The sequence below is a fragment of the Hordeum vulgare genome, chromosome 6H (genome assembly GCF_904849725.1).
Source record: "Hordeum vulgare subsp. vulgare chromosome 6H, MorexV3_pseudomolecules_assembly, whole genome shotgun sequence".
NCBI classification, from domain to species: domain Eukaryota; kingdom Viridiplantae; phylum Streptophyta; class Magnoliopsida; order Poales; family Poaceae; genus Hordeum; species Hordeum vulgare.
The window spans coordinates 102,700,462-102,772,550 of NC_058523.1; the positions used below are offsets into that span (position 1 = coordinate 102,700,462).

Here is a 72,089-nt window from a genome sequence, read left to right on the forward strand (position 1 = left end):
TCCCAAGCTGACACCATTGGGATCGCCAGTTCCGGACTATAATAGGTGCATACTACTCATAGATATGATCTAGAACACAAATATATTCATGAAATCATAAGGTATTCAGATCTTAAATCATGGCACTTGGGCCCAAAGTGACAAGCATTAAGAGTAACAAGTAGTAGCAAAGATGATAAACACCATAGTAGATGATAGGCAACATGCCCCCAACAATCCGACGAACTATTACATGATCTAACTCATCCAATATCTCCAACCCCCTTCACCTACAGCAGGGAATTACTCACACATGATGGGATAAGCCATGGAAGGATGATGGAGTGGTGATGGTGATGACAATGGCGATGATTTCCCCTCTCCGGAGGCCAAAACAGCCTCCAGATTAGCCCTCCCGAAGAAGAACCGAGGGTGGCGGCGGCTCCGCGTCGAGAACTTGCAAAACGACTTCTGTTCTGGAATTTCCTCGTCATGGGTAAAAATAGGAGCCAGAGTAGGGCACCAGAGGGGGTGGGCCCCACCTAGGCGGACTCTCGGTGCGGCCAGGGGGCATGTCGCGCCAGCAAGTCGCCTGGGGGCCCTGTGGCTCCCCTCTGTCCCATCTTCCGGCCCATGGTCTCTCCCGGTGCGTGGATTTTCTCTATTTTTTCTGGGAATTTTCCGGAACGTCTAAATATCCATTTTCCTGCATGCAAGAAAACCATACAGGCAGCTCTGTTGAAAACAACGTCAATCCGGGTTAGTTTCATTCAAATCATGCAAGAATGAGGCCAAAACAATAGCAAAAGTGTTTGGAAAAGTCGATACGTTTGACACGTATCAGTGGGCATTTTCATGGGAGGCCTCCATGCAAAATTTGAAGGAATTCAGACACCGAACGCACGTTGTGTCATGTTTGGCTAGTGTTTTGGATTATTTAACAAAAAACCCTAGAAAATGCATAAATGTCATGACCCAAGGAAATTTATCATGTATGTTTGGCATGGTGATACTGGTGTGAAAAAAAGTTGGGTCCATTCTATTGATGTGAAAAAAGTGCACCCAGACTGGCCCTACCCGTGAACCCGAACCACCACCTTTGAACATCGTATGCTTCTTGCCATGCATGAAATGACACCAAATTTTGTTAGCATGTGCGCATGCTCGTGGCAGGTCTCCATGCAAAATTTAAGGAATTCAGACACCTAAAGCACGTTGTGTCACGTTCGGCTAGTGTTTTGGATTTTTTTTCACCGCAAAAATCCTAGGAAATGCATAAAATGTTAGAAATCAATGAAATTTATCATGGATGCTTGGCATTGTGATGCTAATGTGTGGGAAAGAAAGTCAATTCCATTTCATTGATGTGAAAAAATGCATCCAGACTTGCCCTACCGGCCTACCTGAGCCACCACCTTTGAACATGGTGTGCTTCTTGTCATGCATGAAATGAGGCCAAATTTTGCCAACATGTGAGCTGTCACTGTGAGCATGCTAATGGAAGACATCCATGCAAAAATTAAAGGAATTCAGACACCAAACGCACGTCGTGTCACGCTCGGCTAGTGTTTTAGGGATTTTTCACCGGGAAAACTCTAGAAAATGCATAAAATGTCAAAACTCAACGGAATTTATCATGGATGTTTGGCATGGTGATGGTAGTGTGTGGGAAAAATTTGGGCCATTTTATTATTGTGGAGAAAAGTGTCTCGAGACTTACCCTACCGGTCTACCTGAACCACCATCTTTGAACATGGTGTGCTCCTTGCCATGTATGAAATGACACCAAAATTTGTTAATATGTGGGCATACTCATGGCAGGCTTCCATGCAAAATTAGAAGGAATTCGAATACCGAATGCATGTTGCGTCGCGTTCGGATGGTGTTTTAGGTTTTTCATTGGCAAAACCCTAGAAAATGCATAAAATGTCAGAACTCAATGAAATTTACCATGGATGCTTGATATGGTGATTCTAGTGTGCCCAAAAAATTTGGGTGCATTATATTATATGAGCACTTTTTAAAAGAAAAAAAATGAAAAACAACAAGAATGAAAAATAAATAAAAAACAAACAATAAACCAATCACTATTTGATACATTTTTATTTTTATTTTTATATTTAATAGATGTTTAGAAATTTTAAAAGCTTTCACTATTTTATGTGAGCATGTTTCTATTTAAACAAACAATAATTGACAAGTTTTCTATTTCATAGATGTCCAGAATTTTAATTATATTGATGTCAGCATTTCTCTATTTAGACGAACAATTTTTGAGATATCTATACAATTTTTTAAAATTTACAGATATTTGTACTTTGTGGGAAAAACGAACAATTTCTAAAATTTTGAACAAAATTGTATAAGTATTAGTTGAATGCCCGTGCGATGCCACGGGACAATAAATATAAATATAGAAACATTGGTATCAAATATTATCGAAATTACAATGTGTATGTTATATGCGGCTTATGACTGTGTTGAGATAGACATCGTCTTGGAGGTGAGCTCCCATTTATTTTTCTCTTTAGCCATATCTTACTGGCCCTATCTCTTGTTCCCTCATGCCCGGTCATGTCTAGAGCGTTCACTGCAAAGTCATATTTCTCGGCCCTCGAGAACCCTCGCACCACCCCGAATTATTGCGGCGCCGCTCCTGCGTGCTTTCTTGACCACGTCTAGGTTTTCCTAAGCAATCATATGTGTGTCTTTTAGCTGCGACATCGTGTCATGCTTGTCGTCGGTATTTAAGAGCGACCCGATTATGAAATAGATCACTTGTCAACATGAATTTTTCCACCGCAACTTAACAATCACCAACTTCTTTATATCTTCACTCTTGAAACCCAATTACTGAGTTAATTTTTCCTCTTTGTAGTGTGTCCTCTTTTTCATCCTTGTCTTTTCAGGAATAGGGAAAGTATCTGTTGCTCCCATAGCCTACATGATCCCATGCGGCGGGAGCAGATGGAGAGTTGGATGTGAGATCCAATAGTTATATTCGAAGAATGTCGACCTCAATGCAATAAAATGACTATTTGAGGGAGTTTTCTCCAATGTTTTGCGAGCTTTCTTCGCATCGTTGGATGTGACATCCAACGCTCGAGGTGCTCCCTTAGAATGGGAGTGCATGACATTTTCCCTGGAGGAATACCATTGGCTCCACCAACATAACACCGTCACATGTTCTCTCTTTTGCTTCGTTTCCACGTGATGTTGGTGCTTTTTATTGACTAGGTGTAGGTGTTTTTTAATGACCATGTCTAGGTGTCAACGTGTCATTGTGTTCCCAATTGGTTGAGTCGGGATTTATGGACTTGGGGAAACAAAAGAGGATGCATTAAGCGGCTCTACGTAATCACGAGGGACATGCTTCATCTCTTAAAAGACGTTGTTTTACCTCCCACCTCTAATTATTTCCCCTAGTTTTTTTATGTAATCATTATTATTTTTCCCTAACCTTTTCTATCTTTTTTAACTCCTAATGTATTTCCTTTCCTATTCGCCCTAATTCACGCATGAGTGATCTCTCCCTAAATCCGATGGCAAAAACATTGGAGTATGAATGATCTCTCCCTAAGTCCAATGGCCAAAACATTGGAGTATGAATGATCTCTTCCTAAGTCCAATGGCCAAAACAATAGTAGATGCATGAGAAGCACCGTTCGTAGGTTAGTCGTTAGTTAAGAGACCAAGTATTTATGTATTATTATAGTAGTTTATAATTTTAGTTAATCATGACAGAAAAATAAACTTCACTACGCAATGTATTGTGTACTTGGAGATTTGGGCGGCAACCATAATTTGGGCAAAGTGCGTTATATGTCACTTCGGCAACCAAAACCTTCAATTTTTATTTTTGGAACACCACACCCTTTAAAAACAAAATTGACCCATTATGTTCTAAAGAAAAAGGTACTACATCATCTTTTGTGTAGTGTTCTCAAATCCCAAACAAAAATAAGATAGGAACACTTATGCATATGCATTTGTCTTTAGATAATAAACAAACATAATATTTCATTTGAATCATGAATAAACCAAATCTGTTCAAGTCTAAATGTAGGACCAGACTGGTTAAGTTCAGTCACCATATCCTTTTTTCCATGCTAGAACCTCAAACATTGGACTCTTTATACATCGTTTTATTCACCGCATATCATATAGATATCCAGTACTTCCCAAAATGACGTCACCTCCAAGACAGTCGCACCAGCGTTTTTATAGACTCGTAATAACAGGTAGCACTGCTGCTCCTAGAAATATGTGCATCACAATCACCCATACAATTGTAAGTAAAAGCATTAGGAAAAATACATCTCTGATTGGTTAACGTATACTCTGATGCAGCTACACCATACAGAATGAACCAGTAGAGAAGATATAAACCAAGGAACAGGTTAATAGTATCAACATAGGAAATAAATATTATAGAATTGGACAACAGTATTATGCATCAGAAGCAATTGAAGCTAAGATTTTTAATTCCACATACATGCAGTATATCAGTTTAGAATAACTACAAGATCTAATTTTAGAGCAGACCTGAAGACCCTCATGGCTGATGTAGTTGATTATACTCATGCAGTCATGCTTTGACCATCCGTAGCATAATGGGACAAGGACAAATAAGCTAAATCTGGCACAATATTCCTAGGTGTAAATTTTCTTAAAATAGGTTGTCGTAGTACGCAAGATCCAAAATAAACATAGATAATGAGGTATTAGGCTTGATTTTGAATTATACTGTAAGCAATTATCTATGAAAAGGTGCTATAAAAAATTATGTCATATAAAACAGTAAAAGATACACACGCGCCTCTATCTGTCGTTTTCTTTTTCAATTGGAAATCACATACAACTGGTGAAATATACCTGTAAAATAAATAAGGGTGTAAGAAGATACACCGATTCCGAGCCGGGCCTTAGTGTATTAAGTACATGTAATTTGTATGGCCAAAGAAGCACATGTAATTCGTTATACTGTAAAAGGTGAAATTATTTGTGTTATTAATATGGGATTCACATGAAAAAATATAGCATATATTTAAAAACTTTGCACTCGGATGCTTTCCAGTGATGTTGATAGTATGTACTAACATGCATCAAGAACAAAAGTACAAAGACATGAGAAGGAAGATGTTTACCGTCATATTTCATTAAGCACAAGCATAAGAATACAAGACTGATTGTAAGAATGAATCATAACATATAAGTCCACCAATCAGCCTTGAGTCCAAGCAACTTCAAAAGCAGTAACTGCTTAATGGCTCAACATTGATAAGCAATCACCTGAGCAGAAGTCTCTTGCGTTACATGCCACATGAAGTTGGCCTCGAAAATGGAAGTTCTCACCACGTCTATTCGGCATGTTAAAAGAACACAATTACAATTCATTGTAAACATAAACATACTTTCCAAAAATAACATAAATTTCTTTTAAAATAGTGGCATCAAGAGTTTGGGAAAGAACTAAATCTACAAGATAAGCAAAATAAGATTTCACATATCCTCACACTTTTGTCTAATAAAGTAAAGTAATTACATCGCTTTCGTACTGATAAACAAGTGCCTCCCTTGTTTATGCTTCAGTTGAGAGACGCACTAACTTAACGTTTCTGGCAGCAGACCAATGCTTGCATAGATATGCAATGCAAATTATTAGAAAGGAACAAAAGATAAAACCGAGATGCCAATGTGGGACAACAGATGGAAGGGATGAAGTTTCTAGGTGTGAAAGCACAACAATAAATCAGTCGTCACAGTTGTGCTAATGCACGACAGTAAAGGAAGGATGAATTTAAGGTATTTAATATGTTCCCACGAAACTAAGCAAAGGCAACAATGAACAACGAACTTACAAAAAGAATCTATAAAAACATAAAAGTAGAGCCAAATTAAAGAGTGTCCACATAATATCATCCTATTTTACTAAAACTATTTTGGGTCATGGCCATAATAAGCGTTGTTTGTTCTTTCCTACTTCTACACCATGTTAAGGCAAATAATAAGTGGTGTCTTGACTATCCCATCAAACAAGATAAAATAACGAGAGAACTAACTTCTAGAACTATTTTATTCAAAACATTCCGGAGTCATTACCTGAACAACTGTAAATTGCCGCTAACGATGGATTTCCTTTGGAGCCTTAACTTGTCATGATTTGTGGTATTGAACGCTGAAAAATGCTCATCTTGAGTATAGAGATTTAAAAAGTGATGGACCAGCATCAAAGAATTTAATTAAGTCAACTCAAAAGACAGTGACATACCTATCTACTTTGGAAAAAGTGACAGTTCTATTTTATAATATTAAATAGTGCAATACAGATATTTATGGCAAAGTACCCCATTCACAGCAAATCAAGATTATATATAACTCTGCATAAATTGTTCTTAATTCATGAATAAATACACATACTTAAAAGAATTAGTTTGCAGCTTTGCATACATACTGCAGAGAGAATTAAACTATAATATGAATATAAAAGTTCATTTACGCTTAGACTTCATAGGTTGCCATATTTCTTGTGAACAAATACGACATCTGTTAATGCAAATAAACAAAGTTATAACAGTCAATCTGAAACTGAAGCAATAAAAAGGGATTACATACCTTGATAGAGTGCTTTTCATCTAATATCGCTATTTCCCATCCACGAACTGAGAGATCGTATGTACATTTTCTCCCTACAAACTGAAACATAATAATGCGTAAAACATACAAGAAAACATAGGAGAGAAATTACTTTACTTAACACCAAAAATAGGTACCGCGAAAAATGATAGAAAGACAAGGCAACTACAAAGTTCTTCATCTCCATCTATCCCGTGCTCTGTGACATGGCTCTACAACACATCTGCTTCACCATCGCCCATCAGCTCAGCCTCCAGGTCCTCTACCATTAGGAAAGGGTTGGACTAAACCTGAACCACAATAATGATATTTTTTGGTCATGGGTAGGTCGAACTTTCCACGTTCTGCATGAGTCTTCCTCCTACCTTTGGAACATATTAAAAGAACTGAGCCTACATTAGTTAGTGAAAGAAGGAACCGAACAACATCCTAACTAAACTAAAATAACAGGCGCGCACCGTTTTCATGAAACATATATTCTGTGCCTATTGCAAGCCCACCTGCGAGCCTTCACTTCCTTCATTGCAGCATCACCATTTTACCTTTTCTATCAACCTCTTTTTCCTCAAATATTTGCAAACTCTATATCGAGAGCAACAAAGATCTTCCTTTGAAAGTAATCAAGAATCTAACTCATGTTCCCAAATATTCTTGTCAATAAGAAATTTCAAAAACCAAGAAAGATGGAAATATTTCAAATAATATGGAATATATGACCGAGGAAGGTAGCTAATTTTATGTGTTCTTCGATAGCATTCTTTACCTCCAGTTATTTGTCAATATTGTTCTAAGAGCAATCCACCTTAGGGCCTTGCTTCTTCTTCATCTAGACAAATTCAGTTGTAAGCTTGGTATTCGTCAACTTATTCTTTTACACGGCCACCTCTCCTTGTTCTTAAATTATAGAGTCACCTTCTCCTTGCTCCTTGATAGAATCATCTTCTAGTATCCCTAGCATTAGCATGCAACATTGGTAAATTGACGCTAACAAAAAGAACAAGGTACAAAACAAGAGTGCTCGTATAGCAAAAAACAAGAAGGCCTATGGTTTGTAGAACATGTCGTGTATATTTTATGGTTTAGACAATATTTATGGTTTAGAAGACGAGACTCCACCACCATTACCATTTATCAAACGCACAAACATCACCACTAAAGACATTTAGGGGAAGAGCTATTAGCATGCACAATACGATGTATACCAAACCGCGCACAACCTAGTAATTCGCCACAGCTGGTGCGACGAGGCGATGCCGAGCTGCGCCTGCGGCATATGGACGTGGGGTGGGTGGGACATCGAACCCTAGCATGCGGTTGGAGGAGGATATGACCAGATGGGTAGGTTGTCCAAACATAGTCGTGTGAGAGAAGGAATCCCGCAGGGGCCGACGGGGCTGGACGCAAGGGCCGAGAGCGGGGCTGGATGCAGGGCCCGGCTGTGGGGCTGGGCGTAGGGGCTGGCGGCGCGGCTGACCGACGACGGGGATGGGCGACGAAGAAGGTAGGGACATCCTGCAGAGGAGAATGTGGGGCGGACGGTGTCATCCACGACCAGGAACGCGGCCACAACAATCACGAGGATCGGAGCGGCGGCGACGACGAATTTTCTGGGAGCGAGGAGTAAAACGAGATCGGGAGCAAGGGGAGGGGCAGTTGGCGGAGTGAGGTGTGGAGTGTATGTTGTGGGGTGTTTTTTTCATTGTTGTTTTCTTTTCCTAGTAGAGAACGTGGGGAGCGCACAACAGGTACGATCGTGCGAGGGAGTCGGAGCGGTATCGATCCTGAGATGGTGGGAGTTGGTCGAACCATCACAACGACGATAGATTTCACTTTAATAGTAGAGATGAACAGTTTTAAAAAATTAAAAAGAAACAAAAAATGACAAATGAAAATAAAAGAATAGAAAAAAATAGTGATAAAAGGACCGATTCGACAATGGGCTGTCCCAACCGCGAAGTGGAGTAGAAGAAAAAAAATAAATAAATGGGCAGAAGCATTAGGTTGTCCTAATTGATTAGTGTGGTTCTTCTTAGACCAAGAGTTCTTGAGTTTGATTTACGTCATTTGCACTATTTTATAAATTTTAATAAAAAGTGAATATGATGCCTCATATATGTCACATATATAGATGTATATACGATTTAATGAAATTATCATACTATCCTTATATGGTTTGTGGAAAAGGTGTACTCAAACAGACCTCATAAAGGCATGTATAATGATGGCATATGAATATAGATGTCCCATGATAAAAAGTAGATTCAGGCATTTATATTAATTTTTTCTCTCCAATGCAAATTACCATTAGGGTGTCTCGTCAAAAAATAAAAAATAAAAACTCTAATACACATGCATCTATACCTTTCACTCTGTCAGCTCTTTATCCCAGACCATACATTTTCTCTTCAAGTACCCGACTCCTGCATAGGATCCCGCTTCCTTATTCAAACCTACCTTTTCTGGCATTCGATCTTACATGATATACAGGGCATCACCTTGAAGCTATGCATTGTACATGCCCTAAGAACACACGCTGAGATACACAGGGTGAATATCTAGTGTTACGAGGGAACACCTCACATTAGGTGCTCCCATTTTCAAAATATGTATTTAAATCACCTTGAAGCTATGTATTGTACATGCCCTAAGAACACACGCTGAGATACACAGGGTGAATATCTAGTGTTACGAGGGAACACCTCACATTAGGTGCTCCCATTTTCAAAATATGTATTTAAATCACCTTGAAGCTATGTATTGTACATGTCCTAAGAACACACGCTGAGATACACAGGGTGAATATCTAGTGTTACGAGGGAACACCTCACATTAGGTGCTCCCATTTTCAAAATATCTATTTAAATATCTCATAAAATTCCCAAAAAATTATGGATGTTCACATCACATGAACGTACAATCTTTAAAAATTTAAATCAAAATTCAAAATACATAATGGAAATAAAAAAGACAAATCCAGCATGGATTTTTGGAAGAAAATCCCCTAACATTTCCGAAATAACGCTTTGACATGTTGCCCATTCGACATAGATCGACGGTCGAGGTCGCGCAGGCGCATCTAATGCGAGGTGCTCCCGTACACACGGCAACTGACTTTTACTAGGAGATTATCCGTACACACAGCAACTGACTTTCGCCGTGGGCATCCGCTGCGGAGGCGGAGGTGTGGCCGCAGCGGCAGCCGAACGCGGTGGTCTTCGAGCTCGGGTCAGCGGCGGAGTCCGGCACCGCCGTGACGGCGGAATATATCAGTGAGAAACGAGCTCTGGGCCTACGAATTGGTCCGGGGGGGCTTGCCTGAAAAAGGAGCTACTGATAACTAACCAGGGGCTTCAGTAGTTCAGTTAATAATACTCGAGTGTCCTTCCCACTTTCGCTCCGCTCGGACGAGCGCCGCCCGCCATGGACAGTTCCTCCCCGCTCTTCCCCCGCTTCCAATCTCGTCGCGTTAATCACCTTCCAATTCCATCAACACGGGAAATCGGAGGCTTTCACACCCCTGCTCCAGATTATTTCGACTTGGATCCCCATTTTTCCAGACACGGAGTTCGAGTTCTTAGTTTCCACGCGAAATACCCAGCGCCATCTCCTCGCCGGCTCTGCAGCCTCGTCAGAGTAGCCGATGGAGATAGATCTGACCCGGGACGGCCGCGACGGCGACGCGGAGAGGAGTGCCGCCCCGCAGAGTGACCGCGCCGTCCGTGTGGAGGTCGTCGCCCAGGAGGGCAACGGCGCCGGTGGCATGGTGGCCACTGCGGAGGGCAGCGACTGCGCTGCCCTGGAGACGGTCGGCGTTGGCGCCGAGGATGTCTGGATCTGCCACCAGGTGAGAGCTCCCCTCCTCCCTTTGCCATTTTTTCCTGAGAGAATTCAGGAGACGCCAGGCCGACTCACGAGGCGATACCCAATCGCAAACCCTAGCTACACTCTTGGACCTTCGACTCACTCCTCGCCGCCGTCCCCGTATTGCTGCTCTGGATGCCTCGTGGTGGTCAATGGCGGCGGTGGGTTGGCTAGGCGCTTCTCGGCAGGGCTGCAGCGGCGACGGGTGGCTCCACCGGTGGTGGGAGCAGCCAGCGTGCGTTGCGCCGGGCGCCCACCGAAAATGGCGGGCCTTGGCGTTCCAGACTTCCAGCTGTGCGCTGGCAATGCAACTCTGATATGGCCGTGCGCAGTTCTGCAGTTCTGCTGGTGGCCCCTGCCATGGCAGCACCTGTGCCGCTTGGCAGCTTAGGGGTGACTTCTCAGGCGGCTTGTCTCCCCGCCGTGGGCATGGTGAGAGTGTGGCCTTGACGTGCTGCCGACGGGTGTCCTGGTGAGGCTAGAGGTCTGAATGGAAGCGGTTGGCATGGGAGCTCGAGGCGAGGATGAACGGTGCTTGGTTGTGGTGATGAGGTCCCTTGGTCCGGGCGATAGCCCTGCCTTTCAGGGTTGGCGACGCTGATGTCTGAGGGCCTTGTCTTTTTTCCTTTGAGGCGTCGGCGTGGAGTTTCAGCGCCTCTCCCACACCGGGGTTTCGTGTTCCTGGTAAAAACCTCAGATTTGGCTTGCTGGATCGGGCACCATCGCCGTCTATATTTCTTGGAGATCTCGTTTTGGAGCCTTGACTCTCTGGTTTGGGACCGGATGGATCTCGGTGTTGGGTGCAGCTTTAGGAGGTAGGCCTGTGGGTTCTGCCGCAGACTTGGGCATTTCAGCTGCAGGTCTAGTTGGACATGTAAGGTTTCGCCTGGTTTGCGGTGTCCTGGACGTGGGCATTTCGGCTGCAGGTCTGTCCTGGTGGCCTAGTTGTGCCCTTTGCAGAACTGGAATCATTGTCCTGGTAGTGAAGGTTTCTCCTGGTTTGCAGTGTCATGGACATGGGTATGGAAGGCATCTAGGTTAGTGTCGTGTAGTTGATGCATCTGTGTAATGTCCATTTAGCAGTGGCACACGTAAATTACTCTTTCCATTGCACCGAGACGCAAAGCTTTTGCGCTTTGTTGAAAAACAAAAGCAAATTCGGGACGGGAGGCCCCTACCTTGATTTTCGTTAAAACGTCGAGCCAAAAACTTGGATGGTATCTAAAAGATTTACAAACACCAAATCAAAGAACCGCACAGATCAGAGAGGAGAGGGGAAAGAACAAGGGGAGACGACTGAAGAATCCTTTATGCCATGGATCTGATTTTGTTAAGACAGGATGCATTTAACACAACTTCCTGACCGAGTGACCGAGAAATCTATGATAACTTCAATGTAATCCTGCAACTCTAGTAACCCACTTCATTGGACAATCAAGGAGGGAAATTGGTCTGAAGTTACTTAGGGTTGTTGTCATTATCTTTTTTCCTTAAAAAAAATCATGTAAGATCTTTTTATCCTTTCTAGTTGTCCACCCGGATTATATGCCATAAATCCTGAACAAAAAACAGAACTGGATCCATCCGGACGTAGCTCCTGCTCCCTCTCGCTTCTGCTCAATGTATCTTCGTTTCATCTCTTCTGTGTTTCTATTCCTCAGTGCCGAGAGAAAAACAGGGCTCACGGCAGCTTGCAGAGGGTTCAAGAAGAATGGCAAGTGCCGTCTCAGATACTGCAAGAATTGCATATGTAACAGGTACAATAATGTCATCTGCTTTTTCTTAGAGGCTGTGGTAGCCAATCTTGTATGGGTCTGTTGATGTTCTCTTAATTTAACAGGTACCCTTTGATTGCGGATGAGGTGTTGAAGGAGGAAGCCTGGGAATGCCCCAAGTGCAGGAATGACTGCAACTGCAGCAAGTGCAAGTGAGCCATCCGAAGCTGATGCTTGTCATGAGGGATTATAGGTTTTTGCTGTTGTTGATATATCTCGGTATCTGTTTTTGTTTGGCAGAAAGAGAAGAGGGGAGGAGCCGGCAGGGCCAATGGTCCATGCTGTCAAGAGACTGAAGGGCAACCCGCGGAGAATTGAGAGCACCGTTGCTCGCAAGGATGAAATAGTCGTACCCAAGGGTACTCTTGTGAATTGCATTGCAGGTGTAGAGATGCAGCCTGAAGATGTTGGTGCTGCCATTCAATTTTTGGAGTTTTGTCGCTCATTTGGCGAGGTAGTTACGGAAAGCAGATAGTATTTTTTTTATCATGTGTTAGTTACACTTCTGCCATAAAATCTCCTTAGCATCACATATGCATCTACATTTTTGACAATTTGGCATCGTGCAAATCATCGCTGTGACTTAAGATGTCTTAGGCCTTGTTTGGTTTGACTCTCATCCACGTGTGTCAGCTGGGTTTTCCCCATAACCCACGTGTATTAGCCCAGACGTGGAATAGTTCCTCGGCACGGCCCAAGAGCTCCTTTGGTTTTGCATGGACGTGGAATTTTCACCCGTCGATCCATCCGCTTCCACTCCAATCCACGGGGTAAAAAGTAATCGTCATCGACTCGTGGAACAAATCCACGACAAAGGACGGGAGTAACGTCAGGGATTGGTGACAGGAGGGGGTTAACCTAATCCACTTGTGGATCAGATCCACTAGGGGATTGATTTTCTAGTAACCAAACAAGGCCTTAAGGGCTTAAGAATATTTCTGATAATGATGCATGTCTATGCAAGTGCCCACTTGGTATATCTCTAATGATCTGTATGCTTGATTTCATCTACCTCCAGAAAGTGTCATAATTATTTTAAATCCATCTTCTATCTCGAACAAGTATTGTGGAGCAATTTTGAGTGTGAGAATGAACACATATTAAATAGATGTGCTAGTGCAGAAATTAGAAATTATTTGGTGTTGCATTGATTGATGCATCGACTCCCCATTTCTAAATCTTCTTTGCAGTAACTAGTTATGGTTAGTGAGTTTTTCTGAGATTGTTGCTGAGCTCATAAATTCCGTTGTTGGTGAGGTCTAGAATCTTAATCATGTTCTTATTATTTTTGTGTTGTTAACACAAAACAGATCATCAACTTGAGGGGCATATTCTTTATGATATGTCAATTTATAGTAATCTAAAGAAAGTTTATTTGCGTTGTATTTATAATCTGGCACCAACCTTGGTTTTTATTTCCATAGCTGGAATGTTTACCAGTTCTTAGCTGCCTGCTTGGTTTTGGAGACCTTTTCTTTCGTATTATATATAGAATAATGTACAAAATGATTTAAACAGATCTTCCAAATAACGAAGGGGCAAGCAGAAAAAATTGTCAAAGACATAACTGGAGATCGTCAACTCCGAGAGGTGTCTTCAGTTGTTGCTGAGCTTCACGCAAACCTGTTGTCTGTCATAGAAAATGGCAATTACAAGTAAGTATACTCCAACTTGTATCTCTTTTTAGTTTTGTGCATGTAGTTGAAAAATGACTAAATGGAAATTTTCCTTTCTTAAGGCCTTTAAAATATCCAAGACATGGGGATGCATGGATAAGAAAACTCGGCAGATATATCACTGACTCGACATTACACGCAAAAGATTTCACCCTTGAGTGCTTAAGCCATGGGCTGTTTGGATATAAAAATTTGTCCCCTTCCCGTAAGCTGGATGTGCTGAATTCTCTGTGTGATGAGGCATTATCATCTGAGTAAGCACAGGCTACCATATGTGCTGAAGTAATTCACTTTACTACTGTCGTATTAATTATCTTGTATCTTTTTCAGAAAGTTGAGGACCAGGATTGAAGGTAGAGATTATGTGGCTAGACAAAAGATCCGTGTTGCAACTGAGAAGGTATTTAGTTGATAAGTTCCCTTTTTTGTGGTCAAGTCACTTGGTTTACATTAATGATCAGCAGTTTTCTCTTGTTTCATAGGAAAAGGAGCTAAAAGAAAGACACAATGACATGGCTAAAACAATGGGAGGGGAAATCGCTGGCAATGAGGAAGCTAATAATATCTTCTGTCAAATAAAGGAGGCAAAAGAAGTCAAGCAGGCAGCCATGAATGGTCTGTGGCAGTATGGTCAAATTTGTTTATTTTTTCGAGAAAACGCAAAAGACTTTGCGTTTCATTGTATTGAAAAGAGAGAGGAATAACCTCCTAAGAGGCTAGTACAGAGGTGTTACAGCCGGATCAATGCACGTCCCAGGTGGGTGGCAGGGTGACCCTAAGCCCTTTGGCCCCTGCCTTCGCCCAATTCCTGGACTCGTCCTTGATCGCATTAGCGAGCTCAACTAGCGATGATGCTACATGATCAAATACACACGCGTTCCTATGTTTCCAGATCATCCAAGGCACGAGAAGCGCAGTCGAGGCCAGCGCTTTGCGGAGCGGGTAAGGTGTGGCGTCGCGAGCGCGCATCCACCAGTCCTGAAGCGTGGCGTCCTGGTCGGGCACCGGTGCCGGGAGTCGCAGCCAAGACATGGTCCCGTGCCAAGTCTGCTTCGCGAATGGGCAAGAGAGCAGCAGATGTTGTATCGTTTCCGGTTCTTGGTCGCAGAGCAGGCACCGAGGGTGATGCGTTAGGCCATGGCGAGCAAGGCGCTCGGCAGTCTAGCAGCGGTCCTGATTAGCGAGCCAGTGGAAGAACTTGACCTTCGCAGGGGCCCAGCCCTTCCAGATCAGCTTCCAGGACCGGCAAGTGATGGACCCGTGAAAGGTGGCTAGATAGCAGGAACTGGCTGAGTAGCTGCCGCTGGCTGTCCATTTCCAGGAGAGCGTGTCCGGCTCTGAGGAAAGGGTGATGCTGGACACCATCTGCCAAATCTGGAGATACTGCCCAATCTCCTGAAGGCCAAGAGTGCCGTGAATGTCTCTCGCCCAAGCGTTGCCGGCGATGCCTTGGGCCACCGTCCGGGACTTGCTGCGATGCTTGGGAATGCAAGAGTACAGCGAGGGCGTGTGCTCGCGGATGGAGAGGCCGAGGAGCCATCGGTCCTCCCAGAAAAGCGCTGTCGAACTGTCTCCAATCTGCATGGAGGTGGAGGCATAGAAGAGGCCGTGCTCCTCGGGGGTGAACTGCAGGCCCAGATCATGCCATGCGCGGCTAGAGTCCGTCCGCGAGAGCCATAGCCAGCGGAGCCTAAGGGCGAGCCCTGTGCGCTCAAGGTCGCGGACTCCCAGGCCGCCGTACTCAAGCGGTCGGCATACCCGGCGCCAGTTCACGTGACAGTGCCCACCGTGGGCGGCCTCGCGTCCTGCCCATAAGAACCCGCGCTGAATCTTCTCAAGCTGCTTCAGGGTTTTCTTCGGGGGCGCTAGGGCCAGCATTTGGTGGATGGGGATGGCGCTAAGCACGGACTTGACGAGCTCCAGCCGCCCGGCCTTGTTCATGAGCCATGCCTTCCACGAAGGGAGGCGACCGGCCACCTTGTCAACTAGAGGTTGCATCTGAGCCGCAGAGGGGCGGCGCGTGGAGAGGGGGATACCCAGGTACGTGATGGGCAGAGCCGCCGTCTGGCAGCCAAGAATCGCTAATGATTCGGCGGTCGACTCATCTCCATGAAGCGCAGTGGCAGAGCTCTTGCCGTAGTTCACGTGCAGGCCGGAGGCGGAGCCAAAAACCCCTAGGATGCCCTTCACGGCAAGGACCTCGTCGGTCCAGGCGTGGCAGAACAGCATCACATCATCGGCGTAAAGTGAGATAGCCGGGATGTTGCGTCGGGGGTGCAATCTCCGGAGAATGCCGGTCTGGAGCGCCCGTTGCATGAGGCGGCTGAGCATGTCGACGGCCAGGACAAAGAGCCGCGGGGATGTCGAGTCGCCCTGTCTGAGCCCGCGGCGATGCCAGATCGGGGGTCCCGGCACGCCATTGAGCAAGACGCGGGTGCTGGCCGAGGAGAGGAGGATGGCCAGCCACTCCCGGAACCTCGCTCCGAAGCCATATTGGCGCGAGGCCTCGAAGAGGAAGGGCCATGATATGGAGTCAAAGGCCCGGGTTAGGTCGAGCTTGAGCATGATCCTTGGCTCGCCCAGTTGGTGCAGGAGCTTGAGAGATTGCCGGACTAGGATAAAGTTGTCGTGGAGGGTACGTCCGGCAATGAAAGCGCTCTGATAGCGGCTCACCAGGCCGTCGAGCATCGGTGCCAAGCGCAAGGAGAGGACCTTCGCAAAGAGCTTGGCCACAATATGTATCAGGCAGATCGGCCGGTAGTCACCAAGCTTGTGAGCATCGGCGCGCTTTGGCAGCAAGGTGAGCAGAGCTTGGTTAAGCTTGTGGAATCCACGCCCCCTCAGCGCATAGAGCTGCTCAAAGGCCTCAAACACGTCCTGCTTAATGGTGCTCCAGCACGCTCGCAGAAACTCCGCGGTGAAGCCGTCCGACCCTGGTGCCTTGTGCGCCGGCATGCGCCTCACAGCCTCCCAGATCTCGTCGGGGCTGAACGGCACCTCTAGGGCAGAGAGGTCTGCTGGCTGAATGAGGTGCTCGAAGTCTAGCGTGTGGGTGCGGTCGGCTGCTGTGCCGAGCAGCCCATCAAAGTGAGCGAAGGCCGCCTGGGCCATCTCGTCGTGCTCGCTGATCATTTGCCCATCAATGAGCAGGCTGTACACTCTGTTCTTCTGACGACGATATGTGCATTGCCTGTGGAAGAAGCTCGTGTTCGCGTCGCCGTCCGAGAGGGAGGAGATGCGAGCACGCTGTCGGGCAATCGTGCGCTCAAGCGAGGCCAAGCCCAAGTAGGAAAGCTTGGTGTGCTTGCGCAGCCAGTCCTCCGGGGGGGATAGCGTGCGGGTCTCCATGGCTTGGTCGAAGCGCAGGATGAGCTCGCGGGAGATGGCGAGCTTGTCCCTGATGTTGCCCGTGGACTTGGCGCTCCAGCTCGTGAGGGCGCGACCCGTGGCCTGCATGCACCGGACCAGCCGTCTGAAGGGGTCTGGGTCAGACACCGATCCCCAGGCCGTGGCTACCGTGTCGTGGAAGCCGTCGAGACGCATCCAAAACTCCTCGAAGTGGAAGCGTTTGCGGGCTGATGGCATGGGCGAGCAGTCCAAAAGCAAAGGGCAGTGGTCGGAGACAACAGATGCCAGGCAGCGGAGGTGGCACTCGCCATGGCTGTCCTCCCAGTCTGCGGTGCAAAGCACCCGGTCGAGGCGCACGAGCGTGGGAGGGGACTGCTCGTTGGACCACGTGAAGCGACGCCCATTGAGGTAAACCTCCTTGAGGGCAAGGTCGTTGATGACTCGGCGAAATCTGCCCATCATGCGGTGGTTCACATTGCCCGAACTTTTGTCCGAGGCATGACATATCAAGTTGAAGTCCCCACACAACATCCATGGACCGGGGTTGGTATCGCGAATGTCGCGCAACTCTTGGAGGAATAGTAGTTTGTCCTGGTCGCTTTGCGGCCCGTAGACCGTGGTAAGCCACCAGGGGTTACCATTGGGCGCGCGCACCTTCGCAGTCACCGCGTGCTGCGTGAACTGGAGGTCAGAGAGTGTGGCAGCCCCGGTCTTCCAAGCCAGGAGAATGCCGCCACGCGTGCCATCGGCCGGGAGGTAGGTTGACCCATCAAACTCAGGCCCCAACGTTTCCAGCACAACAGAGGACGAGATCAAAGCCATCTTAGTTTCTTGCAGGCATACAATGGATGCGCGGGTGGTACAGAGAAGCGAACGAATCGCACAACGCCTAGCGCGTGAGTTGAGGCCTCTAACATTCCAAACTACAATCTGCAGGCCGTGATCCATGAACAAGGATTCGATGTGTGACAAGCGGCGCCGCTAACTCGCGCAGGCGGCAGCATCGCTGCGAGCAGCCGTCAGGCATGCCGAAATCTCTCTGTCGACGAGGGCCGCGATAGCCTGCAGTACCGACATCTGTAGTGGCATGGCAAATAGATCGTCGTAGGCTTTCATCGCCGCAGCGGAGATGGGCTGGTTGATGCCGACGATGCCGAGGGTGCGGAGGATCTGCACTTGGGCGCGCCTCTCGGCCCTTGGCGGCGTTGCCGCCGCTGTGTGAGCAGAAGCCGACCGCCCTCGCCGTGGGCTGAAGTTCAGGGGTGGTCGCTGGCGCTTTCCTGGTGATGGCAGAGCTGCATCGAGCTGCTTCGTGGCTGCAGATAGAAATTGCCCCAGCGTCCAGGAGGGGGGATCCGGTGCTGGCCGGCTGCGAGGTCGTCGCAAGGTGATCGGAGGAGAGGCGAACCGGCATGGCGCGGAAGCGCGCGGCACGACAGCAGGACCATCACGAACTGGACGAGCGGGCCGTTGCAGGATGGTAATCGGTGCTGGGTCATGCCGGCCTGGGGCTTCGCCAGACGCTGCAGGGGTGGGCCGAGGGTAGGGCTGCCCAGCAGAGGCTGGCCCAGGGGAGTTCTGAACAGCAGTGGACGTCCCTGTGGGCTGGCATGTGGGCGGGGGCCCAGGAGCCAAATCTGGCGGAACGGCGGTGATGGCCAGGATTCCCGCGCATGACGGGTCGAAGCCCGCGCTGTCCGGCGGTGACTGCGTTGAGGGTGTTCCCGCGCGTGGCGACGCGCTGCCCGCGCTGGCCCGCGGCGTCTGATCCGAGACGTCAGGCGGGGCCCGCGCCACGGGGAGTGTTGTGCCGCTTTGGCCCGACCGGGCAGCAGGCGAGACCGGCGCGTTTTGCAGGTCTGGCTGGGGATTCGGCAGAAGGCTGGCAAACGTGATCTCGGCCGAAGCCGTGGTGGCCCCGAGCGAATCAGCCTTCGGTGCGAGGGCACGCGCTGTCTCGGGCGGGATGGCGCTGGTCGTGGTGGGGGCGCGGGGATTTGAAACGGCAGGGAGGATTGGGGCGTCTCCAGCCACAAGTTGCATGCCAGCTGTCGCCGAAGATGGGCCCGATCTGCCGCAGTCCGAGGGCTGCGCAGGTAGGTGCGCGCGGGCCCCCGACGAACCTCCCTTTTGCAGGCTGGTGACGCGGTCTCCCTCTGCTTTGTTGACGTGGTGACGGCGGTACGTGGGTCCCTGCTGCCTGGGCCAGGCCAGCATGCCCAGTCTGGCTGGACGGGGGCCACTCTGCGGCGTCGCCACGTCAGGCCAGGAGGCCGCCATGGCCGTACCGTCTGCACGGCCTGGGCGGCGCACTCGCCATGCCGGCGCGTCGATGGCCATGCCATCCGCACGGCCGGCCGGCGCCTCGTTGGCACGTCTTCGCTTGCGGCCGCGACGGCGCGCGCGGCCTGGGGCCGGTCCTTGACCATTGCCCTGGCCGCGCCTGCTGCCCTCGCCTGCATCGTCACCTGCCGGCCCTCCGGTCGCCTGAAGATCAACCGACGCTGCCCTGATGCGCTCCGCCCTGGTAAGCTCGATGGAGACGGGGTAGGACAGGGTTCTGACGGCCGGGACTTCCGAGGGCACGCGGGCCGGGAGCTGCTCGACGATGGCCAGCACCACGGCGCGCCGGATGCCTGCGGGGTCGTGGGTGCGGCCGGACAGACGGAAGACGGCGAGATCGCCTCGCGACCGCGTGCGGGGGTGCAACCGTTCGATCCAGCAGCTCGATCCCAGCACATGTTCAGCCACGGAGAGATGCCACGCATGAGCAGGGATTCCGCGGAGCTCCAGCTCGACGCGATACCCGAGATCATCTGCGGTGGCATGCGCCAGCTTGCACCAAGGCCGCAGGGAGAGGGCAAAGCGCGGCGAGCAGAGGAGGTGCTCTCCATTGAGTCGGCGCATGGTGGCCACGGAGGAGAAGATGATGAGAAAGTCTTCTGGGTGGTGCGCGTGCACGGTGAAGTCGCCCTCGGCGAGGTCCAGTGAGCTCAGGAGCAGCTCGGCCACCTCGGCGGGAGAAGCACGCGGCCGGTTGCCCGTGATGGTGGCCACCATGGCGCGGGCAAGGACGAGCTCCGCATCGTCCATCTCCGTCGTCTGCGCCATGATAACACGCGCGGGGCTATCAGCGGCCGACGGGGCGGGTGGAGCCGGGAGGAGAGCTGATGCCGGGGGAGCGGCGCGTGGCTGCACGGCGGGTGGAATCCTGGCGACCACGACGCGAGGCGGGAGTTGCGCGGCCGCGGCCGCTAGCGCGCGCGGTTGCGGCCTGGGGGCGTCCTTGGCGCGGTGCTGCGCGGCGTCCGTGCGCGCGGGCTGCCGAGCCGCGTCGGCGGCGCGACGGCCGCCACAGGCGCGCGAGGCGTGGCCGGAGCCGAGGCAGCGGCGGCACCGGACGTCATTGGGGCAGTCGCGCACGTGGTGCCTGGGGTCGAGGCAACGGAAACAGAGGCCGGCGACCTCCTCCGGGGACGGACTGCGGCGGAGCTGCGGGGATGCCGGGCAGGACGGAGCATCACGGCGCGGGCGGCGGTGGGGGTGCCTGCGACGGGGCTGCTGAAACCCGTCCGCGTCGAGCACCGGCCCACTTGTCGCGCGACGCACCTCCGAGCGGGGGCCGAGGCGGTCCTGCACCGCGGGACGGGGAGCGGGCGCGGCGCGTCCGGGGGCTGCGGCGACGCGCCTGGGGGCGGCGGTGGCCGGCAGTCCTGTGGGGAGCGAGCGCGCGACGTCGCTGTACGATCTCGACGAGGACTCTCCCTCCGAGCTGCTCCAGTGTTCCCCGTAGGAGACGCGCTCGCCGGAGGAGGTCTCTCGGGAGTCGGCGAGGTTGGCGGCGGCGCGGGCGGCCATCACGCGGGCCCTGAGAGGGAGGAGCAGGGCGGAGCGCTGGCGCGAGCGGTGGCGGTGGGCGGCGAGGTTAGGCTAGGCTAGGCGTGGGGGCGGAGCAGGAGCGGAGCGGAGCCATCATTGTTGTGCATTTGTTTAGTTGACAGTATGTCTGATATCTTTCAATCGCGTTTAATATATCATTTCATCGTATCTTTTCAGAGAACATCTTCGTCATATAACTATATTATTAAGTTTTATTACTACCTCCAGTCGACAAAAACATGATGTTTTGGACATAGTTTTGGTCTAACTTCTAAAACTTTAACCACCAATATGGCCAACACTCTGCGCCATACAACATCGCAGGTCGGATAGGTGTCCTATAAAACCTGCCTTTTAGCTTTTGTGGCACTCTCTTGTCATAGAGTACGCCAGAAGCTTGGCGCCACTTCATCCACCCAGCCTTGATTCGGTGGCCCACGTCTTCATCGATATCGCCAATCTTCTGCAACATGGACCCCAAATATCGAAACGTGTCTCTCTCCGGTACCACCTGCCCACCAAGGCTAACCTCTCCATCCTCGTGCCTAGTAGCACTAAAACTGCACCTCATGTATTCAGTTTTAGTTCTACTAAGCCTAAAACCTTTCGATTCTAGAGTCCGCCTCCATAACTCTAAGGGTGTGTTTGGTTGGAGGGATAGGCTAGGGTGGTTGTGGGTATCCCAACCAGGTGGCTGGGGATAGCCCTTTTTTTTGTTTGGTTGTAAGGGTAGGGTTATCCTTTTTTTTGTTTGGCTAGGGTGGTTGGGAGGATGGATAACCAGGTGGCTGGGGAAACCGCGCCGGCCACCTCTCGCGCCGGCCGCGCCGGCCGCCCTCCCGCGCCGGCCGCGCCGGCCGCGCCGGCTGCCCCAGAGTGGTTGCCACCACCTGCCCGTTTTTGGCGGTTGGCCACAAACCTTTTTTTGGAGAATATTCCCAGCATCTGGTTGACTGTGTCCCTCCTCGCCCCAGATCCAAACGCATGGCAACCATAGAAAAAAGTGGTTATCCGTGTCCCTGGGAGGATATCCCTCCAACCAAACACACCCTAACTTTCTATTAACCCCCGTTCGGCTATCATCGACTAGCACCACATCATCCGCAAAGAGCATACACCATGGGATATCTCCTTGTATATCCCTTGTGACCTCATCCATCACCAAATCAAAAAGATAAGGGCTCAAAGCTGACCCTTGGTGTAGCCCTATTCTAACCGGAAAGTCATCGGTGTCGCCATCACTTGTTCGAACACTTGTCACAACATTATCATACATATCCTTGATGAGGGTAATGTACTTTATTGGGACTTTGTGTTTCTCCAAGGCCCACCACATGACATTCCGAGGTATCTTATCATAGGCCTTCTCCAAATCAATGAACACCATATGAAGGTCCTTCTTTTGCTCCCTGTATCTCTCCATCAGCTGTCGTACCAAGAAGATGGCTTCCATGGTAGACCTCCCAGGCATGAAACCAAATTGGTTTTTGGTCACGCTTGTTAACCTTCTTAAGTGGTGTTCAATGACTCTCTCCCATAGCTTCATAGTATGGCTCATCAGCTTGATTCCGCGGTAATTAGTACAACTTTGAACATCCCCCTTGTTCTTAAAGATTGGTACTAAAATACTCCGCCTGCATTCTTCGGGCATCTTGTTTGACCGAAAAATGAGGTTGAAAAGCTTAGTTAGCCATACTATCGCTATGTCTCCAAGGCCTCTCCACACCTCGATGGGGATACCATCAGGACCCATCGCTTTGCCTACTTTCATCCTTTTTAACGCCTCCTTAACCTCACACTCCTGGATACGTCGCACAAAGCACATGCTGGTATCATCAAAGGAGTCGTCTAGCTCAATGGTAGAGCTATCAACCTCTCCATTGTAAAGGTTGTCAAAGTACTCCCGCCATCTACGCTTGATTGCCTCATCCTTCACAAGAAGCTGATCATCTCCGTCCTTGATGCATTTGACTTCGCCGACATCCCTTGTCTTCCTCTCCCTAATCTTGGCCATCTTATAGATGTCCTTTTCGCCTTCCTTAGTGTTTAAACGTTGGTAGAGGTCCTCATACGCCCGACCTCTCGCTTCACTCGCCGCCCGCTTTGCTGCCTTCTTCGCCACCTTATACTTCTCCATGTTAGCTGCACTCCTGTCCAGATATAGGCATCTGAAACAGTCCTTCTTCTCCCTAATAATCTTCTGGACCTCATCGTTTCACCACCAAGTGTCCTTAACTTCCCTTCTACTTCCCTTGGTCACCCCAAACTCCTCTACAGCGACCTTCCACAAGAAGGTCGCCATACTCGTCCACATCAAGTTTGCATCGCCTCCTTCCTCCCAAGGGCCCTCCTTAATGACCCTCTCCCTGAAAGCCTGGGATGCCTCCCCCTTGAGCTTCCACCACTTCGTTCTAGCGACTTTGGCGCGCTTATCCCGTTGGACACGAATCCTAAAGCGGAAGTCAGCAACCACAAGCTTATGTTGAGGGACAACACTCTCTCCAGGTATCGCTTTACAATCAATGCAAGCGTGTCTGTCTTCTCTTCTAGAGAGGACAAAATCAATCTGGCTAGAGTGTAGACCACTACTGAACGTCACTAGATGGGATTCTCTCTTCCTAAAGAGGGTGTTAGCTACAACCATGTCGTAGGCTAGAGCGAAGCTCAGGACTTCTCCTTCTTGGTTCCTGATGCCATAGCCAAAGCCCCCATGCACCCTTTCAAAACCTGTGTTAGATGTACCCACATGGCCATTGAGGTCTCCTCCTATGAAGAGCTTCTCACCAATAGGTACCCTCCTAACCAAGTCCTCCAGGCCTTCCCAGAACTCCCTCTTGGTGCTCTCATCGTGGCCTACTTGCGGGGCATACGCGCTGATAACATTGAGGACTAAGTCCCCAACTACCAGCTTGACAAGGATCATCCGGTCCCCTTGCCTCTTAACGTCCACAACTCCATCCCTAAGGCTCTTGTTGACCAAGATGCCTACTCCATTCTTGTTTGAAGTTGTCCCCGTGTACCACAACTTGAAGCCGGTATCCTCCACCTCCTTCGCCTTTTGTCCCTTCCATTTGGTCTCTTGGACACATAGGACATCAACACGCCTCCTCACCGCCGTATCAACTAGCTCTCGTAACTTACCCGTCAGGGACCCTACGTTCCAGCTACCTAAGCGTATCCTCCTAGGCTCGGCTAACTTCCTTACCCTCCGCACTCGTCGAGTCAAATGCGAAGACCCTTGCTCATTTTTCACTACACCGGGGCGTCGGTGCAGCGCGCCACTAAGGATGCGGCGACCCGACCCTTGCTCACTTATCACCGTATCCAGATCAAGATACGGCGCGCCACCAAGGGGGTGACGGCCCGGCCCTTGCCCATTTGACACCACACCCGGGTTCCGATGTGGCGCGTCGCAAAGAGGGTTACGCCCCAACGAGTTTCCTTTGGGTTTCATCTCCATAAGAGTGGCTGGGTTTTTCACGTTGGCTCGCCACGCCTATCACAACCCTCCTCCTTTACCCGGGCTTGGGACCGGCTATGCTGAGACAACATAGGCGGAGTTAATAGCTGGCACTCACCATTGTCAGTATTTCTTCTGCATGTCACCTACGTACCACCACCCTCCTGCTACTGTGATCCGATGTTTCCATTACCTGCTGTTCAGGCCTTCAGGCACATTTTGGGTTGGGTGTGTTCCACCATCCCATGTGGGAACTAACAGATGAAGTAATTTTGATTGGTGATATGATTATTTTGTAGAAAGGTTGCTAATCTTAGGTGACAAAAATTACTACGTGTGGTTTCGGGGTGCTTGAATAATGTAGTCTGGAGCTCCTAAACAGATACTCCTTCCATTCGAAAATACTTGTCATAGGAATGGATGTATCTGATATATTTTAGTTCTAGATACATCCATTTTTATACATTTGTGCGACAAGTAATTCCGGACGGAGGGAGTAGTTGATACCTTACTTCGTGGATTTGTGGTCCTCTGTTTCTTTTTGGAAATCTATAGCCTGGGGCTTAGTTCTTTACATTTGGTCTCGAGATATAAATATCTTTGTATACTATTATAACCAATGTACTTGTTGTGTAAAGCCGTGCTCAGTTGCTCATATCTTTCGTCTTGATTTTTTTTCTATAAACACTTCTGCATTCAAGCAAGTTAACTTTGAGCTTGATTGGACTTCTGGCTGGTGATGTGTTCATCCTTTTCTTCACTGCATAGAATTGATGTGTCAATATGCTCAATTTCTTTTGGCGTTAACAAATTTCTTATTCAGATCGGGCTGGATATTTTGTTCTCTCTTTTTCTAGTCTGAGAAGGATTGCCAGCTCAGTAAGTTGGCCTTTTTCTCGATATAGTAGTAAAACTGTTGGCTGACCCAGGATCTTGTTGCCACTGTTTAAAATAGGTCTCGTCGTCCATGGAGAAATGATAACCGGGTGTGATGGTATTCATTTCTATGGTATTCATTTGTCCTTTCTATGTGCCTTTCTTTTTAGTTCCAGGATACACCGCATTTCCTTTCAAGTGAAATGGAAATAAGTTATTTGCAACCACATCATCACTATTTATGTTCTAACAGCAAAGCAAATATAAACCACGAGTGTTGACTCTGTTGTGCTTCTCAATGTGACGAGTGTTGACTTACGGTTACAACTCAACTTCACCAGAAACATATGTACAATCTCCGTCCCATATTAATTGTACAGAAATTTGCACACGACACATCTCCATTGCTTCTTCAAACCCCTTTCCCATGCTGTAGCAGGAAGAAAGCTAGTGCGTTGAGCAGAATATTACCCATAGTAGTATTGCTGCTATAGCCCTGAAATCATGCTTTAAACTAGTCTATAAAAGTATATTAGGATAAAACCATATCTTATATGCCACTGTAAAGAGAGTCATCGCATGAAACTACATAGCTAAGTATTTATCCTATTAGAATGTTGTAATGATTGTTTCTTTCAAGTGTTAAGCTCAGAGTGGGAGCTGTGAATTATTTTCATCTTTTTTTGTTGTTCTGTTTTGGCAGGTGAATAGACTACTCCAGATGACAGTTTCTCTGTAGGAAAGGTATACAGCTGCAGAACAACCATCATTTCTCGCAGATTAGGTCACATCATTTGAAAAAAAATATTGTGGCATGCTTTTTCGCCCCCATGGGAACACAGCAAAACGTTGTAGCCCCTTGTAATGTATTTTCCCCGGGATGTTTTGAAATTGAGCAAAAGCTAGAGGATGCAGCTTTGCTGAAATTTATCATTAGCATCCGAATGTCGTGCATCCAAATTTTCCTGCGGTGTCGTATTATTGATCTTTCGATAGGATTATTTCCAGTCTCGAGCATGAAAGATCAATAATATTATGGCGATCCATGGGCTTTCTTCCTTTGTCTATTTACTTATTTATTCGAAATTAGAAAAGGCAGGATTCATTGCTTGCTTGTCTGGTTGGTGCCCTAGGCAGACATGGTCAGAAGTGGTGCCTGGAGAATAGATGATATATCCTCTAGCATTCTATTTGGAGATTAGGAACGGCCTTTGCTTGAGAGAAATTAGCACGTGAAACCATGATGCCACTCATCAAAAATCAATAAAAGAGAGAAATGTAGAAGGAGAGGCTGACATTGGGGACCTAATAGGTTTCTCAAGCCGTATGCAAGAAAATGTCCTTTTCTCAAGCCGTATGTAGAGGAGAAGCTTGCTTCTTCAAATTTCCCGTCTTGTTTCTTTAGGGCATCTCCAGCCGTCCCCCAGGAGCACTCTTTTGGTGCGGGCGGACGAAAGAAGTCCCACTCGTGCCCTCACAAGCTCGATTAGCGTCGGATCCTCAGGGGCAGCTGGGAAGGAGAGAGAGAGAGAGACTGTTTTGCATGTTATTTGGCCCATCGCCAGCCTCCCACTCCCTCTCTCCTCACTTTTCCTCTAAGTCCCCCCCACGCGTTGCTCTCTTCTCTTCTCTTTTCCTTCTCTCCTGCCATCAATCCCATTACCGCACAGTACGCCCTCTTCTCTTCTCTTTTCCTTCTCTCCTGCCATCAATCCCATTACCGCACAGTACGACTCGCCCGGCACGCCGCCGCCCTCGCCTCGCTGTGCACAGGTCTGGGACAAGCTCGGTGCCGCCGCGGCATCCAAGCTCCGCCGCCTGCCGAGACAACCACTTTCGACGGGTTGCATGGCACGTAGAGGTCGCGCATCTTAGGGTCAACCAACATGGAGTAGTCCAAGGACGAGAAGGAGAATCCTCTTTGTCTTCGCCGCTGCCGAGGCCGCAACTGAACGCGGCAGCGCCACCGCCGTCATGGAGGAGGTCGACACGGCGAGCTCGGCTGTCGCGGGGCAGCCCACGAAACCCTCCATGGGCACGCGCACCACGCCCTCGCACCCCTGTCGTAGTCCGCGCACAGGAACGTCGGCTCGCCTCCCCCAGCCGCCATGCGCGTCGCAGCCGGGCGTGCCGCACACCCGACACAGAGCGGCGCGCGCACGTGCTTCTGCGAGGGTCGCGCCGCGTCAGCGCGGCTGTGCAGCGCAGCCCCCGCCTCTCCGTAGTAGTCGCATGGCCAGTGTTGCCTCGCCCCTCTGTTGTCCTTCAGGCCTCGTTTAGTGATTGGGGAGGTTTTGAGAGGAAAATCCCCGGGAGGGCCAGAAACCCCACAGATCTTCGGGCACCCATTTGGTAGGAGGGGTTTGCTTAGCCCAATCCCCTCCGTTCCCCTTAAAACCTTCCCAATCCCCCTTAACCAAACGATGCCTTATGTCCAGCACCCGGCACGACACGCCACCGGACGACGAGTCAGCCGAGCAAAGCAGAGAACCCCGCAATGTCGGAGGGAGGAGGGGCGACGGAGGTGGGTCAAACGGCGGGAGAGCGAGATTGTCTAGGGGCTCAACGACTGGGAAACTTTGCCCCCAGAGCAAAATTAGTGCCCGCAAATCTTCATCTCGCGCAAAAATCGTTCGTAGGGAGACAAATTCATGGTTTTGAACTTTTTTGCTAACTTTAGCTGATCTGACCCTGCTTGTGAATTTTTTCCGGATCTAATCCTTTTTACTACCGCCACCGGGTGTGGCGATTGGCATACACACCCTACCGCCACAGACAGTGGCGGTAGGGGTCGGGTCAATGCGGATGATTCCTTTGGGGCAGCAGAGTAAAACGACCCTACTGCGCCACATCGGGCGACGGTAGGAAAAGGGTTAGATTCGATTTTTTTTGTAAACAGGGTCAGATGAGGCTAAACTATGTAAAAAGGGTCAAAACAGTGAAATCGTCCTCCGTATGAGGGCACAACGGCTGGAGATGCTCTTAGGCCAACTCCACCGCGCGACCCCATCTTGTTCGGGTGCGTCCGTTTGGGGTAGAACGGACGAATAGCGCGGTCCAACGCGCGAACCCAAACGGACAAATGTTTGGATTTCGTCCGTTTTTGACCCATCCCCGACCCAAACTTGCGCCGAGTTTGAGGGAAACGGACATCGCGCGGACGCGCTCGCCGCACGCCCTTGTCCGCCCATGGCCCGCGTGTCGGGGACACAAGTATTCCCAGAAATTCCAACGCCTCCACCCCCTCTCCCGCCCCGCCCCGCCGACAGCGCCGCCGCTATTCTCCGGCCACCTCAGCCCCCGGCCGTCCATAGCAAACTACGTCTCGACATGGCCGCCATCACGCCCGCGCTTTCGCCGTAGTTTAGGCGTCGATCGGAGGAGGTTTGGCCGTCACCGTCGTAGCCGGCGACAACGTGGATACGACCGCATGCGACGTACCACAACGACCACGACGGCTTCCGACGAGTGCTTCAGAGCAGCCAGTAGCCGACCGCCAACCACCCCTGCATCAGGTGATCATCGCAACCTCTTTGCCACCACGACCACAAGGTGTTCGACACTTTGCCCACAAAGGTATGGACAGTGGTGATGAGTTCTTCTTCCACCACTTCATTTATTCATCGGACGATTCGTCATTGGATGATGAAGATATTGTGGTGGCTGCAGTGATGGTTCACGACCACATTCAACGACAGCTTCCTCGGTACAGGGGGTACTCCCTGGCCGTGCTCCCAACCTGAACCGAAACAGGGAGAGAGGCCAGGCCCTGCTCTATGCCGATTACTTTGCGAACACACCGCTCTTGAAGCCTGATAAATTCCATCGTCGTTTTCGTATGGCAAGGCATGTGTTCAATCGTATCCGAGAGGGAGTGGTTGCTCATGACCCATAATTCCAGTGCAAGACGGATGCCCTTGGCAAGCTAGGATTCTCCCCTTACCAGAAATGCACCGCGGTCATCCGCATGCTTGCATATGGAATTCCAGGTGATCTGGTGGATGAGTATGTGCGTATGAGTGAAACAACATGTCTGATGTCAATGTAGAAGTTCTGCCAGGCTGTGATCGAGGTGTTTGTCCCTGAGTACTTGAGGCAACCAATTGCAGCTGATACAGAGAGATTGTTGGCGACCAACGCAACTAGATGCTTTCCAGGCATGCTTGGCAGCATTGTAACGACTAAGATGCGACCCTTTCCTATTTTGGGGGCGAGGCCTCAAAAGGGAAAGGGGCGCATCTAAACGTTTCGCAAGCGAGATAATCATAACATTACATAACTGAAAGAGTGACAAGTAGGGCATACACTTGCAATCTGATAAGAGTATAGCATTAAGCTTACAGACACGCATTATCCAGAGCATAGTTTAGTCCCGCTACGGACAACAAGAAACAAGTAATTCTATGAAATCCCGCATGCTGGCCCCACGATCACGACCACGGCCTCAGTCCTCCGGATAGTTCATGTACAGTCTGCCAGAGTCCTCATCGAACTCCCACTTCAGCTGGCTGTCATCAGGATCTCCTGCGTCAGACGTATCTGTACCTGTTGGTGTTTGTAGTAATCCGTGAGCCACGGGGACTCAGCAATCGAATGACCTTGGTATCGAATCTAGCCAAGTTAATGGGTGAGGAAGGATAAGTGTATGGGTTTGCAGCAACCTAAGCATATATGGTGGCTACCTTACGATGATCAGAGTAGTCAATATGGTGGTCTACGAGAGCGATTGAAGACTAGGTTGATCACTAAGTGATCCTGAACACCTACTTACGTCAGACATAACCTCACCGTGTTCTCGATCAGAGAACGATCTCTGAAAGAGACAGTCGCACACAGTTGGCAGTTTTATTAGAGTTACTTTAAGTTGTCTAGAACCGGATGTTAACAAATTATCCACATTTGCCACAAAACCGCGGGCACGGCTTTCCGAAAGATTAAACCCTACAGGGGTGCTCCAACTAGTCCATCACAAACTGTCACAGGCTGCAAAGTAATCCTCTATCACGAAACTCGTGATCTCGTCGAATTCCTTAGAGGAAAACCTCAACTTTGAGGAGACCCAAAGTTTCACCGGAATTCCTTTACGCAAGATATATCGCTAAGGTAAGACAAATCTAGCAGGACTGCCCGACGTGTTGACGACCCCGATAAGAGCCGCGTATCTCAGTCTCAGGACACGACGGATGAGCACAGCGTACAGTGGCCTGATAGAAATCTCCCGAATTGCCCCGGTTTGGCCCCGCACATGACTCTAGTTTGGACCAACACTCATGAGGAGCACTGGCCCGGGTTGTTGATTAATTCCTCGGGGTAGCTATTCCCTATGCATTTTATTATTAAGTTATTAGTAGATTAAAACCAATGTTGGGTCCTGCCAGACAAGCCTTAACACTACACGATTTATCAAGGGGGTCCCCATAATAACCCCAAACATGTTAGGAGCGATCAGTTATGGAATCAAACACCGGTAGCCAAAACTAAGGCGACAACAACGGAACAAATTACCCGACATAAGGCTAGGCGTTCCGTTATTTACCAAGTATATAGATGTATTAATTAATTAACATTAAAGATAATGATATCAAAATGCCCATGTTATCACATGGACCAACTGGCACCTGCAACTAGCAAAGCTATCCATTAGAGGTTGAGCAAGCCTACTTAGCCAAACAATATTTGCTAGGACCGGGAGGTGTTTGGGGTTCATGGCAAAGACAGGTGGCATTTATATCAAGTGGTAGGCAGCAAGCATGTAACGAAGGAAACGTGATTCTAAGCATAACAAGCTAGAAACGGTGTCAAGGTCACGGTCATCTTGCTTGTGATGTCTTCAGCTTGGAACTGCTCTTGTTCTTCCTGCACGTACTCTCTAGAATCCACGTACTCACTCTCCGTTCCCGATGCTACCCAAGATAAGATAACAGCTAATGAACACCGGAAAAACATAATGCAACAATCAATATGATGCATGTGTGAAGAAGGAAGCATGCATCACTATTCTAGTCACTTTCATATGCATTAGTTGAGTTAATTGAATTCTGGACAGAACCTCATATTAAGTTATCTTGACATGCATGAATATGGCATGAACATGTGCATCACGAGAAAACGATGCAGAGACATATAAAGAACGTAGAGAACGGAGTCACGGTTCAACCGAAAACTACCAATCTAGTTACAAAGGCCTACTGGTCAAAATAGCCACAAACGCACACTTATGGGCACTCACTGGTGTAACCAGGTTGCCACATGATCAAGCAACAAATTACAAGTGGGATGGTTCTTCGGAACACACCACACCATCAACAATGCCCACACAAGCTTCAAAACAATACAAACCTACAATCTGTTTTCAACAGCAACATAGCAGTTTGAGTATAAGATCTACAGTAGCTACAACCCTCTAAATAAACCAAACAAGGCATGAAACTGAAGCCATCCAAAAGCACTACAACCCTAGACAAGAAGCTAAGGTAAAGGAATCATCCATGAGCAGATCTATAGACACTAACTTGGACAAAATATCACAGTTTGGGACTTAGTGAAAATCACAGATTTTCACTAGCTGCTTATGCTCTGAAGCATTTTGATAGCCTCCAAAATGATATCTACAGGAGGTGTATAAGCATGAAATTTAACAGAGAGCTCAACAAACATAAAAGCTCACAAACATTAGTTTGTTGCATGGGCTAATTCCCAACACATGAGCTAATTCACACAAGACAACAGGGGAAGAAAATAACTCCAGTTTCCGAGACTTAGTGAAATTCTCAGGATTTCACAAATCTGACAGTTTCAACCAAGTTTCCACTTTGACAGGGCACAATAGGTGCATACAAATCCCTAAGAACAAAATGAAAGTCCCATGTTGTAGAGGGGTTCACCCACTACCATTCCATCAAGGCATCATCCACAAAGGGCCAAAGCACCACCTAATGTAAAGCTCTAAACATGGCATCACATCAGAAAATAACAGTTTTATGAAGTTGCTCCAAAGTAAAATCTGACTGCACCAATGGATTCCTCGGATGATTCTACCCCAAAACCATATATCATACATGGGTACTTGCATGTAACAACAATAGACAAAGCTAGCTCGAAAAATCATAAGGAATCCTATAAGCTACAAATGACCATCATCACATGTAGATCTAGCACATTTGGTATCATCTACACATGCACATACACTAGGGCTAGATCACCCTATCTAGGCATAGCATGGACTCACTAACATGGTCACATTACCATAGAGAAATGTGGTCATCCACACACACACACACATGTGCACACACATACACATGCACATGTATATATGGCTCACACCACACACACCTACACCTACACACACACAAGGGATTACTCACCCACATACGGTGCGGCACGGGGTGCCACAACCACGATGCAGAGGACTATGCCCATGCCTGCGCAAGCAACAACAAGCTTGGGCTGCAGTTACAACGGTCGGAGCTCCACGCGCGGGAACGCTCTGCCGACGGCCACGACTAGCGGGAATACGAGGAGAAGGGGGGAAAGAAGGCTCGCTCACCCACACAACACGAGGTGGCGTAGCCGGAGCGGAGGAGGACATCTGTCGAAGCAGAGGACGCCGGAGCAGAGAAGGGCGTCGACGTCGAGGAGGGCGCCGGAGGCGGTCTCTCCATGATCTGACCACGAGAATGGAACCCCGCCATGCTCCGCTTGCGCCTGGTCCAGTCGGGGAGGAAGGGATGGCGTCGATCCACCGGCAACGAACTTACCAGGAACCGGCCATGGCGACGGAGCTGATCGGGTGCGCCCCCGACGACGCCAGAGGGTGAGAGGAGGGGAGAAATGGAAACCCTAGGGTTCAGGGGGAGCGCCGGCTGCTTATATGGTCTCGGGGGGCGCGCCTCGGGACACTAGATCGGAGAGAAGAGGAGATCGCCGGCTGCCACGCGGTCATACAACGTGACATAGCGAGGAGGAAGAAGGGATGCGCCACGGGCCGACGCTGGCGACAGGGGTAGACGAGGCCCAGGTGGAGAGGAGGGAGCCGGCCCACCTGAGTCTCTCTAGCGCCGGCTAACCAGGGAAAGAAAGGGGTTTTCCCTTTTTAAACTAAAAGCCACAACCAAAAACTCACAGAGGCAAGCAAAGGGGTTTTTTTGAAAATAAAATAAAATAGATAGGGCCTGAGGGATTTATGCCCTATTTAAAAAATACAAACCAGATTTTTAGAACACATAAAATATACATACAACAAGAATTTTAATGCTGTTTTTATTAAAAAAACCCACAGATCTAAAGTCTAATACTACAATGAGAGCTACCCCCTCAACCACAATTAAATCGTCTAAATAAATAACATTTTTAAAACAGGTACAAGCCAAGTCTAACACACAAGTTAAAATAAACAAAGGGGAAGGGTTTTAGCATTGTTTGAAAACACCACAACATCCCACACCACTCATAATCATGCTAGCACTACCATGGTGGATCAACCACTAGCAACACAAGAATGGAATGCCAAGAATGCAAGTGGATGGCATGATGCAAAATGATGACATGAAATGAAGCCACATGAAATGATAACTCTATATAACATCCACACATGATCAACCATGTCTCCACAAAATAGGAAAGGAGTACAAATATGGAAAGGAATACATCTGGGATGTTACAAGCATAGATTGTATGCACTCGGAGTGGAAGAACTGTCCATTTGCTTGGCAGGGCCAGTACAAGGGGCATGTCAAAGCGTGCATTGTCATATTAGAAGCAGTGGCTTCGCAGGATCTTTGGATATGACATTCTTTCTTCGGCATGGAAGGTTCTCACAATGATATCAACGTGCTGCAACGTTCTCCAGTCTTCGCAAGGCTTGCAGAAGGCCACTCCCCACCTGTAAACTTTGAGATCAACGGCCACCAGTACAACAAGGGATACTATCTAGATGATGGTATATACCCTGAGTGGTCAACTTTTGTGAAGACAATCTCGAACCCCCAAGATGAGAAGAGAAAGAAATTTGCCCAAATGCAAGAGAGTGCTAGAAAGGATGTGGAACGTGCTTTTGGTGTGCTTCAATCCCGATGGGGTATCGTTCGGAACCCTGCACTGTCATGAGATGAAAGGAAGCTTTGGGAGGTGATGACTGCTTGTGTGATCATGCACAACATGGTCGTCGAGGGTGAGCGTGATGACAGTATCTTCGACCAAGGATTTGATTATCATGGTGAAAATGTTTAGCTAATATGATTAGCTAAACTCAATTATCTTGAACAGTCTAAGTAATCTTTGCAAAATTTTATGTTGTAGATCAATGGCTCGCGCAATAGCAACCCTGAATTTTAATGCGTTCCTAGAGAAAGCTAATATGAAAGATGATGGAAGCAACTTTGTTGAGTGAGCCCGTAATTTGAGGCTTATCCTCCAGGCTTCCCAAAAGTCATATGTCCTTGATGAACCGCTAGGTGATGGACCACCCCAACCTGCGTTGCCTGAAGTTATGAACGTCTGGCAGACGCGCAATGATGACCACTCGTTAGATCAATGTGCAGTTTTGTATGGCTTAGAACCGGGACTTCAAAGACGTTTTGAATGTCATGGAGCATATGAGATGTTCCAAGAGTTGAAATTAATCTTTGAGAAGAATGCCTGGATTGAGAGGTATGAGACCTCCGATAAGTTCTATGCTTGCAAAATGGAGGAGAACGGGTCTGTTAGTGAACATGTGCTCAGAATGTCTGGGTACTCTAACCGTCTGGCTGAGCTGGGAATTGCTCTCCCGCTAGAGGCTATCACTGAAAAAGTTCTTCAGTCACTGCCACCAAGCTACAAAGGCTTTGTGTTGAACTATAACATGCAAGGGATGAGTAAGTCACTCGCCGAGCTATTTGCGATGCTGAAAGTCGCAGAGTCAGAAATCTAGAAGGTGCATCAAGTGTTGATGGTCAACAAGACCACTAGCTTCAAGAAAAACGGCAAGGGGAAGAAGGGTAACTCCAAGAAGAGTGGCAAAGTTGTTGCCCTCCTACAAAGAAACCCAAGTCTGGACCCAAGCCGAAAACTTAGTGCTACCATTGCAAGGGGACTGGTCACTAGAAGCGGAACTACCCTAAGTATTTGGCCGATAAGAAGGCGGCCAATGCCAAACAAGGTATATTTGATATACATGTTATTGATGTGTACCTCACCAACTCTCGTAGTAGTGCCTGGGTATTTGATACCGGTTCTGTTACGCACATTTGCAATTCGAAAGAGAAACTTCGGAATAAACGAAGGCTGGCGAAGGATGAAGTGACGATGTGCGTGGCAAATGGTTCCAAGGTTGATGCGATCGCCGTCGGGACAATCTCACTTCAGTTACCATCGGGATTAGTGATGAACTTAAATAATTGTTATTTAGTGCCTGTGTTGAGCATGAACATTATATCTGGATCTTGTTTATTGCAAGACAGTTACTCACTTAAGTTAGAGAATAATGGTTGTTCTATTTATATGAGTAATATCTTTTATGGTCATGCACCCGATGTGAGGGGTTTGTTCATATTGATTCTCGATAGTGATGACACTCATGTCCATAACATTGAGACCAAAAGATGTAGAGTTAATAATGATAGCGCCACTTTCTTGTGGCACTGTTGCTTAGGTCATATTGGTGTAAAACGCATGAAGAAACTCCCATGCTGATGGACTTTTGCAGTCACTCGATTTTGAATCACTTGACACATGCGAACCATGTCTCATGGGCAAGATGACTAAGACTCCGTTCTCCGGAACAATGGAGCATGCAAGTCACTTGTTGGAGATCATACATACTGATGTGTGTGGACCAATGAGCATAGAGGCACGCGGTGGATATCGTCATTTTCTCACCTTCACTGATGATTTGAGTAAATATGGTTATATTTACTTGATGAAGCACAAGTCTGAAACGTTTGAAAAATTCAAGCAATTTCAGAGTGAAGTTGAAAATCATCGTAAGAAGAAGATCAAATTCCTACGATCTGATCGAGGAGATGAGTATCTGATTTACGAGTTTGGTGCTCACTTAAGAAAATGTGGAATTGTTTCACAGTTGACACCGCCTTGAACACCATAGCACAATGGTGTGTCTGAATGTCTTAATCGTACTTTATTAGATATAGTGGGTTCTACGATGTCTCTTACCGATTTATCGTTATCATTTAATTTGGGCTATGCATTGGAGACAACTGCATTCACTTTAAATAGGGCACCATGAGAATCCCTTGAGACGACACCATATGAGCTATGGTATGGCAAGAAGCCAAAGTTGTCGTTTCTTAAAGTTTTGGGATGTGACGCTTATGTCAAAAATTTCAACCTGGAAAGCTGGAACCCAAAGCGGAAAAGTGCGTCTTCATAGGTTACCCCAAAGAGACAGTTGGGTATACATTCTATCTCATATCCGAGGGCAAAGTGTTTGTCGCTAAGAATGGAGCTTTTCTTGAGAAAGAGTTTCTCTCAAAATAATTGAGTGGGAGGAAGATAGAACTTGATGAGGTCGTAGAACCTCTGCTTCAACAGGATGGTGGCGTAGGGCAGAAAGAAATTTATGTCGAAGCAACACCAGTTGAGAGGAAGCTAATGATGGTGATCATGAAGCTTCAGATCAATTTGCTATCGAACCTCGTAGGTCGACAAGGGCACATACTGCTCCTGAGTGGTACGGGAATCATGTTTTGTCTATCATGTTCTTAGACAACAATGAGCCTGCGAATTATGGAGAAGCTATGGTGGGCTCGGATTCCAACAAATGGTTAGAAGCCATGAAATCTGAGATATGATCTATGTATGAAAACAAAGTATGGACTTTGGAAGTATTACCTGAAGGCCGAAAGTCTATTCAGAACAAATGGATATTTAAGAAGAAGAAGGACGCGAACGGTAATGTGACCGTTTATAAAGCTTGACTTGTGGCAAAGGCTTTTTCACAAGTTCAAGGAGTTGACTATGATGCGACATTCTCACCCGTAGCGATGCTTAAGTCACTCTGAATCATGTTAGCAATAGCTGCATTTTTCGATTATGAAATCTCGCAGATGGATATCAAAACGGCATTCCTTAACGGGTTTCTTAAGGAAGAGTTGTATATGATGCAACCGGAAGGTTTTGTCGATCTAGAGAATGCTAACAAGGTATACAAGCTCCATCAATCCATTCATGGACTGGTGCAAGCATCTCGGAGTTGGAACCAGCGTTTTAATGAGGTGATCAAAGCATTCGGATTTATACAAGTTTTTGGAGAAGCTTGTATTTACAAGAAAGTGAATGGGAGCTCTATAGTGTTTATATTATTATATGTGGATGCCATCTTGCTGATTGAAAACAATATAGAATTTTTGGGAAGCACGAAGGATTACTTGAATAAGAGTTTTTCAATGAAGGGCCTCGGAGAAGTTTCTTACATATTAGGCATCAAGATCTATAGAGATAGATCAAAGCGCTTAATAGGACTTTCAGAAAGCACATACCTTGATAAAGTTTTGAAGAAGTTCAAAATGGAACAATCCAAGAAGGGGTTCTTGCCTGTGTTACAAGGTATAAAGTTGAGTAAGACTCAATGCCCAGTAACTACAGAAGATAGAGAAACGATGAGTGTCGTCCCCTATGCTTCAGCCATAGGGTCTATCATGTATGCAATGTTGTGCACAAGACCGGATGTCAGCCTTGCCATAAGTATGGCAGGCAGGTTTCAAAGTGATCCAGGAGTGGAGCACTGGACAACGGTCAAGAATGTTCTAAAGTACCTAGAAAGGACTAAGGAAATGTTTCTCGTTTATGGAGTTGACGAAGAGCTCGTCGTAAAGGGTTACGTTGATGCAAGCTTGGACACTAATCCGGATGACTCTAAGTCGCAAACCGGATACGTCTTTATTCTTAATGGGGGTGCAGTAAGCTGGTGAAGTTCCAAGCAAAGCGTCGTAGCTGATTCTACATGTGAAGCGGAGTACATAGCTGCCTCAGAGGCGGCTAAGGGGGTGTCTGGATGAAGCAGTTCATGACAGATCTTGGTGTTATGCCGAGCGCATTGGATCCAATAAATCTGTTATGTGACAACACTAGTGCCATTGCTCTAGCCAAGGAACCAAGGTTTCACAAGAGGACCAGACACATAAAACGATGCTTCAATGCCATTCGCGAATACATCAAGGACGATGACATAAATATTTGCAAAGTGCACACGGATCTGAATGTTGCAGACCTGCTGACTAAGCCTCTTCCACGAGCTAAACATAAATATCATTGATCGATAAACCCTTTGATCAACCGGTTTGTCCTCCTTAGTGAGGTCAACATGTCCACTAGTAGGCATGGGGGTTCTCATACCTTTGCACTCTTGGATGTTGAACTTCGTGACCAAGTCTTTTGGTTTGAGAGATAAGGTACCTTCTCTTGATTGTTTGATTTGCAATCCAAGGAAGAATTTCAGCTCGCACATCATAGACATCTCATACTTCTCTGACACCAACCTTCCAAATTTTTCACTAAAATGTGGGTTAGTAGAACCAAAGATAGTATCATCCACATATATTTGGCACACAAATAGTTCACCATTAACTCTTTTAGTGAATAAGTTTGCGTCAATTTTACCAATAACAGATCCTTTTGTAAGCACAACTTTCTGTATCATTAGTTTACTCCGTGCTTTTCTTCGTTTAATAAACTAAAATACCATGATTATTCTGTTTCCTGAGTTAACTTGTGCGATAAAAATGACCCAAAATAAAAAGTCTCAGAATGCCACCAAATTTTAACAAGGTTTTTTTCTGGAATATTTAAAAATTTCTGGTGGTGAAAAGACCACTCAGGGGTGCACCTGTTGGTGCCAAGCCAACAGGGAGCGCCCACCCCCTAGGGGCGCCCCGATGGTTTAGGGGCCCCACTGGGACCCCCTCACTTATCTATTCAGCCCACTCCTTCTCCTACCTATAGAAAAAATCCCAGTTGCTCTCTCTCTCTCTCTCTCTCTCTCTCGTGTTCTTGCTCACAAACATGAGATTTTCGATCTGTTTTGCTTGGAACTATGTTTCCGAAACTGATTTTGAGGGATTGCTCCTTGGTATGTGACTCTCCAATTTCTCCAATTAGTTTTTGCTTTAGTGGTTCATATTTGCATATTTTGTTGCACTTGGTACTACTAAAAATTAGCTTGCACGTTTAATTCTTTGAGTTACAAGTAGTATTAATGCTTGGTATGGCCTCTAGGCATCTATATGAGTAGTCACTATCAATCTTACAAACATTTTGCGGCCGAAAAAATTCAGAATTTTTTCATAGGAAAATGAACTTCTTTAGGAGGATTTCTTCAAGGATATGTAATTTCGATGAGTCATCAAGCGGGAGCTCAATACGACAAGCATATGTTGAACCAAGAGTTAGTTTGACGATCTTGGCCGACGCAAAATCATGTTGTTGGGCATGTGATGAGTTCATGAGAGGTGCAGGTATCAAGGAGGAATTTGATCGATACATTTACAATACCGACCTCACCAACTTCTTCGGAGATAAGCGCACTCAACACTATGATCTTACCTGCTCATTCACACAAATGTTTCAATATCACTCCCATACTTCTAGAGTGTTGTTTAATCTCTATGATAAATCTTATAGTATGACTCTAGAAGAATTTTGTGATGCATGGAAACTTCCATATTGGGGCTCACTTGACAAACCACAAAAATCTGATTATAATATGTCCCTTGAGAGTCTTTGCATTGGAGAGGATAGAGGAGTGACACGGGCTATAATAAAAAGTATACGATTTCCCTCTATCTCCTACTTTGCATTGCTTAATGGGAAATGTATTGTGAGCAAGCAAGATTGTAGTGCAATTTGCGCCCCTGACTTGAGCATCATTTGCACGGTAGTAACTGGTGATAAACAGTATAATCTTGAGGCAATTGTAGTCCGTAGGCTGCATCTTAATGCGGGTAACGGTGATTTTTATGGAGGAATTTATGCCTCCCGCGTAGCTACAAAACTAGGAGTCTCACCTCGACCTAATGACCCTATGTTGTGAGAGATATTTATATTTTCAAGCCATGCGGCGTCATAATTTTATTAAGGACGATACTCGGGGTTATGAGTATAACTTAATACTTGATAAATATAATAATGTCTATGTTGCATTGCATGTGTATGCTATTTTTGATTTTCAGAACAAACAGATATATTACATTCTCGAGAGTGAAGCGAGGGAGTACAACGCAGTTGTGGAGGCCACCGACTTGGCTCAGGAGGAGACACAGAATGCCTCTAGAAGCTACCACTTTGATTATTATCCAAACTATCCATGGTGATTACCAAGCTAGGCAAACTCCTAAGCTTGGGGTGGTATATATTTCTCACCGACATTATATTCATGTTCACACACTTCATATCAATTGTTGGTGTTCATCCTCTTTCATTGCATATCCCTGTTAGCTTTATTTTTCGCTTTCCTCTTGTGTGTTTGAAAAACTTTGAAAACCCAAAAATAATTCTTCCTTCTTTTCAATTTTTCTTTCTTGTTTAACTAGTTTGTAGTATTAAAATAAAACCCAAAAATATTTCCTTTGCATGTTGGGAGCTTTCCCATGTAATTAGTTTTTATGTTTTTCCTTCTTTTATTTGCTTCCTTCATAAAAACCAAAAACTATTTCAGTGTGTTTCTCTGAATTTATTTTCTCTTTTGTTGAGTCATTTAAAGGAGAAGACCACGATGAAAATTTTGAGTGGCTCTCATATGCATTGACGTTGATCTAACAAAGATCCAATATTACCTTATCTTCTTCTTTGTATAAACTATTTTGCAGATTCCAGCTTAGTCCATGGCACACTTGCACTATTATTATTATCACATCATTTGGTCATACAAGTGAAAGTCAATAATGACAATATTTGATGAAGTGATTGTGGTAAAGGAAGTTGGTATGAACACTTCTTGTTCTCCATTTTTGTAAATATGTTTAGCTTCTTCGATCTTGAGTGAGCATATGATGAGTAAACATGTTTATGACGACAATTAGATATTGTAGTTATCCACGCCATGCTTAAATATCTAGGAGTGGATAATGACTTATCTTATGTGTCAACATGCATTAAAATGGTTATGATGTGGTATGGTAGTATGATATTTCCCTCTGAGTAATTCGAGCGGCTTGACTTGGCTCATGTGCAAACATGTAGTTGATTCAAAACCAGTGCAACCTTCATGATATTTAAATTCACAGTGCCCATATCGTACTCATGCTAATGTTCAATGTTAATTATTCTCAATGCATGATTATGCCCGTTTTTGCTCTCTAGCTGGTCGCTTCTCAATCTATTGCTAGTCTTCACGTGTACTAAGAGGTAATATTGCTTATGCATCCAAACTCCTAAACCCAACTTGTGCCAAATGAGTCCACCATACCTACCTATATGAGGTAGTACCCTACTGTTCCAAGTAAATTTGCACGTGCCACCTCTAAACATTCAAATACACATATTTTTGTGAGTTCGTACCGCTCATGGAGCAATGGGACAGTCGGTATCTTCCATGCTAAAGGGTTATTCTCAAGATGGGCATTTAATCTTCTGTCATTGCACGAGAGATGCCGGTAAAAAGGATGCCTAGTCCTACATAAATAAAAAAATAGATTAAACAAAACTCGTGGAATAGTTGATATGTTGGAAGGCACCCGTTGATTCGTTTAGCCATGGATTGTGTATGCATGGTGGGTAGGAGTGAACTTTATATTTCCGATTGGGATTTGCCAATAATGTGTTTAGCATGGAAGATATTGAAAACTCTATCATGACATTGACAGGAAAAGCACACAACCCAAAATTAGAATTTCATATCTGTTTTAAACCTTGAGCTCTCGAACCTGTGCAAATCAATGCTTCCCTCTACGAAGGGCCTTTCTATTTACCTTTATGTTATTTTCTTTTATTTGAGTCATCATCTTCTTATTAAAAGTACCAAACCTGAGAGCAGTATTGTCATTCTTATGCATTGAGTATAGTTAATGTTGGGTGTGAGCATGACTGGATCTTTTCTACTCTGAATTACAATGTTTAGTCGTTGCTTGGATCTGAGAGGTGCTCAGCATTTATGTTTTATGGTCTCAGAAATGGCCGGTGAGATACCATATCATCATATTGTATCATGATTGTTTTGACAAATTGTTGGCATGTGAGATATCTCATTATTGCCTGCTAGTTGGTTATGATATTTCCAGCATTCATCGGTCTTTTTTCGTCTCTCCTCCCACCATCGATTGTTTTTTTTCGTCTCACCTGTGACCACCCCATCCCACTGGTTTATTTTCGTCTGACCTCCCACCACCACCCCACACTCAATATTTTTCCTCCCACTAAAAACCAAATCAATTCATATGATCCTCCTTCCATTTTTTTGTGTTCTTGGCTTCTTCCTTTGGTAGGTACCCATTTAATTAAATCATGTAAGGTAATTCAAAATAAAAGCCGCCCATATATGTGAGATCACCTTCCTAAAATGTAGACCGAAGATTTTTCTTAATAACCTTTCAAAATAAATCAAATAGTCAATAATAAAAATATATTAAATCCCACGCATTACGACATTTATTTTCTATCATTATCTATACTATGGAATCACAATCAAAATTTTCCTGATATAAATTTTTTACATGTCTTTCCTTATCTTGCCAAATCTCTACTCCTAATCTCTCTATTCGTAGTGGAGCAGTTGATACGTCCTTTCCTCGTTTCGTACCCTCCATCGTCGATCGATGGAACTAAGTCAACCATCGACCCTAAGCTCCATCGATTTTCTTTTCTAATTTATTCTGGTTTTTTCTTGGTTACACCCGGTTACACGCGCTCATCCAGATATTTCTCGAGTTTATTGCACACAATCACTCCCTCTCCCCCTCCCCCGTTGCTCCCAAGTTTGTTGTCCACGTTTGACACCCCTTCCCGATGTTTTCCCCACCTTTCCATCATGTCGTTCTCTCCCACCAAAATTAATCTAGGGTTCTAGCACCTACAACCCACCCACTTCCCGCTGACGCCGAGCAGGACATCTACATCGGGGGTGAGTGGAAATCGACGAGGGGAGGCAAAGGTGAGCCGGTTGAAAAGGGTAGGTACGAAATTCTACGCAACGCTACCGCGGGGGTGTAGAAGTGCAAGAGCCGCCATCCCTCACGCACGCGGCACCGGCGGGAGGTGGACGCATGGGTTGTGTAGGGCGGGAGGAGAGCCCGGGGTCGTCAGGCAGATGGTGAAGGCACCGGAGGAGCGCGGCGTGACTGTGGCATGCTGTATGCTACATGTTAGTGTCGAGTGTACTAATACGTCCATTTTGCATCATGCTTTTATGTTGATATTTATCGCTTTATGGGTTGTTATTACACTTCACGGTACCATACTTATGCCTTTTCTCTCTTATTTTACAAGGTTTACATGAAGAGGGAGAATGCCGACAGCTGGAATTCTGGTCAGAAAAAGGAGCAAGTTTGAGATACCTATTCTGCGCAACTCCAAAAGCCGTGAAAATCAACGAGGAATTATTTTGGATTTTATAAAAAATACTGGGCGGAAGAAGTACCAGAGGGGAGCCACGAGGAGGCCACAAGCCTGCCAGGCACGGCCTACCCTCTAGCCGCGCCTAGGTGTCATGTGGGCCCCCTGTTGCCCCTCTGGCTCCCATCTTTTGCTATAAGGAGGGTTTCGTTTCAGAAAAAAATCAGGAGGAGGCTTTCGGGAGGAATCGCCGTCGCCACGAGGCGGAACTTGAGCAGAACCAATCTAGAGCTCCGGTAGGGCCGTCCTGCCGGGGAAACTTCCCTCCCGGAGGGGGAAATCGTCGCCATCGTCATCACCAACACTCCTCTCATCGGAGGGGACTCATCACCATCAACATCTTCATGAGCACCATTTCATCTCCAAACCCTAGTTCATCTCTTGTAACCAATCTCCGTCTCGCGACTCCGATTGATACTTGTAAGGTTGCTAGTAGTGTTAATTACTCTTTGTAGTTGATGCTAGTTGGATTACTCGGTGGAAGATCATATGTTCAGATCCTTAATGATATTCAATACCTCTCTGGTCATGAACATAATTATGCTTTGTGAGTAGTCACTTTTGTTCCTGAGGACATGGGATAAGTCTTGCTATAAGTAGTCATGTGAATTTGGTATTTCTTCGATATTTTGATGCGTTGTATGTTGTCTTTCCTCTAGTGGTGTTATGTGAACGTCGACTACATAACACTTCACCATTACTAGGGCCTAGATGAAGGCATTGGGAAGTAATAAGTAGATGATGGGTTGCTAGAGTGACATAAGCTTAAACCCTAGTTTATGCATTGCTTCGTAAGGGGCTGATTTGGATCCACTAGTTTAGTGCTATGGCTAGACCTTGTCTTAATTCTTCTTTCGTAGTTGCGGATGCTTGCGAGAGGGGTTAATCATAAGTGGGATGTTTGTCCAAGTAAGGACAACACCCAAGCACCGGTCCACCCACATATCAAACTATCAAAGTAGCGAACGCGAATCATATGAACATGATGAAAACTAGCTTGACATAAATTCCTATGTGTCCTCAGGAGCGCTTTACCTCATATAAGAGTTTGTCCAGGCTTGTCCCTTGCTACAAAAGGGATTGGGCCATCTTTCTGCACCTTTGTTACTATTGTTACTTGCTACTTGCTACTTGCTACGAAGTATCTTATCACACAACTATCTGTTACCGATAATTTCAGTGCCTGCAGAGAATACCTTGCTGGAAACCACTTGTCAGTTCCTTCTGCTCCTCGTTGGGTTCGACACTCTTACTTATAGAAAGGACTACTCCCTCCATCCATATATATAGGGCCTAATGCATTTTTCAAGATTGCCTTTGACTATTGATAAGATTAATAGTATATGAAATGTATAATGTGAAAATTATATCATTGAAAGCTCGTTTCACATACGAATTTGAAGATATGCTTTATGTAACTTGCATGCCATATATTATTGCTCTAATATATGGTCAAAGTTAGCCTCGAAAAACGCATTAGGCCCTATATATATGGATAGAGGGAGTACGATAGATCCCCTACACTTGTGGGTCATCAAGACTCTTTTCTGGCGCCGTTGCCGGGGAGTGAAGCTCCTTTGGTAAGGAAACATTTATATAGTGTGCTGAAATTTATTGTCACTTGTCACTATGGAAACTAATCCTTTGAGGAGCTTGTTCGGGGTATATTCACCTCGAACGGAAGCACAAGGAGTTGCTCCTTAACCTACTGCACCTGCTGAAAATATTTGTTATGAAATTCCTTTGGATATGCTAGAGAAACTGTTGGCTAATCCTTTTACAGGAGATGGGACATCACATTCCGACTTGCATCTAATCTATGTAGATGAAGTTTGTGGTTTATTGAAGCTTGCAGGTTTGCCCGAGGATGAGGTCAAGAAGAAGGTCTTTCCCTTATCTTTGAGGGATAAATCATTGACATGGTATAGGCTATGTAATGATACTGGATCATGGAACTACAACCGATTGAAATTGGAATTTCATCAAAAGTTTTATCCTGTGCATTTGGTACATCGTGATCGGAATTATATCTATAATTTTTGGCCTCGTGATAGAGAAAGTATTGCCCAAGCTTGGGGGAGGCTTAAATCAATGTTATATTCATGCCCCAACCATGAGTTCTCGAGAGAAATTATTATTCAGAACTTCTATGCTCGGCTTTCTCATGATAATCGCACCATGCTTGACACTTCCTGTACCGGATCTTTTATGAAGAGAGATATTGACTTCAAATGGAATTTATTGGAAATAATTAAATGCAACTTTGAAGATTGGAAGTTTGATGAAGGTAAGGAGTCAGGTATGAATCTCAAGTTCGATTGCGTTAAATCCTTCGTTGAAACAAATACTTTTTGTGATTTTAGCGCTAAACATGGACTTGACTGTGAGATAGTAGCTTCATTATGTGAATCATTTGCTGCTCATATTAATCTCCCTAAAGAGAAGTGGTTTAAATATCATCCTCCCTTAGAAGTCAATGTGGTTAAACCCAATCCAGTTGAAGAGAAAGTCATTGCTTATAATGATCCTATTCTTCCTAGTGCTTACATTGATAAACCACCTTTCCCTATTAGAATAAAGGATCATTCTAAAGCTTCAACTGTGATACATAGGGGCTACATTAGAACACCTACACCCCCTGAGCAAATTAAAGTTGAACCTAGCATTGCTATTATCAAAGGTCTCCTGTCCGACAATGTTGATGGCCATGATATTCACTTCTGTGAAGATGGAGCTAGAATTGCTAAACCTCATGCTAGAGACAAACATAGGGCTGTTGTTGGCACACTTGTTGTTTCTGTTAAGATAGGAGATCGTTGTTATTATGGTTTATGTGATGTGGGTGGTAGTGTTAGTGCAATACCTCAATCTTTATATGATGAATTTAAAGACAAGATTGCACCTATTGAGATGGAACCTATTTATGTCACTATTCAGCTTGCCAATAGAGATACTATCTGCCCTTTGGGAATTGTTAGAGATGTTGAAGACTTGTGTGGTAAAACTAAGTATCCTGCTAATTTTCTTGTTCTTGCTACCACACAAGATAGCTTTTGTCCCATCATATTTGGCAGACCTTTCCTCAATACTTCAATGCTCATACTGATTGTGAGAAGCAAACTGTCATTGTTGGCTTTGAAGGTGTGTCACATGAATTCAATTTCTCCAAGTTTGGTAGACAACCTCATGAAAAAGAATTGTCTAGTAAGGATGAAATTATTGCCCTAACTTCTATTGTTGTGCCTCCTACTGATCCTTTAGAGCAATACTTGCTTGAGCATGAAAATGATATGCATATGGATGAAAGGAATGATATAGATAGAATTATCTTTGAACAACATCCTATCCTTAAGAGTAATTTGCCTGTTGAATTGCTTGGAGATCCACCCCCACCAAAGGGTGATCCTGTGTTTGAGCTTAAACAGTTACCTGATACTCTTAAGTATGCTTATCCTGATGAAAAAGAGATATATCTTATTATTATTAGTGCTAGCCTTTGAGAGCATGAAGAAAAGAAATTATTGAAAACTCTGAGGAAGCACCGTGCTGCTATTGGATATACTTTTGATGATCTTAAGGGCATTAGTCCCACTCTATGCCAGCATAAAATTAAACCCGATCCTGATTCCAAACCAGTTGCTGATCATCAACGGAGATTAAATCCTAAGATGAAAGAGGTAGTAAGAAAAGAAATACTAAAGCTCCTGGAAGCAGGTATTATCTATCCTATTGCTCATAGTGATTGGGTAAGTCCGGTGCATTGCGTCCCTAAGAAAGGAGGTATTACCGTTGTCCCTAATGATAAAGATGAATTGATCCCACAGAGGATTATTACTGGCTATAGGATGGTAATTGATTTTAGGAAAATGAATAAAGCCACCAGGAAAGATCATTACCCTTTGCCTTTTTTTGACCAAGTGCTAGAAAGATTGTCTAAACACACACACTTCTGCTTTCTAGATGGTTATTCTGGTTTCTCCCAAATACATGTTGCGCAATCTGATCAGGAGAAAACCACTTTTACCTGCCCTTTCGGTACCTTTGCTTACAGACGTATGCCTTTTGGCTTATGTAATGCACCTGCTACCTTTCAAAGATGTATGCTGGCTATATTCTCTGACTTTTGTGAAAAGATTGTTGAGGTTTTCATGGATCACTTCTCCGTTTACGGGTCTTCTTTTGATGATTGCCTCAGCAACCTTGATCGAGTTTTGCAGAGATGTAAAGATACCAACCTTGTCTTGAATTGGGAGAAGTGACACTTTATGGTTAATGAAGGCATCGTATTAGGACATAAAATTTCTGAAAGAGGTATTGAAGTCGATAAGGCTAAGGTTGATGCGATCGAGAAAATGCCATGCCCTACAGACATTAAAGGTATAAGAAGTTTCCTTGGTCATGCTGGTTTCTATAGAAGGTTCATTAAGGACTTTTCTAAGATTTCTAGGCCTCTTACCAATCTCTTGCAAAAGGATATTCCTTTTGTTTTTGACGATATTGTGAGGAAGCCTTTGAAATACTTAAGAAAGCCTTGATAACTTCACCTATTGTTCAACCACCTGATTGGAACTTACCTTTTGAAATTATGTGTGATGCTAGTGATTATGCTGTTGGTGTTGTTCTAGGACAAAGAACTGATAAGAAATTGAATGTTATTCATTATGCTAGTAAAACTCTAGACAGTGCCCAAAGAAACTATGATACTAGTGAAAAGAAATTTTTAGCAGTCGTGTTTGCATGTGAAAAGTTCAGATCTTACATTGTTGATTCCAAGGTTACTATTCACACTGATCATGCTGCTATTAAGTATCTCATGGAAAAGAAATATGCTAAACCTAGACTTATTAGATGGGTTCTCTTGCTACAAGAATTTGATTATCATGTTGTTGATAGGAAGGGTGCTGAGAACCCCGTAGCAAATAACTTGTCTAGGTTGGAGAATGTTCTTGATGACCCACAACCTATTGATGATAGCTTTCCCAATGAGCAATTGAATGTCATCAATGCTTCACGTAGTACACCGTGGGATGCTGATTATGCAAATTATATTTTTGCCAAATATATACCACCTAGTTTCACATACCAGCAAAAAAAGAAATTCTTCTTTGATTTGAGACATTACTTTTGGGATGATACTCACCTTTATAAAGAAGGAGTAGATGGTTTTATTAGACGTTGTGTACCTGAGCATGATCAGGGACAGATCCTACAAAAGTGTCACTCCGAGGCTTACGGAGGACACCATGCGGGAGATAGAACTGCACACAAGGTATTGCAATCCGGTTTCTATTGGCCTACTCTCTTCAAGGATGCCCGTAAGTTTGTCTTGTCTTGTGATGAATGTCAAAGAATAGGTAATATCAGTAAACGTCAGGAAATGCCTATGAATTATTCAGTTGTCATTGAACCATTTGATGTTTGGGTTTTTGATTATATGGGACCTTTCCCAAAGTCCAACGGGTATACTCATATCCTAGTTGTAAGTGCATCTAGTGCCCCTTAGTGATTTTGGTGGTTTGAAGACTTATAGGTTAAGTATCTAATGTGTTCATGAGTACACACGATCTATAAGTCGATGAGGAGTTTGAAATTTTCGATGAATATCGACCCCTAAAAATGTATAGCTTCGGTTGAAGAAATTGGTCTGAAGCTGAAGAATTGAATCGCGAAGAATTCGCAATGAAATTGATATTCCTCATGAAGATATTGAAATTGAGGAATTCGGTGTGTCCTGAAGAAAATCAATCTGAAGACTTTTAAGCATAAAGATTTATCCTTTGTGTTTTATTTTCTTCACACTTGAGTGATAGGAACACCGTACTGTTAAAGGGGGTCAAGGTAACACATTGGAATGAATTTCCTCATGATGCTCAACCTAAGCCTAATCCTACCAAAAGCCTCAAGTGAGGAATATGAGAGACATGAGGACTCTCACAGTTGAGGGTCCCGACCGTTATCGATAGCCACGCCACATCATTGGTCTTATCCACACCAACGGTCAAATTATTTAAGGGCATTAATGTCAAATCATGTCGGGATGCTCCCAGGATATAAATAGCCGCCCCCACAACCATTAGTTGGTTGGCTGCTCCGTTAGAAACTGACACTTGTCATAAGAGCAACCCAAATTCCTCAGAGTCTTCGAGAGTATTTCATCAGTGAGGAAATACCCCAAACACCAAAGCACAAACCAAAAACCAAGTGATTGAGCATCACTGAAGAAGTTGTTCCTCTGTGGGACTGAAGCCTTTTACCTTTGAGGACTGTGCATCCTCCAGACGGTTAGGCGTCATGGTCTAGAGCAATCCAGCAGTCAATTGTGGATCGCCAGGTGACCAAGTTTGTGAGGGTTTGGAAGTCTGCCCTGAAGACTTACCACGAGTGTTGGGCAAGGACTGTGTGTTCTTAGCCCAAGGAGAATACAGTAGGGACTGTGTGTCCTTTGGTTTCAATACCAAGCCGCTCCAAACCAGATGTACAACTGTCAAAACAGTTGGAACTGGGTCATCAACCACTGTCTTCACTGTGAAACGAGTTCTATTTCCTCAACTCTTTATATTCCTCAGATTGTGTGTTGATGATTTTCACTGTTACTGTTTGAAGAATTTGTTGAAGACTTTCTCTGAAATTCCTCACCCCAAATTCTTCATGCGAGTTAATCCTCATCTGTTTTCTGCGTGCCTACATACTGTGCAAACTGTTTTCATATTCTTCATCCTGAAGAACTGCTGTAGTGATACTTTTCACTCCTGATCCTTTGCTGTTTCCGCTGTAAATTAGTCATCAGTGAGGAATTTCCTCAAAAGGAATTTCCTCAGTGATGAAATTCTAAAAATCTCCTATTCACCCCCCCTCTAGTCGATATAACGCACTTTCAATTGGTATCATAGCAAGGTACTCCCTTGTTCTGTGTGATTTTGGTTTAACCACCTGGAGTTTTAGTTATGTCGATTGCAGGCATGATTAAGGTTACTGCAACATGTCCTACTTTCGAAGGAAAGGACTTCCCTTCTGGAAGACCAAGATGAAGTTGCATCTACAAGCTATTGACAACGATCTCTGGTATATTGTGGAACATGGTGTCCCTATCGTCACTGCTACCGTCTCTGCTGCTGATGTGAAGAAATTCAAGCAACTTGACTCTCAAGCGAAGAATATCATCTTTGGCCATCTGAGCAAAGGCCAGTATGGCAGAGTAAGTGCTTTGGGCTCATCAAATCTTATCTGGGAAAGGTTGTCGAAAGTAAATGAAGGAGTATCAACCCAGCGTGATTCTCGTGTTGATGTTCTTCGCAATCTCTTCAATCTCTTCAAGAGGTTTGACAATGAAAGCTGCCAAGATACCTTTGATCGCCTCACTGACATATCAAATGAACTGCAAGCACTGGGAGCTCGAGACATTACTAATCAGGAAGTTGTGAAGAAACTGCTAAGATCCTTGGATTCTTCATTTGATACTTTAGTTCTGATGATTCAAGAAAGACTAGACTACAAGATGCTTGATCCAGCTGATATACTCGAAAGACTCAATACTCATGAATTCCAACAAGAAGAAAAGAGAGATCTATATGGACCAAGCTATTCTAGACCACGTGCACTGAAGGCCAAAGCAATTTCCTCATCTAAAGAACAAGACTCACATGGTAGCATTGGTGATCGTGAAGAATTTGGACAGGAGCTTGCAATGCTCGTGAGGAAATTCCAGAAGTTTACACGACGTGGCCAGTTTGGTAAATCTTCAAGAAGAGATATGAGGAAATCAAAATCTTCATCTGAGGACTACAAGAAAAGAACCTGCCACAAATGCAAGAAATCAGGCCACTACATTGTTGATTGTCCTCGTTGGGGAAAGGAATCAAAGAAGAAGAAATACAAGTATGAAAGTTCTGATGACTCGAAGAAAAGGAAGAAACCTTCAAAATCCTCATCTTCAAAGTCCTCATCGCACAAGAAGACAAGTTTCAGAAAGGCTCGGGCACTTATTGGCAAGGAAATGGACTCCGAGGTAGAATCCGAGGAAAGTGATGAAGAGGTGGGTTCTGATGAAGACTCGGAATCTGCACAGGTTAGCCTTGCACTTGCAACCACATTCGTGAGCAAGTCAATCTTCAACCTTGAAGAAAATGATAACACCATCCACACTAATGACTATGCTGATGACTTCGCTCCAACCTATTGCTTCATGGAAAAAGTTTCAAAGGTACCGAATGATGCTTCCTCCTCTGATTCAAGTGACTGTGAACCTGATGATTATAAAAAACCCAGTTACAGTAAACTTGCTATCATTGCCACTAAACAACAAACTGCCGTGGAAAAGCTTCAGAAATTGCTAGATAGAAGTGATGATCTGTTGAATGATGAAATGAATCTTACCCAAATCCTCACTCAAGATATGAAAAGTCTTTAGTCCAGATTTGATAATCTTCAAGATCGTCATGTTACACTCCTCGCTGATCATGAGAAACTCTCCTATGAATTTATTCAAAGGAAGCTTGATCTTGAGAAGCTGAGGATTTCTCATGATGATCTTCGTATGGAAAATGATTCATTACTAGCTCAACAGATCAGTGCTGCTCAAGCTGAATTCATTCCTCCATGTCTTAAATGCATCAAACGTGAAACTGCTAATTCTTCACCAGAATCATCAAATGCTTCAATTGCTACAAATTATTCTACTGCTCCTGTAGTGTCAAATTCCTCACTTGAGGAAAACACAAATGTCACAGATGAAAATGCAGGGTTGAAGGAATTGTATGTCACAGGTGTTGGAGAACGTTGCATGGGAAACAAAAAATTTCCTACGCACACGAAGACCTACAATGGTGATGTCCATCCACGAGAGGAGATTTGGATCTACGTACCCTTGTAGATCGCACAGCAGGACGCATTAAGAAACACGGTTGATGTAGTGGAACGTCTTCACGTCCCTCGAACCGCCCCATGAACCGCCCCACGAACCGTCCCGCGATCCGTCCCAAGAACTGTCTCGCGATCCGTTGCACGAACCGCCTTGCGATCCATCTCACGATCCTTTCCGATCTAGTGCCAAACGGACGACACCTCCGCGTTCAGCACACGTACAGCTCGATGACGATCTCCACCTTCTTGATCCAGCAAGACGGGGCGGAGAGGTAGAACAGTTCTCCGGCAGCGGGATGACGCGCCGGTGGTGGTGATGATCTAATCCTGCAGGGCTCCGCCCGAGCTCCGCAGAAATACGATCTAGAGGAAAAACTGCGTGGTATAAGGTCGAGCAGCACGTGTTAAAGTTGTGTCTCAAAAACCACAAGTACCTCTAGTATATATAGGAGGGAGGGAAGGGAGGAGGCAGCCTCAAATCCTCAAGGTTTGGCCGAAATTGGAGGTGGAGGAGTCCTACTCCAATCCTACTTGGAGTAGGATTCCACCTTCCCACTTGGAAACTCTTTCCACCTTGTGTTTTTTCCTTCTCAAACCTTATGGGCCTTAGTGGGAACTTATTCCAGCCCACTAGGGGCTGGTTTATCTCTTCCCATAGCCCATGAGACCCCTTGGGGCGTGACACCCCTCCCGATGGTCCCCGGAACCCCTCCCGGCACTCCCCGTACATTACCGATGAGCCCGAAACTTTTCCGGTGACCAAAACAAGACTTCTTATATATCAATCTTTACCTCCGGACCATTCCGGAGCTCCTCGTGACGTGCTGGATCTCATCTAGGACTTCGAACAACTTTAGGTTACCAACACCTATAACTCAACTATACCGAAACGTCACCGAACCTTAAGTGTGCAGACCCTGCGGGTTCGATAACTATGTAGACATGACCCGAGACATTCTCGGTCAATATCCAATAGCGGGACCTGGATGCCCATATTGGATCCTACATATTCTCAGAAGATCTTATCGGTTGAACCTCAGTGTCAAGGATTCATATAATCCCGTATGTCATTCCCTTTGTCCTTCGGTATGTTACTTGCCCGAGATTTGATTGTCGGTATCCACATACCTATTTCAATCTCGTTACCGGCAAGTCTCTTTACTCATTCCGTAATACAAGATCCCATGACTTACACTTAGTCACATTGCTTGCAAGGCTTGTGTGTGATGTTGTATTACCAAGTGGGCCTCGAGATACCTCTCGGTCACACGGAGTGACAAATCCCAGTCTTGATCCATACTAACTCAACGGACACCTTCGGAGATACCTGTAGAGCACCTTTATAGTCACCCAGTTACGTTGTGAAATTTGATGCACACAAGGTATTCCTCCGGTGCCAGTGAGTTATATGATCTCATGGTCATAGGAACAAATACTTGACACGTAGAAAACAATAGCAATAAAACGACACAATCAATATGCTATGTTCATAGTTTGGGTCTTGTCCATCACATGAGTCTCCTAATGATGTGATCCCGTTATGAAGTGACAACACTTGCCTATGGTCAGGAAACCTTGACCACCTTTGATCAACGAACTAGTCAACTAGAGGCTCACTAGGGAGAGTGTGTTGTCTATGTATCTACACATGTATTTGAGTTTCCAATCAATACAATTTTAGCATGGATAATAAATGATTATTATTAACAAGGAAATATAATAATAACTAATTTATTATTGCCTCTAGGGCATATTTCCAACAGTCTCCCACTTGCACTAGAGTCAATAATCTAGTTCACATCACCATGTGATTTCAATGAATCCAACACCCATATAGTTCTGGGTCTGATCTCGTCTTGCTTGTGAGAGAGGTTTTAGTCAACGGTTCTGAAACTTTCAGATCCGTGTGTGCTTTACAAATCTTTATGTCATCTAATAGATGCTGCTACCACGTGCTATTCATAAATACTCCAAATATCTACTCTACCATACGAATCCGTTTTACTACTCATAGTCATTCGGATTAGTGTCAAAGCTTGCATCGACGTAACCCTTTACGACGAAATCTTTAACCACCTCCATAATCGAGAAAAATTCCTTAGTCCATTAGTTACTAAGGATAACTTTGGCCGCTGTTCAGTGATTCAATCCTGGATCACTCTCTGTACCTCTTAACAGACTTGTGGCAAGGCACACATCAGGTGCGGTACACAGTATGGCATTCTGTAGAGTCTATGGCTAAGGCATAAGGGACGACCTTCGTCCTTTCTCTTTCTTCTTCCGTGGTCGGGCTTTTGAGTCTTACTCAAATTCACACCTTACAACACAACCAAGAACTCCTTCTTTGTCGATCTATTTTGAACTCCTTCAAAAACTTGTCAAGGCATGCATTTCATTTGAAATTTCTATTAAGCGTATTGATCTATCTCTATAGATCTTGATGCTCAATGTTCAAATAGCTCTATCCAGGTCTTCCTTTGAAAAACTCCTTTCAAACAACCTTTTATGCTTCACAGAAATTCTACATTACTTCTGATCAACAATATGTCAACCACATATACTTATCAGAAATTCTATAGTGCTCCCAGTCACTTCTTTGGAAATATAAGTCTCTCATAAACCTTGTACAAACCAAAAGCTTTGATCATCTCATCAAAGTGTATATTCCAACTCTGAGATGCTTGCACCAGTCATTTGAAGGATCGCTGGAGCTTGCATACTTGTTAGTATCCTTAGGATCGACAAAACCTTCTGGTTGTATCACATACAACCTTTCCTCAAGGAAACCGTCGAGGAAACAATGTTTTGACATCCTATGTGCAATATTTCATAAATAATGCAACAACTACTAACATAATTCCAACAGACTTTTAGCATCGCTACGAGTGAGAAAGTCTCATCATAGTTAACTCTTTGATCTTGTCAGAAACATCTTTGCAACAAGTCAAGCTTTTCTTAATAGTGACTTATCACCATCATCGTCTGTCTTCCTTTTAAAGATCCATCTTTATTCAATAGTCCTACGACCATTAAGTAGTTCTTCCAAAGTCTACACTTTGTTTTCATACATGGATCCTCTCTCGGATTTCATGGCCTCCAGCCATTTGTCGGAATCCGGGCCCACCATCGCTTCTCCATAGCTCGTAAGTTCATTGTTGTTCAACAATATGACCTCCAAGACAGGGTTACCGTACCACTTTGTAGTAGTACGCGACCTTGTCGACCTACGAGGTTTGTAGTGACTTGATCCGAAGCTCAATGATCACCATCACCAGTCTTCTACTTCAATTGGTATAGGCGCCACAGGAACAACTTCCTGCGCCCTGCTACACACTGGTTGAAGCGACGGTTCAATAACCTCATCAAGTTCCACCACTCTCCCACTCAATTCATTTGAGAGAAACCTTTCCTCGAGAAAGGATCCATTTCTAGAAACAAACACTTTGCTTCCGGATCTGAGATAGGAGATGTATCCAACTGTTTTGAATATTCTATGAAGATGCATTTATCCGCTTTGGGTTCGAGCTTATCAGACTGAAACCTTTTCACATAAGCATCGCAGCCCCAAACTTTCAAGAAACGACAACTTAGGTTTCTCTAAACCATAGTCTATACTGTGTCATCTCAACGAAAATATGCGGTGCCCTATTTAAAGTGAACGCGGTTGTCTCTAATGCATAACCCATAAACGATAGTGGTAATTCGATAAGAGACATCATAGTATGCACCATATCAAAATAGAGTGTGGCTATGACGTTCAGACACATCATCACACTATGGGTGTTCCAGGTGGCATGAACCGTGAAACAATATTTACTTTGTCCTAACTGCGTACCAAAAACTCGTAACTCAGATATTCATCTCTATGATCATATCGTAGACAGTTTATCCTCTTGTCACGACGATCTTCACTCTGAAATTGCTTTGAACTTTTCAATATTTCAGACTTGTGATTCATCAAGTAAATACTCATGTATCTACTCAAATCGTCAATGAAGTAAGAACATAATGATATCCACTGCGTGCCTCAACACTCATTGGACTGCACACATCAAAAATGCATTACTCCCAACAAGTTACTCTCTTGTTTCATGTGGCATGTTTTGTATGTCTCAAGTGAGTCCAAACGATCCATCTCTATGGAGCTTCTTCATGCATTTTATACCAAGATGACTCAAGTGGCAGTGCCACAACTAAGTGGTACTATCATTATTACTTTGTATCTTTTGGCACCAATATTATGAACATGTGTAACACTACGATCGAGATTCAATAAAGCATTGAGGGTAATTATTCAAGCAAATAGAATAACTATTATTCTCTTTAAATGAATAATCATATTGCAATAAACACGATCCAATCATGTTCATGCTCAACACAAACACCAAATAACAATTATTTAGGTTTTACCACTAATCCCGATGATAGAGGGAGCGTGCGATGTTTGATCGCATCAACCTTGGAAACACTTCGAACATGTATCGTCACCTCGCCTTTAGCTAGTCTCCGTTTATATCGTAGCTTTCATTTCGAGTTACTAATCACTTAGCAACCGAACCGGTATCCAATACCCTCGTGCTACTAGGAGTACTAGTAAAGTACACATCAATATCATGTATATCAAATATACTTCTGTCGACTTTGCCAGCCTTCTTATCTACCAAGTATGTAGGGTAGCTCCGCCTGAGTGACCGTTCCCCTCATAATAGAAGCAATTAGTCTCGGGTTTGGGTTCAATTTTGGGTTTCTTCATTAGAGCAGCAACTGTTTTGCCGTTTCATGAAGTATCCCTTCTAGCCCTTGCCCTTCTCGAAACTAGTGGTTTTACTACCATCAACAATTGATACTCCTTCTTGATTTCTACTTTCGCAGTGTCAAACATTGCGAATCACTCAAGGATCATCATATCTATCCTTGATTTGTTTATAGTTCATCACTAAGCTCTAGCAGCTTAGTGGCAGTGACTTTGGAGAACCATCACTATCTCATCTGGAAGATTAACTCCCACTTGATTCAAGCGATTGTTGTACTCAGACAATCTGAGAACATGCTCAACGATTTGAGATTTTGTCCTTTACTTTGTAGGCAAAGAATCTTGTCGAAGGTCTTATACCTCTCAACAAGGGCATGAGCATGAAACCCCAATTTCATCTCTTAGAACATCTCTTATGTTCCGCGACGTTTCGAAACGTCTTTGGCTCCTTGCTTCTAAGCTTTTAAGTATTGCATACTGAACTATCACGTAGTCATCAAAAACATGTATGTTAGATGTTCTCAACATCCACAGACGACGCTCGAGGTGCAGCACAGTGAGTGGTGCATTAAGGACATCAACCTTCTGCGCAGCAATGAGGACAATCCTCTGTTTTACGGACTCGGTCCGCAAAGTTGCTACTATCAACTTTCAACTAAATTTTCTCTAGGAACATATAAAAACAGTAGAGCTATAGCGCAAGCTACATCGTAATTCGCAAACACCATTAGACTATGTTCATGATAATTAGTTCAATTAATCATATTACTTAAGAACTCTCACTCAAAAAGTACATCTCTCTAGTCATTTGAGTGGTACATGATCCAAATCCACTATCTCAAGTCCGATCATCACGTGAGTCGAGAATAGTTTCAGTGGTAAGCATCTCTATGCTAATCATATCAACTATACGATTCATGCTCGACCTTTCGGTCTCTTGTGTTCCGAGGCCATGTCTGCACATGCTAGGCTCGTCAAGTTTAACCCGAGTGTTCCGCGTGTGCAACTGTTTTGCACCCGTTGTATGTGAACGTTGAGTCTATCACACCCGATCATCACATGGTGTCTCAAAACGACGAACTATCGCAAGGGTGCACAGTCGAGGAGAACACAATTTCGTCTTGAAATTTTAGTGAGAGATCACCTCATAATGCTACCGTCGTTCTAAGCAAAATAAGGTGCATAAAAGGATTAACATCACATGCAATTCATAAGTGACATGATATGGCCATCATCATGTGCTTCTTGATCTCCATCACCAAAGCACCGCACGATCTTCTTGTCACCGACACCACACCATGATCTCCATCAACGTGTCGCCATCGGGGTTGTCGTGCTACTTATGCTATTACTACTAAAGCTACGTCCTAGCAATATAGTAAACGCATCTGCAAACACAAACGTTAGTTTAAAGACAACCCTATGGCTCCTGCCGGTTGCCGTACCATCGACGTGCAAGTCGATATTAACTATTACAACATGATCATTTCAAACATCCAATATATCACATCACGCCATTGGCCAGATCATATCACAAGCATACCCTACAAAACCAAGTTAGACCGCCTCTAATTTGTTGTTGCATGTTTCACGTGGCTGCTATGGGTATCTAGTAGACCGCATCTTACTTACACAAAAACCACAACGGAGATGTGCAAATTGGTATTTAACCTCTCCAAGGACCGCCTCAGTCAAAACCAATTCAACTAAAGTTGAAGAAACCGACACCCGCCAGTCATCTTTATGCAACGAGGTTGCATATCAAGCGATGAAACCAGTCTTTCGTAAGCGTACGAATAATATCGGCCCGGGCCGCTTCAATCCAACAATACCACCGAATCGAGAAAAGACTAAGGAGGGCAGCAAATCGAACATCACCGTTCACAAAACCCTTTGTGTTCTACTCGAGATTACATCTATGCATGAACCTAGCTCATGATGCCACTGTTGGAGAACGTTGCATGGGAAACAAAAAAATTCCTACGCACACAAAGACCTACCATGGTGATGTCCATCCACGAGAGGAGATTTGGATCTACGTACCCTTGTAGATCGCACAACATGAAGCGTTAAGAAACGCGGTTGATGTAGTGGAACGTCTTCACGTCCCTGCAACCGCCCCACGAACCGCCCCACGAACCGTCCCGTGATCCGTCCCACGATCCGTCTTGCGATCCGTTGCACGAACCGTCTTGCGATCCATCTCACGATCCGTTCTGATCTAGTGCCGAACGGACGGCACCTCCGCATTCAGCACACGTACAACTCGATGACGATCTCCACCTTCTTGATCCAGCAAGAGGGGGCAGAGAGGTAGAAGCGTTCTTAGGCAGCGTGAAGGTGCGCCGGTGGTGGTGATGATCTAATCCTGCAGGGCTCCACCCGAGCTCCGCAGAAATACAATCTCGAGGAAAAACTGCGTGGTATAGGGTCGAGCAACACGTGGCAAAGTCGTGTCTCAAAAACCCTCAATACCTCTAGTATATATAGGAGGGAGGGAGGGGAGGAGGCAGCCTCAAACCCTCGAGGTTTGGCCGAAATTAGAGGTGGAGGAGTCCTACTCCAATCCTACTTGGAGTAGGATTCCACCTTCCCACTTGGAAACTCTTTCCACCTTGTGTTTTTCCTTCTCAAACCTTATGGGCCTTAGTGGTAACTTATTCCAGCCCACTAGGGGCTGGTTTATCTCTTCTGAAAGTGCGTTATATCGACTAGAGGGGGGGGGTGAATAGGAGATTTTTAGAATTTCATCACTGAGGAAATTCCTTTTGAGGAAATTCCTCACTTATGACTAACTTACAGCGGAAACAGTAAAGGATCAGACGTGCAAACGTTCACAACAGCAGTATTTCAGAGTGAAGAATGTGAAAACAGATTGCACAGTAAGCAGGCACGCAGAATACATATGATGATTAACTATCGTGAAGAATTTGGGGTTGAGGAAATTCAGAGAAAGTCTTCAGCAAATTCTTCAAACAGTCACAGTGAAAGTCATCAACACACAATACAAGAAAAGTAAAGAGTTGAGGAATTAGAACCCGTTTCTCAGTGAAGACTGTTGTTGATGACCCAGTTCCAACTGCTGGGACAGTTGTACATCTGGTTTGGAGCGGCTTGGTATTGAAACCAAAGGACACCCGGTCCCGGGACACACAGTCCCTACCGTATTCTCCTTGAGCTAAGGACACACAGTCCTCGCTCAACACTCGTGGTAAGTCTTCAGGGTAGACTTCCAAACCCTCACAAACTAGGCCACCCGGCGATCCACAATTGACTGCTGGAAAGCTCTAGACCATGACGCCTAACCGTCTGGAGGATGCACAATCCTCAAAGGTAAAAGGCTTCAGTCCCACACAGGAACAACTTCTTCAGTGATGCTCAATCACTAGGTTTGGTTTGTGGTTTCGGTGTATGGGGTATTTCCTCACTCATGAATTACTCTCGAAAACTCTGAGGAATTTGGGTTGCTCTTATGACAAGTGTCAGTTTCTAACGGAGCAGCCAACCAGCTAGTGGTTGTGGGGGGTGGCTATTTATAGCCTCGGAGCATCCCGACATGATTTGACACTAATGCCCTTAAATAATATGACCGTTGGAGTGGATAAGACCAGTGACTTGGCGTGGTTATCGAAACGGTCGGGACCCTCAACTGTGAGAGTCCTCATGTCACTCATATTCCTCACTTGAGGCTTTTGGTAGGATTAGGCTTGGGTTGAGCATCATGAGGAAATCCATTCCATAGTGTTACTTTGACCCCCTTTAACAGTACGGTGTTCCTATTCATCAAATGCGAAGAAAGTAAAATAGAAAACGTAAATCTTCACGCTTCAATTTCTTCAGAATGATTTTCTTCAGGAACCACCGGTCTTCTCAATATCAGTATCTTCATGAGGAATATCAATTTCATCGCAGATTCCTCGCGATTCATTTCTTCAGCTTCAGACCAATTTCTTCAACTGAAGATATACATTTTTAGGGGTCGATATTCTTCAAATATCTCAAACTCCTCAATGACTTATAGATCCTGTGTATACTCATAAACACATTAGATACTTAACCTATAAGTCTTCAAACCACCAAAATCACTAAGGGGCACTAGATGCACTTACAATCTCCCCCTTTTTGGTGGTTGATGACAATTAGGTTAAGTCTTCAACAGGGATCAAAAATATGAAGTGTAAATACTCATTTGAGGAATTTGAAAACAAGATTCAGAGAGACTCCCCCTGAAGATGTGCATACCTTGAGGATTTTGCTTTTATAGCAGATGCACATTGATGATTTATATCATGGAGATCTCCCCCTGAGTCTTGTAAATCATGCATACACATAACATATCATATGAAGAAAATGAAGATGCATGATGGCAAATGGTATCTGAAGAATTCCAGCATGCGTGCATTAAAACTTGAGGAATAAGCATGCGAAGAAAAACGTTCAGAAGCGTCAGAGTACCATCGGGCTTAAGTTACAACTCATTACATAAAAACTTCAGAAGAGCCAAGAGTTTGTAACTTAAATATAGTTCATAAGCCCCAAAAATATCCCGCTTGAAGACTAACTCTCGAGTTTCTCCCCCTTTGTCATCAAGTGACAAAAAGGGACAAACTGAGGACTAACGCCCGTGAAGACTTCATTTCTTGGCGGTTGATGAAGAGTCGTGATGCTTCTTGGGAGTAGTCTTCTTCCTGGGGCTGGTTGTAGTGTCAAGTTGTTCCTCATCAGATTCAGCGGTGCGGAATGAAGAAAAGGAGCTGTCTTCAAGGTTTGGCACTGGAATGGGCCTGAACTTTCTCTTGGGAGGCCACGACCAGTCAAAGTCCTGCTCAAAGTTCATTTCTTCAAGCTCAGTCTGGGTCTTTAGATGTGCAAGTGTAGCCCAGGTGCGATCGAAAACCTCATGCAGATAGTGCTGATTAAGCTTCACAACGTTCTGAGTTTCAGTGAGGGTTTTCACAATGGCACCAAACTGGCGTTTGACCCATTTGTGGTTGTGATCCACCTTCTGGTGAAGACCAAGGAGGAGCTCTCTGGTGTTCAGCACGCGAGGAGGAATAGGGCTTGTTGGACGAGTCTCAGTATCGTCCCATGAGGAATAAGCTTCTGGCTCTTTGAATTGGCCATCAAGGGGCCTGCTGCCTTCTTCAATCATAGATTTTCCTTTTCCTTCAATGGGCTCGAAAGTCTTCTTGTTGACCCGGATAGGAGGCATATAACCAACATGGTTTTGGAAATCAACGTGGAAGTTGATGCCTGTCCTTGTCCTGATGAATCTCATAATCCACGGGGCATATATCTTGTGATCATAGGGGCACATGGCATTGTCGGCCAAAGTCCTCAAGAAGAAATCATGGATATTAATAGGAATACCGTGAATGATGTTGAAGAGGATATTCTTCATGAGGCCTACAACATCTTCTTCATCGTCATGGCCTTTGATTGGCGCGAGCACACTGCAGAGGATTCTGTAGACAGACCGGGGTGTGTACTTGAGCTCATGGACGAGGAATGTGGTTCTTGAGGGTTTTCCTGCAGCCAAAGGCTTCATGAGGACTTCCATCATTCCATTTGGCAGCTCACACTCACCATAAAGCTTCACTGCCCCGTCTGATGGAATTGGTACGGGCAGTTCTCTGAGGAGTTCAGAAGCAGGAGCTTTGTAGTGAGTATTTTGGGACATCCAGTCAAACACCCAAATGTTGATGTCATCAGCGTTGCCAGATATGTGCAGAGTGGCAGAGAACTGAAGAATAAGCTCACTGTTCTAGTCTGATATGTCTGAGAACATAGGGAGCAAACCTGCATCGTGGAGTACACTGAGGATTGGTTCCATGCAAGGTATTGCTTCAAGCTCAACATGAGGAATGTGCCGGTGCTGGAATATCTTGTTGCGTCCACAGAGCACAGAGGCATAGTAGTTCATCTGGGTCCTTGTCCAAAACTTCAGATGCCTCATTTGAGGCTTGTCATAAGGATTCTCTCCGATGAAATACATGCGTTCTTCAAAGAAATCTTCTTTCTGAAACTTTGTACGCTTGGAGAATGGTTGGCGCTAAACTGGCTTAAGGTTTTGCTGAGGAATGGGGGAGGAGACAACAATGGCAGTCTGTGGGTTGAGCACAATGAATTCATTGTCTTGGGCGGGTACATTTTCTTCAGCATTTTCCTCAAGTTGAGGAATTTCTTCAGCAGGTACTTCTTGCTGGGTAGATGATGCTTGCTCTGGCTGAGCTTCAGGCTGAGGAATTTCTGCTTCTTTCTCATTTTGAGGAGTGGGGTCAGCCTGTTCCTCATCTTGAGGAGTCTGCTCAGAATGTACATTTTCCTGAGCATGTTTTTCTTCAGCTAGCTTTGTGGTAGAAGCAGTTTCATTAGCTGGTGCAGCTGATGCTTGAGCAGTCTTTGTCTGAGGAATAAGAGGTTGAGGACTGTCATCAATCTGAATTTCCTCATTAGTGTGTTCCTCAGAGGCGACATCCTTCATTTCCTCATCTGCCCTTGTAGCTGGGTCATCAATGACGACCATCTCATATGAAGGTGCGACATTTAGAGGCACGGGGTCCAGAGGGGCAGATTCTTCAGTTTCTTTGTGGCGCTTTGCCTCTGTCTCTTCCACTGTTGAGGAGGCTTTTCTCTTCTTTGCTTCCTTTTCAGCAGCCCTTGTTTTCTGCACGTCTGATGCAGACGGAGTTATCTTCTTCACCTTTGAAGCTTTTGGTGAAGGTGTTCTTTCTACAGATCCTTCAGCTGGTAGTGAGGAACCAGCTGGAACAGAGTCATCAGCCTGCTTTGATGAAGCAGCTGGATCAGGAGCAGTCTCATCAGTGGTTGCAATTTCATCAGTTGCACTTTCCGTGATGATTTCTTCAATGGCCGGTTCATCAACACGGCGCTCTTGGTGTTCTTCCTCAGCTTGAGGAGTTTCCTCCTCATCAGGAGGTGCATCTGCTGGCTGCTCAACCAGGGGCTGAGGAGTTGGTGCTGGTGGTGCTTTTCTCTTGTTGTAGTCATCAACAACACTAGTGGCTAGCTTGATGAAATTGCGCTTGATGCTTTTGCGATCTGACAGCTTGTCATACTTGTCAGTCAATACTTGCAGCTCTGCCTGGGTTGACACCAGTGCATCAGGAGTCAGCTTGAGGAGATTCTGCTTGAGGAATTTCTCCTTTTTGGCCTTTGCAACCTTTGCCTGCCTGGCCTGCTGTTCTTTCCACTTGGCTTCATTTATGAAGGTGGCCACCATGTGGCTGATGCCAGGAGGAAGTTTTAAATCATCAATGGGAGTGTTTGGGTCCTCATACCAGATATTGATGTAGTCAAGGAGGACCTTGGGGTCCATGGCCAGAGGAATAGCACTGCCTGATGCTTGTGCTACCCTTTCTTGCTTGTTTTTGATGATGGCTTGCAGGGTTTCATCATCATATTCATCACTTCCCTCTGATGCAGACGGGACTGCGATGATTTTGCTAGGGCTGAGAAGAGGTGCACGTTCAGTAGCTGCCAAAGTCTTCATAAGTGGTGTTCAAGACTTTGTCTCCGATCTAGTTGCAGCTGGGAGTGAGGAGCTGGAGCTGGCGGTCATAGGTTTCACGACATGCTTCTGTACTGGTTTTTCTTGAGGCTTTGGAGGTGGAGCTTAGGATTTTGGTGCTAAGGAGATTGGTGCAGAGGGTTTTGGCACTGATGGTTTTGGTGTTGAAGGTTTGGTAATGAGGGTTTTAGAACTGAGGGTTTTGGAGCTGAGGGTTTTGTGACAGAAGCCTGAACAGACTTCTCTTGAGGCTTTGGAGCCCTTTGCTTTGATGGCACAGACTGTTGGAAATGTGCCCTAGAGGCAATAATAAATTAGTTATTATTATATTTCTTAGTTCATGATAATCGTTTATTATCCATGCTATAATTGTATTGATTGGAAACACAATACTTGTGTGGATACATAGACAAAACACTGTCCCTAGTAAGCCTCTAGTTGACTAGCTCGTTGATCAAAGATGGTCAAGGTTTCCTGGCCATAGGCAAGTGTTGTCACTTGATAACGGGATCACATCATTAGGAGAATCATGTGATGGACTAGACCCAAACTAATAGACGTAGCATGTTGATCGTGTCATTTTGTTGCTACTGTTTTCTGTGTGTCAAGTATTTGTTCCTATGACCATGAGATCATATAACTCACGGACACCGGAGGAATGCTTTGTGTGTATCAAACGTCGCAACGTAACTGGGTGACTATAAAGATGCTCTACAGGTATCTCCGAAGGTGTTCGTTGAGTTAGTATCGATCGAGACTGGGATTTGTCACTCCGTGTGACGGAGAGGTATCTCGGGGCCCACTCGGTAATACAACATCACACACAAGCCTTGCAAGCAATGTAACTTAATGTAAGTTGCGGGATCTTGTATTACGGAACGAGTAAAGAGACTTGCCAGTAAACGAGATTGAAATAGGTATGCGGATACTAACGATCGAATCTCGGGCAAGTAACATACCGAAGGACAAAGGGAATGACATACGGGATTATATGAATCCTTGGCACTGAGGTTCAAACGATAAGATCTTCGTAGAATATGTAGGATCCAATATGGGCATCCAGGTCCCGCTATTGGATATTGACCGAGGAGTCTCTCGGGTCATGTCTACATAGTTCTCGAACCCGCAGGGTCTGCACACTTAAGGTTCGACGTTGTTTTATGCGTATTTCAGTTATATGGTTGGTTACCGAATGTTGTTCGGAGTCCCGGATGAGATCACGGACGTCACGAGGGTTTCCGGAATGGTCCCGAAACGAAGATTGATATATAGGATGACCTCATTTGGTTACCGGAAGGTTTTCGTGCATTACCGGAAAAGTTTCGGGCTCATCGGTAGTGTACCGGGAGTGCCGGGAGGGGTGCCGGGGACCATCGGGAGGGGTGTCACGCCCCAAGGGGTCTCATGGGCTATGGGAAGAGATAAACCAGCCCCTAGTGGGCTGGAATAAGTTCCCACTAAGGCCCATAAGGTTTGAGAAGGAAAAACACAAGGTGGAAAGAGTTTCCAAGTGGGAAGGTGGAATCCTACTCCAAGTAGGATTGGAGTAGGACTCCTCCACCTCCAATTTCGGCCAAACCTTTAGTTTTTGAGGCTGCCTCCTCCCCTCCCTCCCACCTATATATACGGAGGTTTTAGGGCTGATTTGAGACGACTCTTCCACGGCAGCCCGACCACATACCTCCACGGTTTTTCCTCTAGATCGCGTTTCTGCGGAGCTCGGGCGGAGCCCTGCTGAGACAAGGTCATCACCAACCTCCGGAGCGCCGTCACGCTGCCGGAGAACTCTTCTACCTCTCCGTCTCTCTTGCTGGATCAAGAAGGCCGAGATCATCGTCGAGCTGTACGTGTGCTGAACGCGGAGGTGCCGTCCGTTCGGTACTAGATCGTGGGACTGATCGCGGGATTGTTCGCGGGGCGGATCGAGGGACGTGAGGACGTTCCACTACATCAACCGCGTTCACTAATGCTTCTGCTGTACGATCTACAAGGGTACGTAGATCACTCATCCCCTCTCGTAGATGGACATCACCATGATAGGTCTTCGTGCGCGTAGGAAAATTTTTGTTCCCATGCGACGTTCCCCAACACAGACTGCGTGTAGGAATTTCTGAGCCTGAGGTTTCTGCCGCTGAGGAATTAGCAGCACCGGAGGCAGCAGCTGAGGATTCATTAAATTTCCTCCCTGCAGCTTCTGCTTGCTTCTTGAGCTTGGCCAGATGCTTTTATTTCTAATCTCGATAGTCATCAATGGTCATGAGACTTGAGGGATGTGCTACTTGATGATCCTCAAGTGGGGCCCTTCTGCCAGGAGGCTTCAAAGAGAATTTCTTTGCATATTTGGGAGTCACAAACCTGTACTCCTTCCATTCCTTCGCCCATCGGCGTTCAATCTTCTGCAACCTTATCTTTCTCTTGGCCATTGTCTCATGTTCATCAGGCGTACAATAGTCCAAATATATGTCCTCAGGGATATCAACAACTGTGTTCTGCTCCAGTTTCTTTCCTCCCTTCTGTTTTCTCTCTTCCTCCATTTTTTTTCAGTTGAGGACTTTGCTGATGATTTTGAACTCTTGAGGATTCTGAAGAGCCTTGAAGAGTTTCTTCCAGAAACGCTGCAAATGAGTTAATGTGATGAGAACTGAGAGATTCATGAGCTGACATGTGTGTACCTGTGAACAGAGTATAGTTGCAAGGAATGTGGAGAGGTCATATGCGTTCTCAGATTTGAAGAAAATGAAAAAGTTTGACAGTTTGAGGAATATAACCAGTGGTTGAGGAATTTGCCTAAGCATACTGTTCTTGGGTTCCAGAGTTGTACAGATCCGAAAATTCGCACAATTGAGGAATCTCGTAAAAATCTTAGATGCTTAGCTAGTTCATCAATGATTGTGGTGATAGGTAGTGTTTGAGGAATCATGTGCGCATCGTTGAAAAACAGATTTCACATAGAAGATGTAAAATTTCAAATCTAATCTGCTGTAAAAATGGGATATATTTACCCTGGAAGGTGCGTACGAAGAACACAGAAAGTATTGTTGGAGAGGTTCTTCGTTCGAGTGTCCAATGCACCCTAACTTGGCGGGAGAGGACGTCTACGGCGGCGGCGGACGAAGATGGTCCGACTTCGGCTTGATTCTGGCGATGAAAAGGTCGATGCAGTGAAGCTCTTCCTCTCCGGCGACAAGACTACCAACGGTGGCGCTAGGGTTCGGTGGAGTGTGCTGTGGCAGGAGAGCGATGAGGCAAAGAAGAGGATACCGAGGGGGATAAGGACATATTTATAGCCCAAAAGTTACTGTTTGGCACGAAAGTTTTGGACCAAATAGCCCCTGCCTCTACGTCTCCGCAAGACACGTGTAGGTCCCGTACGATGCGGTGGAGATAGTGGAGATCGTGGTTATCCGATCGTGGGAAGTGGGGGTTCAGTTACTGTGCCTTTAAAGAAAACAATTTTTGAAGATTTGAGGATTTTCGTTACAAAATCATCAGCTGACAAGGATGCAGTGAGGATTTTGAACAAAGTTTCAAATAGAACGCATAAGAAGAATTGAATAGATTGGATAAGTATAGCATAGAGGGAAAGTAGGGTCCGATCACATTCACTTAGCAGAAACATCAACTTGAAGAAATAGCAATAAGTGAATGCTGTTGAGGACTAGAAATCTCAGTCTACCTAGTCAAATGAAAGTCATCAAGTGTTTTTGAAGGTTTTGTAATAGATCATCACAATGAAGAACAACTGTTTTGAAGAAGAATGCATTGTGAGGAAATTGATCATTTGAAGAAAATCAACTTGAGGAATTTCACATTGGGCGGTGGCGTTACCCACCATATAAGAATGTTGATTACAGACGCCGCGTACAATTGTCGTAGGGCCCTGAGAATCAATTTCTTCGTTAATTTCTTCACATTCAGAGTGACATTCTTCATCAGTTGAAGAAAATCGTTTCATCATGTGTTGCACATCTAAGTCATCAACTTTGCATAAGTGTTAGGATGTGTGCATGTTTTTACAAAACATTTGAAGACTCTAAGATATTTAGCTCACACCGCAACTTGCAAAACCTTTTCTCATCCAAGGGCTTAGTGAAGATATCTGTTAATTGATCATCAGTCTTCACATGGTCGATGAGGATATTGCCCTTGAGGACATGGTCCCGAAGAAAATGATGACGAATCTAGATGTGCTTGGTCTTCGAGTGTTGTACTGGGTTGTATGCAATCTTGATAGCACTCTCATTGTCACAGTAGAGAGGTACATTCTTCATGTTGATGCCGTAGTCCTTGAGGGTTTGCTTCATCCATAGCAATTGAGCGCAGCAAGAACCAGCAGCAATGTACTCAGATTCGGCAGTGGAGAGTGATACACAGTTCTGCTTCTTTGAGGACCAACAAACTAGTGATCTTCCGAGGAAATGGCATGTGCAAGATGTTGACTTGCGATCCACACGGTCACCAGCATAGTCAGAATCAGAATAACCTACCAGATGAAGATTGGAGCCCTTGGGATACCATAATCCTAGTGTTGGTGTGTGAGCTAAGTATCGAAGAATATGTTTCACAACCTTATGGTGTGATTCCTTCGGTTTTGCTTGAAAACGTGCACACATGCAAACACTAAGCATTATATCTGGCCTAGAGGCACATAGATACAATAAGGAGCCAATCATAGAGCGGTATACCTGCTGATTGAAATCTTTACCATTTTCATCAGTGCCGAGGTGGCCGTTGGTAGGCATCGGAGTCTTGGCACCTTTGCATTCGTGCATGTCGAATTTCCTCAGAACATCCTTGAGGTATTTCTCCTGTGATATGAAGATTCCATTGCTTTGTTGACGAATTTGAAGACCTAAGAAGAATTTCAGCTCTCCCATCATGGACATCTGATATTCTTCACTCATCATGTAGGCAAATTCATCATTGTATCTTTTGTCAGTACAGCCAAATATGATATTATCAACATATATTTAACATACAAACAACTCATTATCATAGGATTTTGTGAAAAGAGTTGGATCAAGTGAACCAGGTTTGAAGCCTTTCTTCATGAGGAATTCCTTCAATGTATCATACCATGCCCGAGGGGCTTGCTTGAGACCATACAGATCCTTTTTGAGTCTGAAGACTTTGTCTGGATTCTTTGGATCCTCAAAACCTGGGGGCTGAGCAACATATACTTCTTCCTCAAGCTTACCATTGAGGAATGCACTTTTCACATCCATTTGATATAAGGTGATGTTATGATGATTAGCATAAGCAAGTAGTATTCGAATAGCTTCCAGTCTAGCAACAGGTGCAAAAGTTTCAACGAAATCTATTCCTTCAACCTGGGTGTAGCCTTGGGCTACAAGTCGTGCCTTGTTCCTCACCACTTGACCGTCCTCATCTTGCTTGTTTCGGAAAATCCACTTGGTGCCGATGATATGCTTCTTTGCAAGCGTGTGCAAATTCCTCATGCCTGCATGACCTAGTCTTCGGTGCCACAACCATCCTTCTGAGGTTTTTGCTAGTAAGCAAGTGGCTGGTTGAGGACATGTAGAGAAATCAACAATGTACAAATCCCCTCTTCTTACACATTCGAAGACTTTGGATCTGTCAGATTCCATGATGACTACACATCTATATCTACCAAAGATAACAATCATATCAAGATCACAAAGCATCGAGACTGACATGAGGTTAAAACCAAGGGATTCAACAAGCATCACTTTGTCCATATGCCTATCCTTGGAAATAGCTACTTTGCCAAGTCCCAATACCTTGCTTTTACCTTTGTCAGCATATGTGATTTGCTTCAGAGGTGATGGAGTTAGTGGCATATTCATCAGTAAGCTTTTATCACCAGTCATGTGATGTGCGCAGCCACTATTAAGAACCCACTCAGTATTCTTGGGTTTGTCATCCTGCAGATGAATTAGTACTGCTTACCATCTCATATGCTTCAGATTTGAAGAATATGATACTAATTTCATCATAACAGAAATGTAAGGACGAATGAAACATCTCTATTTCATCAATCATTAGCTTGCGTCCTATCAAGCATTTCCTCAGGTCTCCAGCAAATTCTTCAGATGATGATTTTCATATGGAGACCTGTCCTGCAGAAGTGACTAGTTTGATTTCTTCACCACCCACATCTGAAGGGGTGGCAAAGCATTCATCATCCTGCGAGCACCATATGAGAGAGGTGGCATTGAAGCCAATGCACTTCTCTTAGCAGTAGGGGGATTAAAGTACTCATATGAATATGCAGAGAACTAGTTTGAGGATTTATGAACATAATGATTTGAGGAGTAACGTTCATATTCATATTCCTTGTAATTTCCCTGCATGTTAGACGCATAAGCACGGGTACGAGCATAGTTTTGACCAATTGAGGATTTTGATCCTCTTGAAGACTTTGGTCCTCCTGAGGAATTTGATCTGGCGTTCAAATTCTTCAGTGGTGGTGTCATGAGGACATTCACCTCAAGATTTTCAAGACAGCTTTTGGGAACCCAGATTTTCCTCAGAGGAGGGCCATTCCTGCAGTTAGTTCCAACATATCGAGCAAATACTTCACTAGATTGATTTTTGAACAGTTTATAGTTGGAATCAAATGACTCATCTGAGGAATAGGATAGTTCACATGAAAAGCCAGTTAGATTAGATGGATCAAAAGGAGGCCGAGTAGCAGCAAGCCAGCAACCCATGAGGTTTTGGGATACTACTCAGGTTTCCAATAAGATCCATCAGCATTTAGTTTCCTCTCAAAGGCAATTCCTTCTTTCCTCGGGTTCCTGTTCAAGATCTGCTTTTTGAGCACATCACAAAGGATTTGATGTCCTTTGAGGCTTTTATACATGCCTGTCACGTACAATTCCTTCAACCCTGCATTTTCATCAGTGACATTTGTGTTTTTACTCAAGTGAGG

General features: G+C 45.4%; 1 protein-coding gene across 3 annotated transcripts; it reads left to right on the plus strand.

The window, feature by feature from the left end:
• Positions 1 to 9,682: 9,682 nt before the first annotated feature.
• Positions 9,683 to 26,536, plus strand: LOC123401451. Of its 3 annotated transcripts, XM_045095268.1 has the most exons (10): positions 9,700 to 10,459; positions 12,138 to 12,233; positions 12,317 to 12,403; positions 12,492 to 12,705; positions 13,770 to 13,906; positions 13,990 to 14,181; positions 14,258 to 14,327; positions 14,410 to 14,542; positions 25,570 to 25,623; positions 26,194 to 26,536. In XM_045095268.1, exons 1-10 carry the CDS (start codon positions 10,440 to 10,442, stop codon positions 26,199 to 26,201), a joined length of 1,011 nt encoding a protein of 336 aa, XP_044951203.1. In that variant the 5' UTR covers positions 9,700 to 10,439; the 3' UTR covers positions 26,202 to 26,536. The 3 variants fall into 3 exon arrangements, with proteins under 3 accessions (XP_044951204.1, XP_044951202.1, XP_044951203.1); XM_045095267.1 differs by having other exon boundaries at positions 9,697 to 12,233; XM_045095269.1 differs by lacking the exon at positions 13,990 to 14,181 and having other exon boundaries at positions 9,683 to 12,233.
• The last annotated feature ends 45,553 nt before the right edge of the window (positions 26,537 to 72,089 follow it).

Coding starts and splice junctions, on each gene's coding strand:
- LOC123401451 (XM_045095267.1), top strand. CDS start 12,097: ATGTATCTTCGTTTCATCTCTTCTGTGTTTCTATTCCTCAGTGCCGAG. Junction 12,706..13,769: donor TTTGTCGCTCATTTGGCGAG/GTAGTTACGGAA, acceptor TGATTTAAACAG/ATCTTCCAAATAACGAAGGG. Junction 14,182..14,257: donor GATGAGGCATTATCATCTGA/GTAAGCACAGGC, acceptor TATCTTTTTCAG/AAAGTTGAGGACCAGGATTG.